This window comes from Salvia splendens, chromosome 13, assembly GCF_004379255.2.
Source record: "Salvia splendens isolate huo1 chromosome 13, SspV2, whole genome shotgun sequence".
NCBI lineage: Eukaryota > Viridiplantae > Streptophyta > Magnoliopsida > Lamiales > Lamiaceae > Salvia > Salvia splendens.
Genome location: NC_056044.1, coordinates 6,164,835 through 6,236,923, shown reverse-complemented (window position 1 = coordinate 6,236,923; position 72,089 = coordinate 6,164,835). Strand labels below are relative to the sequence as shown.

The following is a 72,089-nucleotide window of genomic DNA, read 5'->3' as shown; positions in this document are numbered from 1 at the left end:
GACGGAATTCTGCGTAACGCTGCGGAACTGCGGTGTCCTCAAGGCAATTCCGTATCCGTGCCTACCATGCACAATGGCGGACGTCCGCCGCGGAATTCCCGCACGCCTGTATGAATTCCGCGGTGAAGGGCGCCACTGCTGATGCTCTAAGCATTTATTTATAATTTCAATTCCTTTCAATTCTATATTTGAAATTCTATATTAAAAGTAAATAATTGAAATAGAAATATAATACTTAAAATGATCATAAAACTTTTTTTTTTCCAGTCTGATTGGTTTGAAGGATTAATCTGGCATAAAAAAAATTTAGGATTAAAATTAACAATTTACCAACATGAAAAATTATAACTCAAATAATGACTCTTACGTCTTAACCAAAAGTCTGAAAAATCTAATAGGGTTTGACATAGTACTCCATAATTGAAATGTTAGAGAGTTAAGTGAATTTGATTTATAAGGATTCTGTTGGGGGATCCTGAAACTATCGGTTACATCAATGAGACAATGCCTTTGGATGCATAACCATGCTAAGATAGGATATTAGATGTAAGAAGTAGCGAACCAACATAGCACAAATGTAAATATACAAAGCCATGTCCTGAATAATTAGATCAGGGGAAGTGGACTTCCAAACACCAAGGTTCATTGATACGAGTATATCTACAGAATATCCTCATATCTCTATTATTCCATATATTATTGATTTTCATATCTTTACTATTTCTTGATCACTAAGTTGGGTTATTAGGGAGTATTCTAAATATGAGTCTTTGTTATCTTTTGAAGGAATCATGAAAGAAATATAATTATCTTTATTGTCCCGTCTTTTATTTTTCTGCAATTTACTTTTCCGTCTTTGTTCATCGGTTGCTCGACGGAGACTCCTCCGCGAACGGACCTTCAATATCCTGCGAATTCTCGCCAATTATCATTAATACAAGTTTCTCCGTATCATCTGGTGCTTTCATTGTGATCTCATCCTCCGTATTTCCGTCATCATGTCATACACCTACACTAACTGCCCATCACCAATTCGACAGACAGTTCTCCTTGCCACTATCCATGTCGAGCCCCACATCGTGTTGGTACCCTCAGAGACAAGACGTGCAATTTGGATACCCCTATCCAAATCCGGCGTGCCCGATTCCAGCGCTATCCTTTAGCGCGCCAATGCCCTCTTCGGTGTTCTATCCGTGCCCCGAACCTGACCCTCCTGATGGGAACCCGCTGTACACCCCTGCACAACCGCCTTACCAGCTCTTCCAGCCGCCATCGTCTCCATATCAGCCGCCTTACGACGGTGTAGGCCATATGGAGCCTCTCGGCATGGCACGTGATCCGGTGACGCCGAATTTGGAACCGAACCTACAGTTGGCTGCCTTGGTTTCACAGCTTGAGCACTTAACCGCAACTGTCAAGCAATTGGCATCTCAGATGGATGCAAACAAACGCTGCCTGGGCGATCCACACGCCGCAATGAGGCCGACGAGCCATCTCCGCACAGCCGCCCCACTGGCCGCTACAACTGCTGTCTTGTCCATGAATCTGTCCCCGCCAGCTCCTCCGTGCAGCCCCGATATCAATGGAGATGAGGGCGAATTGTTAGACGATGACCCCACTCCCACTAGCCGTGATCTCCCAGTCGGGCTACTCCAATACCATTCCAACATTGGTCCCTCATTTTGTACTTGTTATTTTCCCAGGTTCTATAAAATTGGGGATTTCAGAGGGTGTGAAACGCGACTGCTTTAGTTCTTCTCTCGGCAAGAGTAGAGTTACAGAGAAATTTCACAATTTGGATGATATAGGTTTTAATGATGACGCGAATCCAATTGATGGTGATGTTGCAAGAATGAATCATCGACCAACATCGCTTGACGGTGATAAACGGTGGATTCCTCCGCGCAAGGACACGTCGTGTTTGAGCATATGGGGAAGCGTGGACAAGCTTCCCATTCTGGGAGGTGATGAAGAGAGATGCTCTACTGTTCGGTGTGCATTTGATCCGGGAGGAGATACCTCGCCAAAGCTTCGACTTTTAACTCTCGTTGTGGCTTCATGGTTTCCACCTTGAGGACAAGGTGAATTTTAACTGTGGGGGAGTTGATACGAGTATATCTACAGAATATCCCCATATCTCTATTATTCCATATATTATTGATTTTCATATATTTCATATTTCTTGATCACTAAGTTAGGTTATTAGGGAGTATTATAAATATGAGTCTTTGTTATCTTTTGAAGGAATCATGAAAGAAATATAATTATCTTTATCGTCCCGTCTTTTATTTTTCTGCAATTTACTTTTCCGTCGTTATTCATCGGTTGCTCGACGGAGACTCCTCCACGAACGGACCTTCAATTTCTGGCGAATTCTCGCCAATTATCATTAATACGGGTTTCTCCGTATCATTCATCATAGCTAACATCTAATGTAAATATACAAAGCCATGTCCTGAATAATTAGATCAGAGGAAGTTGACTTCCAAACACCAAGGTTCATCATAGCTAACATCTATCTACGAAATTCAAATGAGAAGAATATCAACCGCCGATCGTGTTAAGATTCAGAATCTTCTACGAAGCTGTTCGATTTGCAAGATTATATCTCAGGATTGAATATGTATTGTTTTTATTCATAATATTGAATCTCACAACTCAATCTTAGATAAATAATCATATGAAAATTAGTTATAGTCATCCCCTCCCATTAAAATAATTTCACAACTCAATCTTATAGTACTTATCACGTGAAGGAATGAAGTTTGTATATATTTTGATTGAAAAATGTGAAAAAATTAGAAAATGGTGAAAATTTATATATTTAAATGCAAATACTAACATTTTTTAAAAACCATAACTTATAAATGGGAAGAAGAAAAAATCATTGGTGGTGAGTCATTCCCTCACCGCCTCAGTCGTTACAACCTCCACCCCCTTCCCCACCGCTTCCGCCTTCCCTAGCATTTTTACTTGTGCAAAATGTCTGAACTCACCCTGCGTGCACGAGAGTAGACTACATATTTCTTGAAATACTTTGTTTAAATGATAAACCGATCACAATTTACTCTTTGGATCAATATCCTCCCGTCGTCACATACCACTAAAAATGAAATATACTTGGGCATCATTGGTTGCAATGATTCATTATCACGTGATTATTCATTTAGTATTAAGTTTGTGAGATTTAATTTTATGAATGAAACATAATATATATTCCATCATGAGAAATATCTTTCAAATCGAGAGGATCCTTAGAATAAATTTAAGATTCATGAAGTCATCTTTAAAGGCATATATTTACCTTTTTTCATGAAAAATCATCCTCCAATGGAAGAGGTATTTGGGAAGGTATTATACATTTTTCCCATTTTGAAGAGGTATCTTTACCTCCCTATCAATGGAGAGGTAAAATCTTATAACTACCATATTTGTCTTCTTTTCATGAAAAACCATTCTCCAAGGGGAAAAGTATTTGAGAAAGTATTACACTTTATGTTTTTTAATAATTTTTGTACTATTATTTTATTCTTAAAAAACAATTTACCTTTTTATATACCTTTTCCCTTTGAAATATATAATTTTTTAGAATAGTATATTTCATTATTTAAGAATTTAAATACATGATATATATTTTTTATATACCTTCTCTCGCAAGCATTCGATGAAGAAAACTAAGGCAGTGAACAAATCTGAGGCCATTGGATTATGACGTTCCAAAAATTAAGAATTTAATCCTGAAACTGAAATTGAAAATTAAGAATTAATCCAGAAACAGAAATTGAAATCATAAGCGGGCGACAACTAGACAAGTGGCAATGGATGAGTTTAAAATACGAAAAGGTGACCAAAAATTAATAAATAGAGGTGAAAGGGAGTATGATTCTCGTGCCGCAAAAGCAGTTCATTGACCAATTCCAATCCTATCTCCATTTATGTATACTGTGCAAAAATTTATGTATACATAAATCTATACCCCTCTCTCTGCGAATAAGAGTCTCGTCTTTCCATTTTAGTCCGTTTATGAATAAGAGTCTCGGTTTACTTTTATCATAAACAATCTCACATTCCACTAACTCATTTCACTCACATTTCATTTAAAATTAATATATACAAGTGGGTCGGTCCCCTATCCACTAACTTTTTTCCACTCATTTTTCTTACCATTTTTTAAAACCCGTGTCGTTCATAAATGAGACTCCTAATGGCGGACGGACGGAGTAGATCATTACAGTCAAATCAGAGATCAATTGTTGCGCAACAGTTTTTTCCTTCTTTTAATTTTAGATGTATTTTTATTTCAATTTATGTTTGAGCGAATTACAAATATAATTTCTGGACTTAAAGGTAATCATATTTAAGATCATTTTACAGTACTTGTGTTTTGTTGCGTTTATAACTTTTTTTTAAAAAAATTGTCACATAAATTTTTTTTATCTATTGACTATAATAACTAATAAGTATCCATTATGAGGAACCATTCATAGGGACACATAAATTGATATTAAACTAATCTATGGATATCGTTTTTGTGATGTATAAGGTAGGGTTACAATGCATCATAATTTATATTAAAATTAAGGTTAAATATAAACTTTTAAATAAAAAAATTGGATGCTAAAAATTTAGGGTTTTTGCTCGGACTTAGGTACATGTGAATAGGACATTAAGGGGTAAAATGATCTGATTGATAATTATGTTAGATTATATTGTGAGTATATAATTCGGAAACACACACATTTTATTAGCACTAGTTTCACACCCGTGCGATGCACGGTCTATTTTATTTTATTCGCTTTAATTTTAAATTTTTTAATAAACAAAATAAAATAAGTTTTAAAGAAAATTAAATAAGTTTTGAAATAAAGTAATATGAATACGCATGTTAATTAGAACATTGTTAGATCTCAATTATAAATAAAGTTATCATATATAAATAAATATATATTTTATTTTAATAATTATAATTAAATTATGTTAACAAAGTTAACATGCACTCTGAACATATTTAGTTCAATAGTAAAACACAACGCCAAGATATAAAAAATATACTTGTTGAGCTCCTAAATTTTATCGTAGGAGCTCCTAAAAGTTTTATTTTGCACATATTGAAATATTCAATGATATTATTATAATATTCCTGCATTACGAAACAAATTAAATGGGTCATGAGAGTTTCAAACATATCATAAAATATGTAAAAATGATAGTAATAAAACAAATGAACACAATTAAACACTGAATAGGAAAATTGGTTATTTACTTTAAAATTACTTTATTTCGTAAGCTCCTTATTAGTATAAACAAAATAGTTAATTAGTAAAAATTCCAAGCGAACTTCAAGCTAAGAACAGAAAATCAATGAATTTAAAGTTGAAATTAACATGCCAAACTTAAATTAGTGATAAATGTTAAAATTGTCAAAATAAATCACAAATTAATTTTGTAAAATATCATAAGAATATAACAATATTTATATCAAAGCATATTGTTAAAGCTAAAAATATATAACCTTAGCTCACTACACTTAAATAAAGAAATATCAAGGGAGTATACCATTTCTTTAGTATAAAGAAATATAAAGAGAGTAGTAGTATACCATTTCTTAGAGGTGTGATTTTTGCTCCTGAAATAGAAGAGAGTAAAGATTATAGAATAATTCTCCAATCACAAAAAATTGAAAAAATGGGTGAATGGGGTTGCAAAACAAACATATTAATGCACAAATGAAAAAAATCATCATATAGAAAACTGATTTCATGTTAAAGAAATCTTGACGAAGAGTAAGAAAAATACCTAAAATCAATTCAAATTTATGCAAAACGTCAACTGATTTCATGTTAAACAAATGAAAAAAAAATCATTATATAGAAAACTGATACCTAAAATCAATTCAAATTTATCCAAAACGTTCAACTGATTTCATTTTAAACAAATGAAAAAAAAATCATCATATAGAAAACTGATTTCATGTAAAAATAATATTAACGAAGAGTAAGAAAAATACCTAAAATCAATTCAAATTTATGCAAAACGTTGACAAAGAATATTATGATAAAAGATAGGAATATTTGGATTAAAATCTAGCTAACAACATATTTATAGTAAAAAATAGATGCCTCTCCATAACTTTTCACTTCTTCCATTTATAATGAAAAAAACTTTTTACCGTCCAAATTCAAAACTTATAAACGTCCCTTTTAAATGTGATAAATAAGTTAGAAAACTGAAAATTAAATTCAAAAATTGATTAGTGGTCAAAGCTATAATGACACATAATATTAATTGTGGAATTTGAATGTTTTAATCACAAAAACTATTTTTTTTCTTTTTCCTATAATGATACATTTGATTATGCGGGATATACTAATATGCTAACTAATTTTAAAGTGCTAATGTACATCCAATCATGTGCTGCCACATGACATGAAAAATGCAAATTTGTATACAGAAAAATGCAGTATACATTTATAGAAGCTATAGATGAATTTTGGCAGATTGCATTTTTGTTATATGCAGATTGCATTTTTTATTGTTGAGTTTTGCATTTTAGATATATGTTGTTTATTTGCGTTTTATATATAGACGGATTGCATTTATATATAATTTATTTTGCATTGTGGACAATTTATGTTAACATGCAAAACTCAACAATATAAAATGCAAGTTGCCATAACTAAAATGCAATCTACGGAAATACATATACAGCTTGGCAAATGTATATTGCATTTTTCTGTATACAATATTCCATTTTTCGTGCCACGTGGCAGCACGTGATTAGATGTACGTTAGCACTCTAATTAAGAATGCGCCCTAATGCCCCCCTATAAATATTCAAATTGATGCCCACAATTTATAATATTTCAGAAAATGACTCTATGTATAGATTACATACACCTTACTCAGAGCATTACATACACTGTACTTAAAGCATTACATATACTGCATTTAGAGCATTAAATACAACTACTTGTAAATTTGGAAACATATTAAAACAACATTATAATTTTTCTCCGCATTATGTACATGGGTACTTAGGGCATTACATACGACTACTTGCAAATTCGAAAACATACTTAAATAGCACTTCAATTTTTTAGGTAACATGTACATTGACTTAGTGCATCATAGCAATGCAATAAAGAGCACTAGTATAAATTACAATTTCGTGCAATTTTATTCTTCTGAACTTATGCAATTGAGATTATATTAGAATCCTAGTAAAATTACTTTTATTTTGATATATGGTACGTGAAAAATTAATTTAAATCAAGAAAATTATATAAATTCAAGTTTTATAGTTTTTTTAGATTTATAAGGATTGACTTTGATTTTCTAATTTACCTTTACTGTGTAAAATAAATCATATAAATTTGTCGCAGTCTAAGCAGTTGATTATCCTAATCTAATGGTTCTAATTTAATCTTAGTTTTGATGTAAGAATAAGTTTTGATATGCTCCATTCCCTTAATTTTTCGTCAATTTCATCATTTCTTTTTCTTTTTTCTTGTTATTTTTTCAATCTTATTTTCCTTCTTGTCTTAATTAATAACCGATCCTCAAATTTTTTTGGGAGGCCTTCGAAGTTGATTTTAGTGACTCTTTTTGTTGATTTAAGTAGAAACTCTTTTGTGAAAAAAGTGGAAAAAAGCAAAACTGAGTTGTCTCTCAAGTCAAATTTTAAATTCAACATCTACAATGATTTCTTTAATTCCTACTCACGTAGTTACAAATCAGTGGTTTTTTTTCTTTAATAAGTGGAGTATATTCACAATTGGTTTTGCAGCCCAATATTTTTTTTATCATCATCAATTCATCATGGGTTTTGCTACTTTCTTGTGTATACGTGTAACATGGGGTATTTCTATGACCTATTTATGAGATAAAAGAGTCATAATTGAGCCATTTAGCTCCATTTATGAAATGTTGTTGCAAATGTTATTGTTGTGTAATTGTTGTTGGAATAAAATAATTAAACTTGATTTTGTAGTAGAACTATCTAGATATGATAAATATCTAGATATTATCAAGAATTCTCTAGAATAGATATTATATAGAATTCTCTAGAATTAGTAGGCATTTAAAATAATCTAGATATTTTAGGAGAAAATTCTAGATATTTAGAATATAAAAAGAATTAAGTAGAGAATTCTAGAATGAGTTGTGATGCCTATAAATAGGGGTGAGTTGTAACATTTTGTATAAGTTGAAAAAGTTGAGAGGTTGAGAGAATTTGAGAAATAAAGAGTGTTCCCTTGTTTTCCCACATCACCAATTTCTCCTAAAACATCTCCCACATATTCCACCCATTGTCCCCTCAAATATTTCCTCCAAACTAAAATACTTCTCCAATATATTTCCTATATTCCAACAAAGTGGTATCAGAGCCATAAGTTCCTACCTATAGCATGGCTAACTTGCCGTCGTTCCAAGTCCCCATGCTCAATAAGAGCAATTTCGATAATTGGAGTATTAAGATGAAAGCGTTATTGGGAGCCCATGACGTTTGGGAGATCGTGGAGAGTGGCTATGAGGAGCCACAAGATGAGACCGCTCTATCCCAACAACAAAGGGATAGATTGCGAGATGCGAGAAAGAGAGACAAGAAGGCTCTCTATCTCATCTACCAAGCTCTAGGGGACGACGATTTCGAGAAGATCTCGAGTGCAAGCACCGCCAAAGAAGCGTGGAAGAAGCTCCAAATCTCGTGTATTGGAGCGGATCGAGTAAAGAAGGTACGTCTCCAAACTTTAAGAGGAGAATTTGAATCTTTGCATATGAAAGAGTCCGAATCAATATCGGATTACTTCTCAAGAGTCTTGGCGGTGTCAAATCAAATGAAAAGAAATGGTGAAAAATTGGAGGATGTTAGAATTATGGAAAAAATATTGCGTTCTCTAACTCCTAATTTTGAGCATATAGTAGTTACAATTGAAGAAACAAAAGATTTAGAGGAAATGAGTATCGATCACTTATTGGGATCGCTACAAGCATATGAGGAGAAACAAAAGAAGAAACAGGAAATTGTGGAGCAACTTTTAAAGTTGCAAGTGAGCCCAAAGGAGAAAGAAGAAAGTTCGGGCAGTGGTGGTGGTCGACAAGGAAGAGGTCGCGGACAAAGACAAGAGCGAGGTCGTGGCCGAGGATATGCTCGTGGATGTGGACGAGGATATTTTTCGAACAATGAAGAAAGAAAGGAGTTCCCAAATAAGGGACGAGGAAGGAGTTCCCCACAGTCGAGGTACGATAAATCTTCAATAAAGTGTTACAATTGTCACAGATATGGGCACTATGCTTCCGAGTGCAGAGATGCAAAATCAAAAGTTGAAGAGAAGGCTAATTACGTGGAGAATACGAATGAAGAAAATGGTTGTGTCCTTCTAGCTTATAAAGGAGAAGCTGGGAGAAAAGATGATACGTGGTACCTCGACACAGGAGCGAGCAATCATATGTGCGGGAACGGAAGCATGTTCGTGGAGCTTGATGAATCAGTAAGTGGTAACGTCTCCTTTGGTGATGAATCTAAAATTCCAGTTAAAGGGAAAGGCAAGATACTAATTCGTTTGAAGAATGGAGCTCATGATTTTATTTCTAACGTATATTACGTGCCCAATATGAAAAATAATATTTTGAGTCTTGGACAACTCTTAGAGAAAGGTTATAATATTCATATGGAGGATTATAGCCTTTCAATAAGAGATGGCAAAAATAATTTGATCGCCCAAGTGCCAATGTCCAAGAATAGAATGTTTTTATTAAATGTGCAAAATGATGTGGTGAAGTGTCTTCAAGCATGCTACAAAGATAAGTCTTGGTTGTGGCATCTTCGATTTGGGCACCTGAATTTTGGTAGCTTAAAATTGCTATCAAATAAAGAAATGGTACGAGGATTACCGCCCATCAAGCACCCCGATCAACTCTGTGAAGGATGCTTAGCCGGGAAGCACTTCAGAAAGCCATTCCCAAAGGAGTCAAGTTCGAGAGCTCAGAAACCATTGGAGTTAATCCATGCAGACGTGTGTGGACCAATCAAGCCAAGTTCCCTCGGTAAAAATAATTATTTCCTCCTATTTATCGATGATTTTTCAAGAAAGACGTGGGTATATTTCTTGAAGCAGAAATCAGAAGCATTTGATGCTTTCAAGAGGTTCAAGGCTGCCGTCGAAAAGGAAAGCGGTCTAGAGATCAAAGCATTAAGGACCGATCGAGGTGGAGAATTCACATCCGGGGAGTTTCAAGAATTTTGTAAAGAAAGAGGAATTCGGCGGCAATTAACGGTTCCAAGATCCCCCCAGCAGAATGGAGTGGCCGAATGAAAGAATAGGACTATCGTTGAGATGACTCGGAGTATGCTAAAGACGAAGAATTTGCCCAAGGAGCTATGGGCAGAAGCGGTGGCGTGCGCTGTATACCTGTCTAATCGGTCTCCAACTAGAAGTGTGTGGGGAATGACTCCTCAAGAAGCTTGGAACGGAAGAAAACCAGGGATCGCACACTTAAGAGTGTTCGGGAACAAAGCCTATGCACACGTACCGGATCAAACGAGGAGTAAACTCGATGACAAAAGCAAGCCATTCATCTTCATCGGGTACGACTCTAACACTAAAGGCTATAAGCTATATGATCCAACTTCGCAGAAAACAATGATTAGCCGAGACGTGGAGTTCGATGAAGAAGGAGTATGGGATTTCGGCTCGGACAATGACACCACTTCCATACCTCCATTTGGAGATCCAAGAATAGACGAGCAAATAAGAAAGGAGCAACAAGAACAAACAACTCCACCTGCTTCTCCTGCTACATCTGTTGGAGGCTCGCCGCCATCTTTCTTGAACGAAAGAGCCACACAACGCGCACGAAATTTGGCTGAAGTGTATGACGACACTGAAAGGTTAGAAGATCTTACCTTATTCTGCTTATTTGCTAATTGTGAACCAGTCAACTATAAAGAAGCTGCAGAAAGTAAAAATTGGCGAGTCGCAATGGATGAAGAGATTAAGGCTATAGAGAAGAATGATACGTGGGAGTTGGTGACACTACCAAAGGGACACAAGGCCATTGGAGTTAAGTGGGTATATAAAATTAAGAAGAATTCCAATGGTGAAGTTGAAAGATATAAAGCAAGACTCGTCGCAAAAGGATATAGCCAAAGAGCCGGAATCGACTATGATGAGGTATTTGCTCCCGTTGCTCGCCTAGAAACTATTAGACTAATACTCTCTCTTGCAGCTCAAAATAGATGGAAGATCTATCAAATGGATGTAAAGTCGGCTTTCTTGAATGGATTTCTTGATAAAGAAGTCTACATCAAGCAACCTGAAGGTTATGTGGTGAATGGGCAAGAAGACAAAGTTTTGAGGTTGAAGAAAGCTTTGTACGGGCTAAAGCAAGCACCGAGAGCATGGAATACCAGGATCGACAAATATCTTGAAGATAACGGCTTCATCAAATGCCCACATGAGCATGCGCTCTATGTGAAAAGTAAAGGAAATGATATCTTAATAGTGTGCTTGTATGTGGATGATCTCATTTTCACAGGAAACAATCCAAGCATGTTCAAGGAATTCAAGCAGGCCATGACTGAAGAATTCGAGATGACAGACATCGGGCTGATGGCATACTACCTCGGAGTGGAGGTAAAGCAACGCGAAGATGGAATATTCATCACACAAGAACACTATGCAAAGGAGATCCTGAAGAAGTTCAAAATGGAGGATTGCAAACCAATCAATACACCGGTAGAGTGCGGGGTCAAGCTATCTAAGAACGACAAAGGAGAAAAGGTGGATCCGACACTATACAAGAGCTTGATTGGAAGCCTACGGTACTTAACTTGCACAAGGCCGGATATATTGTACGCTACAGGGCTCGTAAGTCGCTACATGGAGAATCCAACCACTACCCACTTCAAGGCAGCGAAGAGAATACTCCGATATATCAAAGGTACGATCGACTATGGCCTATTATATTCAGCTACTAATGATTATAGACTTGTTGGCTACAATGATAGTGATTGGGCTGGAGACACTGATGACCGAAAGAGTACAAGTGGATATGTGTTCTATATGGGAGACACTGCCTTCACTTGGATGTCTAAAAAGCAGCCCATTGTCACATTATCAACCTGCGAAGCCGAATATGTGGCTGCCACCTTCAGTGTTTGTCATGCAATTTGGCTCAGGAGTTTACTATCGGAGCTCGGGTGGCCACAAAAGGAGCCAACAACTATTTGTGTGGATAACAAGTCGGCCATTGCGCTCTCCAAAAATCCAGTATTCCACAACCGAAGCAAGCACATCGACACCCGCTACCACTACATCAGAGAATGCATTGCAAATCAAGAGATTCAAGTCGAGTATGTGAAATCGCAGGATCAAGTTGCCGATATTTTCACAAAGCCACTCAATCATGAAGACTTTATCAAGATCAGGACATTGCTCGGAATGACAAATCAAGTTTAAGGGGGGGTGTTGGAATAAAATAATTAAACTTGATTTTGTAGTAGAACTATCTAGATATGATAAATATCTAGATATTATCAAGAATTCTCTAGAATAGATATTATATAGAATTCTCTAGAATTAGTAGGCATTAAAATAATCTAGATATTTTAGGAGAAAATTCTAGATATTTAGAATATAAAAAGAATTAAGTAGAGAATTCTAGAATGAGTTGTGATGCCTATAAATAGGGGTGAGTTGTAACATTTTGTATAAGTTGAAAAAGTTGAGAGGTTGAGAGAATTTGAGAAATAAAGAGTGTTCCCTTGTTTTCCCACATCACCAATTTCTCCTAAAACATTTCCCACATATTCCACCCATTGTCCCCTCAAATATTTCCTCCAAACTAAAATACTTCTCCAATATATTTCCTATATTCCAACAATTGTAACACGATGTTCGATTTTCTAGATAAAACAATATCAAAATATAATTTAGGATTGAATTGTGAGATTATTTTAGTCATATGAGGTTAGCTATGATTAATTATCCCATGATTATTCATGTAGGATTGAGTCATGAGATTCCATCTTATGATCCAAACACACTACATAATTAATCCTAGGAGATACAATCTTGCAAATTAAACTGTATGTTTTGTTTTTAACATGGACTAATGACTTATATATGTATCGTATGTGTTGTACTAAGGCGCCCGAGTTGCACGTGAAGACCCTCATCATTAATCATCATCATCATCATCTACCAGAAGCAATATATCTCCCACTTCCAACTATCCCGGTCTTAAAAAATTGGCATCCACTTTCAACACAATCAGCACTTGCTCATTTATGATTTGTGTTTTTCTACTGCAAGGTTTTCCCATCCATTCAAGCTTCTGCACCCTGCTGTTTCATCTAATTAGTTGAGTTTACATCTTGGCAGACTTGGGTTGATCTTGTTCTTTCTTGCGTTTTATCATGTTTTCATGCTTTTATTACCACCATTCATTTTTCTTTATAAAGTCAAAAAACTTCTTAAAACTCATGCCGAGTTAAAACATACTAACTACAAAAATTGACCGACGAAGGAAATATATGTCTTAAAAAGCAGATGATGATTTTTTTCAGTAGGCATGAATAATACAGAATTGCCATGGGGAATGAGCTGGAAATTGATGGTATATTGAGACAAACAATCTATACTGCATTGTCATGACAACAAAACATTAGATAACAGTGCAAGTACACCATCATTACCAGAATACTGTTACTTACCGTGTCTCCCTTTCCGTACGATTTTCGTATGCGTTCCAATACAACTTATATTATCGAGCATATATTTTAAAAATTTATTATTTTGGCTTAGAAAGTTTATTGCTAGAATTCATGTGCTGTGCATTGTAGCACTTGCACCTGTCACCAAACCTATACTTTTTGTTGATAATGATTCTTACCTTAAAATATGTTAGTAATTATTAAAAAATATATTGTGAGTGAAAAAAGGAGGAAGAATGAATTTGTCATTAAATCATAGTATTATGGATGAACTTAAGGAGTCGTTTGGTTACTAAGGCGGTAATGTTTATAAACCGGGTATCTTTGGGTGTATAATCTGTGGAAGTCGTGACTACTCACAATGCGGCCGTTTGGTTGAATATAGGTCCAATTACAAACAAGACCAATTCCCTCATTTGGTTGACCGTATTCAAAGAGATTGTATACTTGTGATCCCTTTTTTGCCCCTAGGGTTGCAGAGGAATTTCAGGATTGCAGTCTAATAAAACCGCGAACCCCTTTGTGAATTTTGTCATTCGCGTGGTGTTTCTCGGAGCAGCCTCCCACTGTAAAGCGGCGACTACTGCAAAATTCCTCTTATTTTGACGGGCTAAATCCCACACAAGCTAGATTATTCGACCGTTTGTCGCTCACTCCTTGATTGAAATCTGATTTTATGTTTTGCGAATCGGTTTTCCATTCCGTTATGCACTCTTTGTTCCCTGCTAATTTCATTGACGAGTTAAACCTAGTGGTGGTGATTTGAAATGGGTGTCTATTACTACAATGTCAATGTAAAATATTTGTTTGAATGTTTACATTTTCTGGCTGAATTTCTTGCAATGAATGCTCTTTCTACTTTGTTTAACGAACTTTGCTGCAAATGTGTAGATGTGTGTTATGTGATAAAATAGATTTACTTAATTTTCCTTGAGTCTGACTCTTGCTCGTTCATTCTTCGAAGCTATGTCCGATCCTCAACGATTTGTACCTTCCGGCGATGGTAGCCAGAACACACAAGGTTTGGGTTTTGTATGAACATATTCCTGTCCAAATCCCGGCCGCGTCTGCATTCGTACATTTTTTTACGTTGTTGCCATTTACACTTCATTTTGTCCCAGGGGGTAGCCAATACCGAAGGGGAAATGCTTGCCGACCTATTGTTCCCCGTCGTTCTTGGTCTGACCGTGAGGAGGCCGTCCTCATGGTTGCCATGAAGGATTTGGTCGCCCATGGGTGGAAATCGGATAATGGGTTCCGAGGAGGCTACTTGAACAAGGTGGAGGAATGGATGCAAAAGGAGTTTCCGAGAACCGATTTGAAAGCTAATCCGCATATTCAGTCTAAGTTAACGGCTGTGAAGAAAAGCTACAACTCACTGGCAAAGATCCTTGATCGTAGTGGTGTCGGGTTCAATGTGCATGGAGATTTTAATATTAATTCCTTCTGATAATCTCTTTGGCTTAGTTTTTGATAGTCTCTTTAAGCATAGTTGTTGACCTTGTACACACTTGTATGTTCTCTCGCAGCAAGACAGCAATGCCCGCGGAATGCGCACAAAGTCCTGGCCCTACTGGGAAGACTGAAAGGTTATCTTCGGCAAAGACAGGGCAAATGGTGGCCATGCCGAATGGGTTGCTGATGCGGCTGCGAATAGTTCGCCAGATGCGCCTGTTACGGAGATAGGTGAGAGTAGTGATTATCATCCCAGCTTCGAAGATTTTCTGGGTTATGATGAGCAGATGCAGGCTACGTTTGCGAATCCAAGGGTTGATGACAGTAGCACGCAGAGTGGGGCGAACGCTACTGCGAATGCTCAGGTTCCTACTAAAAACAAGCGCAAACGCAAAGTCCGGGAGGATGATAGCGGCATAGTTGAATTACTGAGAACGTTGCACTCCGAGACCAGCGCTCGTTTGGAGACCTTGGCATTACGCATAGGGTACGAGATGGATTTGGGTAAAGCGAGGGCGGAAATCTTTGGTCATTTGGGAAACATACCAGAGCTGACCGAGAATGAGAGGTACGATCTGTGTGACATTATTGGTAAAGAGAACTCCCGGCTAGAGATCTTCAGAGGACTCCCTGATGCTTCGAAGGCCGGATATGCGAAGCGTGTCTTGGAGAAAGAAGGTCGCACCTAGCTGGCTGTGCACATCGGCTATTTTTTGTCTTATGAAAAATATGCTCGTTTGGACAATTTCATCACTTCTTAGCCGATGGTGTAGTATGGTAATCGTTTTGTAGTTGGGAATGTAATTATGGGCGACGTTAAGACCTCTGAAAACTAATCGTTCGTGATGACTTATGCATATCTAGTTTGATTAACTTGAATTTTCGTATTTGGTCTATATTTAACTGATGTGAACGATATGTTGGACATCTCACTTTCCCCATTAAAGAACTCCAGATTGAAGGTGGGTAATACACTGACTCATGAATTGAAAATAATAAAAGTACACTAACAAAAAGTGGATATACTCGTCGACTTGTATATAAATTCAAAACAATGAATTGTTCTAATATAATAGAATTATATTGTTTAAAAAATGTGTCCAAAATATTTAAAATAACAATTCAAGTGTTCAACTATTTAAAAAAGCCCAAAACAATAAAACTTCATCACAATCAAATCTTGTTCATAGCATTCAAATTAATAAAACTTCAACATTCAAATCTAAAACAATTTATGAAGTCATGATCAACAACATTATCTTCATTTCTTGCAACCTCTCGTTGTCTTCATTTCTCAAAATTCCACAAAATATCGTTGATAAAATGATACTTTTGTCTAATAATGATAGTTTTAGATTTTTTGGATGATAAATGATACTTTTGCATCATAGAATGATAGTTTGAGGGGATAAAATGATCAATTCAAATGATAAAATGATACTTTTGTTTTAAAATGATAGTTTAGATTTTTTTAGATGATAAAATGATACTTTTGCATCATAAAATGATAGTTTGAGGGGATAAAATGATAGTTTCAAATGATAGAATGATACTTTTGTTTTAAAATGATAGTTTAGATTTTTTGGATGATAAAATGATACTTTTGCATCATAAAATGATAGTTTGAGGGGATAAAATGATAGTTTCAAATGATAAAATGATACTTTTGTTTTAAAATGATAGTAGTTTAGATTTATTGGATGATAAAATGATACTTTTGCATTATAAAATGATAGTTTGAGGGGATAAAATGATAGTTTCAAATGGTAAAATGATACTTTTGTTTAATAATGATAGTTTTAGATTTTTTGGATGGGTTGGTTAACGTCTAATCCAACCCCCTCAACCCTCTCCAATGCTAGCTATATAGATTATCAAATAGTAGTAATTATTTTATTGATGAAATTTTGAATAAGTTTACAATATTTGCAAAATTAATTTAACATTCGGCAGTATTATGAAGATCATATATCTAATTCAATTCAAAATTAAGGCCATAAGCTATTTTTCATTAATTAGTTTATGTAGTTGTTGACCTAATAACCACTAATACGGCGTATTTAGACGTTTAACACATCACTATATTACTGTATTCCGTATTAGATTATCATTTTATAAGGTAAAAGTATCATTTTATTGAACAAAAATGTCATTTTATACACCAAAAATACCTATCATTCTACCCGGCAAAAGTATCATTCTATAGACTGAAAGTATCATTCTATCGGGAAAAGGTATCATTTTATCAGTTTTATGTCATTTTGTCACGTTAAAGTATCATTTTATCAGCTTATATGCAATTTCTCCAGCTAAACTATTATTTTTATAAGCTAACTGTCATTTTATCCGTTTAGATTATCATTTTATAAGGTAAAAGTATCATTTTATTAAACAAAAATATCATTGTATACACCAAAAATACCTATCATTCTATCGGCTGAAAGTATCATTCTATCGGCTGAAAGTATCATTCTATAGGCTGAAAGTATCATTCTATCGGGAAAAGGTATCATTTTATCAGTTTTATGCCATTTTGTCACGTTAAAGTATCATTTTATCAGCTTATATGCAATTTCTCCAGCTAAACTATCATTTTTATAAGCTAACTGTCATTTTATCCGCTTAGATTATCATTTTATAAGGTAAAAGTATCATTTTATTAAACAAAAATATCATTTTATACACCAAAAATACCTATCATTCTATCGGCTGAAAGTATCATTCTATAGGCTGAAAGTATCATTCTATCAGTTTTATGTCATTTTATACACCAAAAATACCTATCATTCTTTGGTTAGATAAAATGATACTTTTGCATCATAAAATGATAGTTTGAGTGGACAAAATGATAGTTTCAAATGATAAAATGATATTTTTGTTTCATAATGATAGTTTTAGATTTTTGGATGATAAAATGATACTTTTGCATCATAAAATGATAGTTTGAGGGGACAAAATGATAGTTTCAAATGGTAAAATGATACTTTTGTTTAATAATGATAGTTTTAGATTTTTTGGATGATAAAATTATACTTTTGCATCATAAAATGATAGTTTGAGGGGATAAAATGATAGTTTCAAATGATAGAATGATACTTTTGTTTTAAAATGATAGTTTAGATTTTTTGAATGATAAAATGATACTTTTGCATTATAAAATGATAGTTTGAGAGGATAAAATGATAGTTTCAAATGATAGAATGATACTTTTGTTTTAAAATGATAGTTTAAATTTTTTGGATGGGTTGGTTAACGTCCAATCCAACCCCCTCAACCCTCTCCAATGCTAGCTAAAAGAAATAACCCAGGAGGAGTTCACATTCAATGTTCCAACCACTGCCATTTTATCTATTGTACATCATGTAGGCTGCTAATATTATTTCTTGAATTAAAAAATGTATATATTTTTGCATTCCTAATCTATGTGTCAATGAAGGCTGATCGAATTCATCAAAGAAACTCATCCAAACTTTCTACTAAAATATGCCTATCAACTGTTTGATGAAAGGACTAAAAGAGAAATTATTTATTTAGAAATTGAATTTGATAATTTAAATTTGGTGTTGTATTCAAAATTAAATTTTATCTATTGTAGATCATGTAGGCAGCTAATATATTTGTCTAGATAAATAACAGTAGTTCAACGCAACATTAGCAAAAATAATTAGATATAAACAATCCAAATATGCTTGCTTTGAAACAAAGACTAATCCAAAAATACTAGCTCAAAAAGGCATGAGTTGTTACTAATAAGTTCAGGGAAGTCAGCTACATAAAATACGGCTAATAAGTTCATGGAGTGAAGGTTGATTAAAGTTCAAACTTGAAAATAAGCTCAAATGCAAACTAGAATAGTTTCCCTAACACAATCCCCAACAATAACAACACCAAACCTATGACAACCAACACAAAGTTCATTCTAATTTCAGCTTGGCATTGGCCACAAGCTCCACATACATGACCGCTGCCAGATCTCCTTTTATTCTTATCTTCCTCCTTGTTGCGTACTGTTTTTGCAGGGCGCCAAGTTTGGTTCAAGACATAGGCTGGTAGCTTGCCGTCTCCAATCCTACTATGATAATCGTCACACCACAAGAAAGACCCCGAGTGGTTTGCATTAGTCGGACACTTGTAAAACCATCTACCGCAGTGTTTGGCTTCTTTCCCGGCACACAACAACTTCATCTTCCCAACACCGCAAACACACTCGGGTATCATGTCACTGTCGGTTGTTGTCGTCGACATTAGAAGGCTGTAAAACAAGTACAAATATTATATGATCAGACTGTGTTATATTTATTTCAATTTCCTCAAAACATATCAAACAAGAAAATAAATTATATAACTCAGATTATAAATGAACCACACTGAAATACACACATTGTTCCACATAGAGTTAGCCAAATCTTCTCTCATTTGAGTCCAAGCAGCAGATGTCTCAACTTGATCAACATATTCAATTTCACCATCAGCATCTTCTACAACACCAAATTGTGTGTCACCCGCAATTTGTTCCTCTATTGGGTCGTTGGTCATCTCACCACGAATATAATTGTGCAGTAAAAAGCAAGCCATTATCATCCGTATTTGGATCTTGATCGGATAGAAGCTAGCACTTCGCAAAATTCCCCATCTCATTTTTAGGACAGCAAAAGCTCGCTCGATAATATTACGGGCCTTGCTGTGCCTTAAATTAAACAATTCACGAGCATTTTGGGGTCTTTGGTTACCGACTCCCCATTCCTTCAAATGATAACGAACATTTTTGAACGGCGTCAAGAATCCTTCACAATTGGCGTATCCATTATCGCATAGGTAGTAATTTCCTAAGAATACCACACTGGGCCAGGATATTTATATATTTAAACAGAAAGAATAATGAATTCTGAAAAAATCAATTAGTGTCAAAGACTCTAGTGAATTTAAACCTTTGGGCACCCTCAATCCCCGGTCTCTTGTAATGGCATCCCTTAGCACTCAAGAATCGCAGGCAGATCCCTCCCACCCGGGTAGAAAATACATGAATCTCATGTTGCGGTCGCAGGCAGCAAGAGTGTTAGTTGCGATTTGCCCCTTGCGAGATCGATAGCGTGGCTTATCCGCGTTACTTACAAGGACATTTATGTAGGTCCCATCCAATGCGCCAATACAGCCCTAGGACGAATCACATATAACTATAAAAATTCCACATGAACCTCGTGACTTAAAAATGTTACCTGTATTTGGAGACTTCGTTATTTACCTTAAAATGTTTCCACCGATTATCAACACACTTATTCGTTACTGGATCAGGTTGGGGCAAAAGAATGGTATGAAGTTTGAGAACTGCTTTCAGCACAAGATGAACATAATGCGATATTGTTTCCCCGGACCGCTTAAAATGAAACCCAGCTGGACGAATTTTCTTGTGGTGTGCTAGGATGTTTAGAAAAATAGCTACTTGTTCCTCTAGTAAGACATATCTACCATTTCGCAGCCCACCCACGTCTCTCAACAGGATACATAAACGACCAAATGCATTCCTATCCATACGTAGGTTCACAAAACAGTCTATGTCACTAATTTTAGTGAGTCTATTCATGTGTCTCACCTGTTGGGGCATCCTATCCTTGTGTGAATACCTAATTAGATTATGCCTAGTACGTCGGCCGCATCGTGGGTGTCTTTTCAGATATAAGTGCAACAGGATAAGCGTGTGCATATGTAAGAGATGCGATACACCTTCCACCATGAGGTAAACGACTTTGGAAAAATGAAATTGTCGAGCCATAACCACAGTTGGTAATACTAGCAAACAAATCAGGCTACTGCACCATAAAAGAATCCAAATAGGACATCAGAACAAGCAAAGAAATTATCATCACGGTGGTTACGAACTAGAAATCACCAATTTAATCAACAACTTACTACAACAAACTCTGCAGATAATCACACATAAACAAACGAAAATTCTCATGTACAGAAATCGCAAATAAATGTCGCACTGTAAAAAAGGATCTGCGGTATAAGGAAACACACAAAATCACGCGATAATTTTTAACATCCAGATCCGAACAATTACTCCAAAAAATACATCTGAGACGTCAGCATAAAATCACAATAGGGTTGCAAAAAGATGAAATTACCTTCTACAAGCTAAATCGATTCCACTGTCACCTACAAAATACCGCCGACTACTACTAAGGTTTACCAATTTCGTCTGCTACGAGGCTTTAGCTCTGGGCTGCTTCCCTAAATCCGACATAAAATAACGAGGATGAGCAATTGGGGAAAGATCCAACAAAAACGTCAAAGATTTGTTTGAAGGTAGTCGACGGAGAACGGAATTACCTTGAGTAGACTAAATCAGACCTTTGTGCATTGGCTCCCGTCTCCGGGTGGTGAGGAGTAGCACTTTCTTCCCGTTTTCAAAAAGGGGTTTTTCAATTTGAGCTGCGAAGATTTCAAATTCGATTTGAAATGGGGATGGACAATTGGGGAAAAAGGGTGTTAAACAGGCACGCCGTTCGATGTCAGCTAATAAACTGCCGAAAAAATCCCGATTCCAACCAGTCGAATATTACATGAATAGTGCGGGCCTCAGAAGTTAAAAACGGGCCATGAACAATGTTGCTCAAGTAACCAAACAATGAGTATATTGCAGATAAAGATTATAATCTAGCTGAAACCTTACAACCAAACGACTCCTAAATGATATGAACCGAAGAAATATCTTGTTTGCCAATATAATTCAGCTAAGCCAAAAAACTGCAAACATCATCGAAGCCGTTAATTATTGTTACTGCCCACCACAGCTAGACATGAGAATTACTGTAAATTAAAATCTACAGCAGTGTATTTTTTTGGGGATGAAAATTTCAAATATTTTCAAATGTAGTTAATCATACTAAGCATACATTGATACTCACCCTGTATTAGCACATTTAATTATACAAAAATACTGAATAAAAACATACAATATTTTATACTCCTCTGTCCCCACAATGAGAGTTACATTTTGTCATTTCGTCCGTCCCACAATAAGAGTCATACTCCGTATTTCACTTTTATCATAAATAATAAATAAGTCTCTCATTCCTCTAACTCACTTAACTCCTATTTTATTATAAAACCAATATAAAAAATGATCTATATATTCCATTAACTCTTTAAATCTTTTATTCTTTACATTTCTTAAAATTAGGCCAATAAATGTAAGTTGTGGGACAGAGGGATTAGTCCAACGCCCGGTAGCAAAAGCTTCAGTAATCAATCCCCAATTCCTCGGCTTAACCATAATTAACAGAGTTGTTTATTTTGACCGCCATTAATTCAAAGTTTGGTTGCATTAAATATTTATCAGCACACCAATATTCCACATTTACGGCAATGGCGTCCGCGTCTCTACCCCGCTGGCCTAATAAACCACGTGGGCGGCGCAGTTTAGCATTTTATGCAGCCAACCACCCCCTCCAGCTACTCAAAACGACACCGTTATGGCCATGGCAATCGCTTTCTTCACAATCCCCCCAAATTCCACCCCCAATTTGCGTTGCCCTCTGAAGAAAGACGCCTTCAATTTCATCCACCTGCTCAAGCCGACGCCGCGGAGGAGGATCCGCCGGGAGCTGAAGTCGGTGGCGGCTATGTTTACTGACAACGTCGTTGTCAGCGACCTCATCGCCGGCGGTTTGTCGGGCGGGATTGCGCTGTCGCTGCTTAAGCTTTGGGAACAAACGGCTAAGAGACGCATATTTGACCAGGTTTGTTGTTTCCTTCCATAATTTATGATAGTAAGTAATTTCTGCTATAAATGGTAGGTCAATGTTTCATATTTTTATGTGTATTATGCTTGAATTTGGGGATGCTTGGTGAGAAACTGCTTTCTCAAATCAATTGATGCATGATGATAGATACAAAATTCAGCCAAAACATAGCTCTGTGAATGGTGTTGTGAATAAAATTTAAGGTCAAATGAGATTTACAGTAGAAGACTTATACATAGCTCTGTGATTTGTTTGATTTCTATGTTGTCAAATCTTGAGAATCAGATATTCAAACATTTGTTAGCCTCTTTCTAAGCATATCTTATTTTAATTTTGTTTTGTAGAAACTAAATAGGAAGCTTGTACACATCACTATGGGATTAGCATTCATGCTTTGCTGGCCTATGTTCAGGTAACATTCACTATCTGTCCACTGTTATAGAGGGTTTCAGTTATCTAATTGAGCTAATGATACTATGTTGTAGTCCTGGTCGCCAGGGAGCGATTTTCGCAGCTCTCATTCCTGCTGTTAATATATTAAAAATGCTTCTAATGGGGCTTGGAATATGGAAGGATGATGCAACTGTCAAGTCCATGACCAGAGATGGGGACTATCGGTATGTTTCAAATCAAATGCCATTAAACTTTAAGAAGAAACTATCTAATTTTAGAATAGTGGCATTCCATTTTTCTTGGTACTTGAGTAATTTAGTTCTCCTTTTAGAAAACCATGTTGATTTGGTGCATGCCATTCAGAAATTTGGAAAACATATCCTCCTTTTGAAGCTTAAATGGAAACTTTTTGATGCATAATAGATTCTTTCTTAGTTCAACATCATGATGTGTTGATGCTGCAAGAACTGGTGATTCGAGAAGAAGAGCTTCTAAGACTTCGAATAAGTTGATATATGATCAAATGCATGAGACTATTCACAGCTTTTCCCCCATCCTCTGCAATATGAAGCTTCTTTAATTCTGATGGCCATTCTCTGCTCAGGGAACTCCTTAAGGGGCCGTTGTACTATGCTTCCACGATCACTTTAGCTAGTGCCATTTACTGGAGAACATCACCTATAGCGATTGCAGCAGTTTGTAACATGTGTGCTGGTGATGGTATTATTTTTTGTGATTCTGCACAATTTTTCCAACGTTGTTAGCAGGATTTGCTGGAATTTATATTTCCCAGGATAAATGCTGAAATGTAGATGAGATGACCATATTCTTCCATCTCAGGTATGGCTGATATTGTGGGTCGTCGTTTTGGTGGACAGAAACTTCCCTACAACAAAAATAAATCAATTAACGGCAGTATTGCAATGGCGAGTGCTGGTTTCTTGGCTTCACTCGGGTAACAAACTCTCCCTCGTCCTCCTTAAACTTAGTTAAGATCTATTGGTGAGATTGAGTTATGCTTCAACAGATTCATGCTCTACTATTCATCTTTCGGTTTCATGGAAGAAAGCATGAAAACGGTTCTTGGGTTTCTGATAGTGTCTGCTGCTGCTGCATTAGTTGAATCACACCCTTTAAGCAGTGAGCTCGATGACAACTTGACTGTGCCACTGACGGCTGTTTTGGTTGGCAGTTTAGTTTTCTGAGTTTGAATCCTCATAGCAAGGGCGATGAAACGAATGAAGATTGACCCAGAAATGATGAAAATTGAGCAAATTCTGTTGTAGGAAGCACTAGTGTTTCTTGTTTGAATTTGTTGAGCATGGCAATATGGCATGGTCTCATGTTTGTAAAATTGCAGAGTGAACGTGTCCCTGTTGTAGCAGATTAACAACATAATAAATGAACATCATTTGTGGAATTAAGTTTTAAGTTAGTTACAAAATCAAAATTTAATAATTTTGAAGGTTATTATTATCCTATAAAAATTACTCCACACGTAACAATCCTGATGTTTGATAGACAATACTTAAATTCATATAAAATTAATTAACAATTTGAGTTACAAATTACTACTTTAACAAGATTTTATTAATTTTTAATACAGTGAGATAAATATATTTATAGAAAAAAATAGTTTCATAGCTTAAAAAACAAAATAACCTAGCCTATCAAACCCCTCATTTTTCTTATTTTAATTTTAATTTTAATTTTATCTATCAAATAAAAATATATAAAATCGATTCTAGTTAGTATTCACTTTTATCCATATAATTTATCTGTTAATTTATCTTAATTTTAATTCAATGGCCAACATTATATTAAATGTGACCATATGCAACTGTCCAAACAGATAGTAACATAGAGTATCACAAAATTAAAGTTTTAATTAAACAGTACCAAACTAGCCCTGAAAAATGTAATACCATTACATTAAATGCGACCATCTCCAACATAGAGTATCACGAAATCAAGTAATTAACACGTGCTGGTATGCCAAATTTCTTGAACTCGATATAGGCTGATTATAGGTCTCATACAGTTAAATTCCAATTTTAAATCATGTTTAAAAATCATACAATATATTGTTTTAATAGTGTAAATTAGGTTCGTGATGTTATCGTTTTGTTATCGCGTCGATCCAAAATATATTTTGTTGTCAATGGATTAATATCATGTGCGAATCATATTCGTGTTTGAAGGTAGCATGCCGAATTTGTTTACAAATTGAGGGTTCATTAATAGATTGAGTTTGAATTAGACTTTATAGAGTTGATAATCAGGGACGGATCTAGCTTAATGCTAGAAGTGGGAAATGTCACTGCTCATATTTCAATACATATATAATTTTTGTATTAATCTTTTTTTAATTACCTTTTTTTAAAAGTTATCCTTATGTATATATTTATCCTTCTTACTAAGAATTCCTAGTCTTGATTCATTATCAGGTTGATACGATAATAAACCTATCCACGTGATTTGTTAATCTAGTAATTTTGTCATTTTTACAGCACACGATTTTGATCATGGGCGGACCCAAATATACAAGCCAAGGGCTTTAAGCCCTTACTAAATTAGACATGTAATATTAAATCTATCAAATTTTGCTGATTTTTGCATGCTTAATTGATGAATAAAGTGATTTAAAAAAAAAAAAATGGGACCAGGCTGACACATGACTTATTCAGTCCACACAAACATAAAAGTGAAAAAATTAAGAGGAATTGACCTTATAGTGATAGTTAACGTCTCAAATGTCGCGTCTCCTATAACATTTCACCTGCTTATGTTTAAATATAGAAATTATCTATTACAACCAAAAAATGCACATGAATCATCAATCTCCCATCATAATTATTCATCAGTAGCCGCAAAATATTTATATCTTAGAACTAATTAGAAGCAAACGTATTTATTGTGAAAACCAGTCTTAGACGTAGCTGCAACCCATTTGTTTATTAGCCATAAATACAAATTTAGTTTAAAAAGTTGTACTATGCTCCTACCTCACTCTTTGAAAACGAATTACTACTACTATTTGCGATTTCTTCAGACCCGCCGTCAGCCGCAGCAATGTTTTCCGACAACGTCGTTATCAGTAATATCATAGCCGGCGGCTTGTCGGCTGGGATTACGGGTTCCGTGCTCAAATTATTGGAAATAACTGCTACCAGAGGCGTATTTGATCAGGTTCGTGCTTCTCTCTCGGTTGGAAAACTGAAACAAAAACAGTATATTTAAATGTTCTTTTACGAATATAAATTTCCTACATTAGTATAGACTATAGTCGATGTTAGCTTAAATTTAGCAAATAAGATAATATTGGGAAAAACATGGAAAAATATCTGAAGATTATATTGTAGAGGAGTATTAAATTTAAATTTTTTTTATTATATTCAACTATTTATAGGAGTGATGTCTCTAAGTAATTGTGTTATGTATATTTATATAAATAAATTTATTTAATCCTTGATAGATTTTCTTCTAGATAATCATACTCAGAGAAACATGAAGAAAAACAGAAAGCATGACATAATAAAGCATAAAGAGAAGTAGGATGCTGGGGCCCTATGTAACTTGAGCTTCTATTTTGGTGAATACATTAGAAAATGAATACGTTTATGCTACGGACTCAATTCCCACATCTGTTGTGAGAACAACTGTGAGGTATATAGACTAAATGGACCCTCTCTCCTAACAAACTAGTTTTTTGGCTGAGTTTTGCTGTTTAATTTATAACAGTTTATAAGAATATACAATATACTAGTATCTTGGTCCACAAAACATAGTCTTATATTATTTTTTATAATTTTGGTACGTACACCAAAATTAGTCTGTGTCTATTGTAGCCCCTACGTTAACTTGGGCCTCTGTTGTGGTGGTTGTTTAGAAACTGAATAGGAAGCTGGTGCACATTAGCTTTGGATTAGTCTTCATGCTTTGCTGGCCTCTGTTCAGGTAATAATAATGATATAGTACTATATAAGATCTTTTTTTTGCCTTTTCTCCATTTGTGTAGTATTAGCAATGTTTGATATCTAAAAACATGTTGTAGTTCTGGTTGTGCTGGAGCAGTTGTAGCATCTCTCATTCCCGGTATGAATGTCGTCAACATGCTTCTTTTGGGATCCGGGATACGGAAGGACGACGCAACTGTCAAGTCGATGACAAGGACCAATGACCATAGGTATGCATATCTCATTTTTTGTTGTCTGAACTCCTCTTATGTTTCATGAATCTTTTTGATCTGCAGGGAGCTACTGAAGGGGCCGTTGTGTTATATTTCCGTGTTGACACTTGTCACTGCATTCTACTGGCGAACGTCTCCTATCGCGATTGCAGTATTCTGCAACGTGTGTGCTGGTGATGGTAAAGTAGTTTTTAAGGCAACTGCAAACTCTTACGCTTAGTTAAAAAATTTTAGCCCTTAACATTCAATTTGTAGGCATGGCTGACATTTTTGGGAGGCGGTTCGGGCGCAAAAAACTTCCCTACAACAGAGACAAGTCCGTGGCTGGTACCGTAGCGATGGCATGTGCCGGTTTCTTGGCTTCTGTCGGGTAAGACGGATGCACCCTGAAATGGTACGAGAGTATGGCATCTAACTTCGATTCGTGCAGATACATGCTCTACTTCTCGGGGTTGGGCTACATCGAAGCAAGCTTCAAATTGGTGACTAAGTTTTTGGTAGTGTCCATTGCTTCTGCATTAGTTGAATCTCACCCTAAAAGCACTCAACTTGATGACAATTTCACAGTACCATTGGCTGTCTTCTTGTTTGGCACTTTGCTCTTTTGACCTTGTAACACCACTTCTTTCTCAGTAGTATATGTCTTCTTCTTGTGAGAATAATATTTGCTCTCTATCAGCTTTTAGCAGTATGTATTAGCACTCACGTGCGCTCTTTCACCGAGCATATGAACTATCTACTAAATTTATCGTGATGAATATCATTTTCTACTAACAATTTTTAATTAATTTTTTGTCATTTTTTCTCTTATTTTATTAATTTTATATTAAAATATGCGTTATTTGCGTTTAAAATTATTTTTTCTTGACCCCGATACATATAGTAAAAGAAAAACTCCTATACTGCATTAGGGTTAATCTTGAGTGTGTTATGTGTTTCCCCAATTTTTTTTTATCCGTTGACCAATTTTGGTTGCTACCTATGAGTGAATAATTCATGTAAATTTTTAGGTTGCTACCTATGAGTGAGTAATTCATAAATTTTTTAGGGTTTTTTTTAAAGTTTTGAGTAATGAAAGAATATTGGTGGGCTGAAATCGTCCACGCTTCTACTACAATGTTTGTGATGCCCATTTATTTCTACTACAACAAATATTTTGAATCAAAATCAAAATGTTCATAAAATATCCATACTAAAATAGAAATCGAGCTTTGAAAATGTTCATAAAATGTCATAATTTATTGTTAGATAGATAATTATATAATAATGAATCATAATTACTTTTTTTAATTAAAATAATCTCATAATTTAATAGGATTATATGATAAAGAGTATCGACAACTGCATAACACCATAACAGTACATTGAACTGTAGTACTCCAGCTTCGCGTAGTTGAAATTATCAACTTAACTTAATTAAAAAGAAGTAGTACTATGAAAAAATTAAAAATAATTAAACTGCTTTATTTTGAATTTCTGGATTAAATTTGATAATCGGGTAGAGGCTTTTGTTTAGCGCGAGTGAATATCAGAAACAGAGCTCCAAGATTCAGGAATGCTATCTAACAAACTCATGAAGATCGACTTCATTAATGCAGAGAATATGAAGGAGATAATATTGAGAGAATGATGAGAACTTTATTCAATGATTAACAAAGAGTACACTACACCTTATATATTCGGTGCAAGAAGCAAAATGAAGCTAACAACTAACAATCATAACTAACTAACTGAAAACATCCAGCTGTCAACTAACTAACTAACTTCTCTTCACAATGCATAGCCGAGAGCTTGAGTGTAGATGAGGTGAGGCGCACGGTTGTCTGCATGGAGCTGTGCAGCTGTAGGATGAAGATGCATGGAGCTGTAGCTGTGGATGAAGATGATGTATCATTAATAGGCCCCCTCAAGATGGACTATATAAACTCTTGAAGTCCATCTTGAACAACAAGGTGTTAAAAGGGGTAGTGGCTAGCGGTTTAGTAAAGATATCAGCAAGTTGGAGATTGTTGGGGACATGAACCGTTTTGATCACACCTTCAATAATCTTGTCTCGAACGGTGTGACAATCGATTTCTATGTGTTTTGTCCGTTCATGAAACACGGGATTGGTGCTGATATGCACAGCCGCTTGACTATCACAATAGAGTGGAACCGGCTTCTTTATTTCTAGAGCAAAATCTTTGAGCAATGCGATGATCCACACAACTTCACAGCAAGCAAGGGTCATTGATCTATATTCAGCTTCAACTGAAGATCTAGAAACAGTGTGTTGTTTCTTGGATCTCCATGAAATCAGAGAGGTGCCCAAAAATAGACAGAAACCAGAAATAAATCTTCTATTGTCCGGGCATCCAGCCCAATCAGCATCAGAGAAGATGCTTAATGAAGGATCTGCCAGAGAAGAGTAGAATAAACCATGACCTATTGTGCCCTTAAAATACTTGATAACTCTCTCAGCAGCAAGAAGGTGATCTGAGCATGGATTAGACAAGAACTGACTGAGCTTATTAACAGCAAAGGTGATGTCAGGTCTTGTGATGCAGAGATATACAAGGCGTCCAATAAGTCTTCTATATACTGTGGGATCAGGGAGAGGTCTCCTGCATCCAGCTGCAGCTGTGTGGTGGAATACATGGGTGTAGAAGCTGGTTTACAACCGAGTAAGCCAGCATTAGTAACAAGATCAAGTGCATACTTGTGTTGAGAGATAAAGATTCCAGTTCCATTCCTTGCTATCTCAATACCAAGGAAGTACTTCGGTTTACCAAGATCCTTGAACTTAAAATGATTGGCAAGAAAAGCTTTGAAGTCGGAAATCATGGAGTCTTCACTGCTAGCTACCAGAATATCATCAACATAAATGACAACTCCAAATAATTTCCCATCTGAAGAGTGTTTGAAGAAGAAAGAATGATCCGATGCAGATTGAATTAGACCAAAACCAGCTAAGACTTGAGAGAATTTGAGATACCATTGTCTTGAGGCTTGTTTAAGGCCATATAATGATTTCTTCAGCCTGCAAACAAGCTGACCAGACCCGGGGGGAGGGTCTGAGATAACCAATCCAGGGGGTAGAGTCATGTAGATTTCTTCATCCAACTCCCCATACAAAAAAGCATTATTGATATCAAGATGTGCCAAAGACCAACCTTTTATGGCTGCAAGAGAAATCATCAATTTGACTGTAGTCAATTTAGCAACCGGGGAGAAGGTATCATGATAGTCAATACCAGCTTGTGGAGTGAAGCCTTTGGCAACCAAACGTTCCTTGTATCTCTCAACAGTGACATCAGCTTTAAATTTGATCTTGTACACCCATTTACAAGAAATATGTATCTTGCTTGGAGGGAGGTATGTAATTAACCAAGTATTGGTTCTAATCAAAGCTTGTAGCTCATCTTGCATTGCCATAACCCATTCTGGGCATTGGGAGGCCTTTTTGTATGTAGAGGGTTCAGTAAGGGCAGAGAAGAGGCTAATGAAGTTGAGATATGGTTGGGATAATTTGGATAGAGAAAAGTAATCTGAGATGGGATATTTAGAAGAAGAAGTGACTGAATGACAGAGATAATCTGTGAGATGGGATGGTGTTTTGATTGGTCTGCCAGATTTTGAGTGAGTTGATGTTGAAGAGCTTAGATCATTTGATGTAAGAGTAGGTGGAGAAATATCAAAGAGGGAGATATGTGTTGAGAGTGTGGGATATCAGATGGAAACACTTACTGTGGCTAAGAAGAAAGAGGAAAGTCAGTTTCATGAAATGAAACATTTCTCCTTATGAAGATCTCATGAGTGTCTATGTTCATGACTTTGTAGCCTTTGTAGCCAGATGGGTATCCAACAAAGATGCATTGTATGGCTCTGGGAGAGAATTTATTTTTACTTTTGTTCAAAGTGGATGCAAAACAAAGACATCCAAAGACTTTGAGATGAGTATATGAGGGAGGCTTTGAGAAGAGAGCTTGGAATGGAGTTATTTGATCTGGTAAAACAGATGAGGGGGTTCTGTTGTTAAGAAAAGAGGCAGTGAAGATGCACTCTCCCCAGAAAGAAATGGATAGATGAGAATGGAATAAGAGGCTGCGGGCTACATTGAGGAGATGTTGATGTTTCCTCTCAACTCTAGCATTTTGTTATGGGGTTTCAACACAAGAATGTTGAGCTATGGTTCCATAGGCTGAGAGGAGGGAATGGAGGTTAAATTCAGGTGCATTGTCACTTCTCAAGACCTTAATCTTCTTGGAAAACTGAGTGTGGACAGTAGAGAAAAACTGAGTGAGGACAGGTTGTACTTCAGATTTGTGTATGAGAAGGAATGTCCAAACAAAACGGGAGAAATAAACAACAATGGTCAGGAAATACTTGAAACCATTGTGTGTAGGGGTAGAGAAAGGTCCCCATACATCACAATGAATCATGTCAAAGATGGCAGATGAAGTGTGTGTAGATATGGGAAAAGGAAGCTTCTTTTGTTTTGCAATTGGACATATCTGACAAGTAGTAAGATGTGAGTTGGATGGAGATAAGATGTTGGATAACAATTTCATTTTATTGAATGAAGGATGGCCCAAACGTTTATGCCAAGTATCAAGGCTTAAAATTGAGTTTACAGAAGCAGAAATCAGAGAAGATGGAACACTATCTCTGGAACAAGCTTGAGGTGAATCAGTATTACAACATGGTGATTCTGAAAACTAAAAAAATGTATAGGTTTCCAACTCGGTTACCCTTCCCAATCACTGTCCCCAGTGAAGCTTCCTGAATTTGGAAGTTATTGTGAGTAAAAGTGACAATGCAAGCTGAATTATGAGTGAGAGCACTAACAGAGATAATGTTGAATGAGAAGGAGGGAACATGTAGAACTGGAGATAGAGTGATGAGGGGAGTAAGCTTCACAGTACCTAGATGGGTGACAGGAGCTGTGTTGCCATTAGGGAGGTTGATAGAAGCATTTGCTATGGGTGAGGTGGAGTTGAACAAGGATTGATCGTAGCATACATGATGAGTGGCTCCTGTATCTAGAATCCATGTAGATGAGCTAGAACAAGATGAAGAAATAGAATTAATGGAAGGAGAAAAGAACACTGTACCAGAAAAGTTGGATGAGGCATGAGTAGATGGCTGAGCAGGTAAGTCAGTGGCTGGAGTAGTGGCTGGAGGAGAGAGAGTTTGGAGTTTATGGCTCTGCAAGAGGCTAATGAGCTGTTGATATTGATCCAAACTTGGTAGATCAGCAGTGTCTTCAACAAAATTAATAGACCGTTGATGATGAGTATTTTGATTTTCAGCAAAACCAGAATTCTGTGGAGGTTTTGCAAAGCCAGGTGCTGGTGGATATTTCCCTCTGCCTCTGCCAAATCCAGGTGGAAAACCATGAAGGATGAAGCACTTTTCAACCGGATGATTGGTTCTTCCACAGTGAGAGCATAGAAACTTGTTATAGCCTCTGCCAAAGGATGAAGCTGCATTTGCAAAAGGCAGCTCACTTGTGACTGGAGCTCGAGTAGGAGCAAATGATGATGTGTTATTTCCATCAATTGATCTCTGTCTTTCTTCCTGAATCACCAATGAGAAGACCTTAGATAGAGAAGGTAGAGGAATCATTGATAGAATATGAGATCTAAGTTGAGAAAAAGAGGCATTCAAGCCAATGAGGAATTGCATAGTTCATTCATTCTCTTGATGCTGGTTCCATTTTGATGCACTGTCACAGGTGCATCTAGTACATGTGCACCAAGAAGTAGGCTGAGAATTTCTGTATTCATCCCAAAGTATACGAAGATTGGTGAAGTAAGAAGTAACATCCGAAGATCCTTGAGAAAGAGCCATGAGTTGTTGGCGAAGTTGATAGATCCGAGCAGAATCAGCAATGGAGAAGTGCTCGTTGAAATCGAACCAGATCGCATAAGCATCATCAAGGTACATGATGCTGGAGCATATTTGTGAGGAGACTGAGTTGCGGAGACATGAAATTACCATGCTGTTGCAAAGGATCCATGGCTGATAAAGGAGATCATCACGAGCTCGCCGGAGAATGGATCCATCAACAAAAACAAGTTTATTTTTGGCAAGGAGAGCAGTGCTGAACGCTCTGCTCCAAGCCGCATAGTTAGATCCAGTGAGTTGTTGTTGAATGAGATTAATTCCTGGATTATCGCTCGGATGGAGGAAGTATGGACTGGATGTGTCCTCGGATGGGAGTGGAACAGCTCGGTTTCGATTAGCCATTGGAAATCAGAAGATGAGATCTGGAGATGAAGGAGAGATCTGGAGGTGATGAAGAAATTTGAGTAGATCAGAGAAGGAGATCGAAGGAGCTGAAGATGATCTTGAGAAGATCAAGGAGGCTGAAATTTTGAAGATTTAAAGATTTAAGGAGGCAGAAGCATTTTGTCACTGATACCATATTAGAAATGAGCCACTCACCCCTTAAAAGGCCTCATAAGGGGGAGGGTTATCCACACTTATATATGTGAGCTAGGATCGTTACCAAGTCGATGTGGGACAAGAATTATGAATTTTAACACGCCCCCGCCCCCTCACGTGTGGGCCGGAATGACACATCGGACTTCCATCACGTGGGTAGGCAAGAGAGATAAAGAGATATAATCCATCATCGATTTGGGCCCGCTCTGATACCATAACAAACTCATGAAGATCGACTTCATTAATGCAGAGAATATGAAGGAGATAATATTGAGAGAATGATGAGAACTTTATTTAATGATTAACAAAGAGTACACTACACCTTATATATTCGGTGCAAGAAGCAAAATGAAGCTAACAACTAACAATCATAACTAACTAACTGAAAACATCCAGCTGTGTTAAGAGAGCACCTCTCTTAACGAAGAATTCCAGTCACGAAACGGACAACACACGAATCCGGCGTCCCTAAGCTTGGGATCGGTGGCTGATAAACGGGAAGCTGGCGCGGATGAGATTTCCGTCGGCAGCGAGAAGTTTAGTTTGCGTATTGCACAAGTAATGTGGGCAAAAATATTTCTTCATTAATTGATTACGGAATTAATGAGAAGCCCTATTTATATTATCTAGGACCCTAGGGTTGGTTCGACCTAATCCTATTCATCGGGAAAGAACCAACAAAGAAAACCCGACGGAGCTTATAAACCGCTCGACCCAATAACCGTTCATAATAATTAAATAAACAAAGAAAATAAACTAAAGAAAAATAAAGTCATTTAGATAATTCATCGAACAGCTGGTGTCGGCTATTTGGCGACAAAGTCCTGGTAGCGATTCGGTGGCTTGAGCTGCGTCCTCGGCCTTAGCTTCCTCGCGCTGGTCGCCTCTACATCCTCATGTGATCGATCCACCTGCTCGTCATCGGCCGGCGCCGATTCTTCCTCCGCTCCAGTCGGCGTCGGCATAGGGGTTGCTTCTGCCGTCTCTCCATTTGTTGAGTCTGCCACCAGGGAGTTTGTTGGTGTCGTAACAACTCCCCCTCTCTTAAGCACCTCCTTGTCCTCAAGGGGGAGAGTAGGAAAACGCTTCCTTATTTCAGCCAAAGGCTCCCACGACGGAGAATCAGTTCCGTCCGACCATCTTACCAAGACGTGTTCTACTGCTGCCCCGTTATGCCACATTGTCTGAGAATCCAAAATGGCCACGGGATGAGCTATAGGCCGATCCCCTTTAAATCTATCCGGAAGCGGGATCACCTCATCGCCACTCACAAACGCTCGCAACAGGCTGACATGAAATACATCGTGTCTGCGACTCCCTTCCGGCAACCTCAGCTTGTAGGCGACCGGTCCAATTCGCTGCAATATTTCAAAAGGACCGTAAAAGCGCTTGGCCAGCTTGGCGGAAAGCGGTTTGGCCACTGAGTGTTGCCGATACGGCTGCAACTTCAGCCAGACAAAATCCCCGACCTCAAACTCGATATGCCTCATGTGCCTATTCGCCGCCGCACACATGCGCTACTGTGCCTTAGACAAATTCCTCTGTAATTCCACCAATAATTCCCCACGCTGCCTGATCAGTTCCGCGACATTGGGCGGAGTTTTCGCTGAAGGGGCAGCCGCCACCAACAAGGGGGGATCATGACCGTACAAAGCCCGAAAAGGGGAAGTTCCTAACCCGGCGTGATATAAACAATTAAGGGACAATTCAGCCCTAGGTAGGAAGTTCGACCAAATGGACGGTCGATCAGCCGTAAATGCTCTCAAATATTGCTCTAGGCCTTTGTTTCGAATCTCCGTTTGGCCATCCGACTGTGGGTGGTAGGCAGTAGTAAAATTTAACTTGGTCCCACTAAGATGCAATATCTCCTCCCACACGGCGTTTAAAAAAACCGAATCACGATCCGACACCAAGGTCTTTGGAAATTTGTGGTGGCGGATGACTGTGTTGACGAAGAGATGAGCAACGCGAAGGGCGTCAAAGCGCGCGGGTAACGCAGCAAAATGAGCATATTTTGAAAGTCTATCGACCACGACCATGATGGTCGTATACCCTCTAGATTGTGCTAACCCCGTGATAAAGTCCATCGATACATCTTCTCAAACCTGGGACGGAATAGGAAGCGGTTGAAGTAACCCGGCCGGTTTCTGAGTTGAATATTTTGTTGATTGGCAAACGACACACGCGTCGACGAATTCCTTGACATCGCGCCGCATATTAGGCCAATAAAATCCCGCTGCCAACAGGCGAAATGTTCACTCATGTCTGGGATGACCTGCTATCGGCGTGTTGTGATGTTCCTGAAGTAACAATTTCTTCATAGCCGAGGAGGGACTGACGAGGATCCTGCGGTTAAAATAAATCAGCCCATCGGCAAAAGAGAAATGGCTGGGAACATCGCCTTTTTGGATCTTGGTCGCCAGCTCCTTCAAATCCGAGCGCGTAGCGGTCTCGCTACGCAGAACCTCGAGCAGCTTCGGGACCGGGTGGGCGACCGCAGTCAGCAGCTCGCCATCCATCTCTGGCTCACCCAATTCCGCGGTCTCCAGAGAACCTCGTCTGGACCTGCCCCCGCAGCTACGGGCAGCGGGTCAATCCCATCGAGCCGGGAAAGCGCATCCGCTGCTTTGTTTGTAATGCCCCGCTTGTATTCTATGCGAAATTTATATCCCATTAACTTTCGCACGTATAACTGTTGATCGCGTGTTTGCACAACTTGTTGTAAGAGCTCCTTTAAGCTCTTCTGGTCACCACGGATGATGAATTCCCTTCCTAATAAATATTGTCTCCATTTCTGAACTGCCTCCACAATAGCGAACAATTCTTTATGATACGTGGACGCCACCTTGCGACGAGGGCCCAATTTGCGACTGAAAAACGCAATAGGGTGGCTATCCTGAATAAAAGCTGCCCCAATCCCGACATCAGAGGCATCCGTCTCCACACAGAACGGTTTGTTAAAATTCGGGAGGCTCAACACAGGGGCAGAAGTCATGGCTTCCTTGAGCGCCGCAAACGCTGCATCGGCCGTCGGTGACAACTCAAATGAGTCCTTCTTCAATAAGTCTGTGAGTGGGGCCGCAATGACCGCATAATTCGCCACAAAATGTCGATAATATCCGGTCAAGCCCAAAAATCCCCGTAACTGCTTCACAGTACGAGGCAGTGGCCACGCCGTCATTGCCTCAATCTTAGCTGGGTCTGCCATCAATTGACCATCTCCAATCAAATGCCCCAAGTACTCAACAGTGGTGCTACAAAAAGAGCATTTTGATAGCTTAACAAAAAACTTGTGAGCAGGAGCGATAGTACCTCGGACAAGTGGGCACAGTGTGATTCCATAGTGGGGTTGTATACCAAGATGTCGTCAAAAAAGACTATGACGCATTTTCGGAGAAGGGGCTGGAAAATACTGTTCATCGCAGCCTGAAAGGTGGACGAGGCATTGGTCAACCCGAACGGCATTACTGAAAATTCAAAATTGCCGTCATGAGTTCGAAACGCTGTCTAGAAGATGTCCCCTTCATGCATCCGAATCTGATGATATCCGGAGCGTAAATCCAATTTGGTGAAATATTTCGCCTGCCCAAGTTCATCAAATAACTCGTCTGCCGTCGGAATGGGAAAATGGTCGGCCACCGTCGCCAAGTTCAAGGCCCGATAATCGATACAAAATCGAAATGTGCCGTCCTTCTTTCTGATCAACAACACTGGTGAAGAAAAAGGACTCTGGCTGTGCTGAATAATTCCCTAATCCAACATCTCTTTCACTTGCCGCTCGATCTCATTCTTTTGAAAATACGGGTATCAATAAGGGCGAACATTCACGGGCTTGGTGTGAGGGAGCAAATGAATTTTATGATCGAAAGGCCGGGCACGCAGCATCCCCTATGAAAGGTCAAATACTTGCTTAAACTCCTCCAAAACCAGGCGGATCTCCTCCGAAAGGGTCGCTGGAAATTCCAGTTAACGGATAGCAGCGTACCAGCTTGCTCGTCCGGATCGATGGGCACCAATTCGTAGAATTCAAAGGCCGGCTCATGAGACGCCATCAATGACAAGGAGTGTAGCGAAATCTGGCGTGGGTTGGGAATGGTTCCCTGTAAGAAGAATTTCTTATTATCCTTCTGAAATTCAAGCGTCTTACCCACGAAATCAGCAGAAACTTTTCCCAACGATTCCAACCACGCCATGCCAAGAATAACGTCGGGTCGATGAATGTCCAAAATATGTAGGTCCACCAGAAATTGGGCACCCTTCATTGTGATCTTCGTTCACCGGGACACGTGGAAACAAATCAGGGATCCTCCGTTTCCCACATAGACCCGAAAAGGGCAAATTGGTGTCAGTGACAGCTGAAGACGTTCCGCTATGCGCGGGTGGAGGAAGTCGTGTGTGCTTCCCGTGTCAATTAATATCATGACCTCCGTCGACCCGATATCCCCCATTACTTGGAAAGGCTTAGAATGGCTATTCCCACTCAAAGCATGTAGATGTGATATATCTGCCGTAATCACCTCATCAACTTGCTGGTGTAAGTCGAGGTGGCCTTCCTCGTCGTCCTCTTCGTCGTCCCCCACATAGCAGAGGAGCTTAATTGCACAAACGTGGCCTGGGGCGTATTTTTCAGGACAGTGCCAACACAACCCTTTACGTGAGCGCTCTGATTTTTCCGCATTAGAGACCCGAATCGGAGTAACTTTAGGGCGCTCCAGATCGCGGCCTTGCTGAACTCCCACTGGTTGCTGTGTAACGCCGGTAATTGGGCTAGGAGCGGTCAGCAGCAGTGGTCGAGATTCACGGGCTGACCACTGCTTCTTCGAAAATGATGAGGCTTGCTGATGTCTGTATTCCTGATTAGCCCCCAATCTTAGTGCAAGCGCCATCGCTTCAGCTAAAGATCGAGGCTGTTGCAATTCAACCTTCTCCTGAAGTGGCTGCTTCAGACCCTCAATAAATATCGGAATTAAAGCATAATCTGACAGACCTTCCACCCTATTCAAGTATTTTTTAAAAGTATCATGATAGTCTGCCACGAAACCCGTCTGGACCAGCTTTGCAAGAAGGCCAATGTAGTTTCGAAAACTCTGCGGGTCAAAACGGTGGCGAACATCCTCCAGAAACTCCGGCCATGTAACGAACCTGTTATTATTCTGATAGTCAAAGATCCACTCCGCAGCCGGTGGTTCGAACAACATCACCGCATAATGAAGGCGGTCTTCCTCTGGGATCATGACATGGTCGAAGTAGTATTCCACACGGGAGATCCAATTAGTAGCGTCTGACCCTTCAAAGTGAGGAGCACGCATCTTCACTCCATGACGTCTATCGTCATCCTGTTGATAAGAGAAACGATCACGAGACGGCGGGAGGTCCCAACAGGACGCTCTGCGGCGGTTACGCCCTCCACGTTGGTGGGCCGCTGGTGGGTCCCAACTGGAAACCCTGCGCGATTGACGAAGCGCCAATCTATGATCGAGGGCATCATCTTGGTGCCAGCCCCCATCCCGACGGTAATCACCGCGAGCAATATACGTGCCACCACGCCAGCCTCGCCTCGGTGGCCGGCTATCTCGAAACCCTAATTGGCGTTGTTGAGGGATCGAGGTACCGCAGAGAGGGGCAGAATCACAGTACTCCTCATACGCCGCTTCATCCGAATCATAATCGTCATCTGGTGGATCTGTATCAGGGTTTTCCAACGCCTCCACCCTCCGATCGGAATTATCCATCCGAAACTCCAACTGATCAAATCGGGTCATGATTCGATCAAAACCCCGTGTCAAGGGATCGGTAGATGTACCTTCTAACGACTGGGGATCACCTCTCGGCGGTGGTCGCGGTGGCCCGCTAGGTTCCTGACGATTTCCCCCTGGTTGCGACGGACAGACCCCAACACCAACTCTTGAGCGTTGCCTCCAGTCAACACCACTGGAGGGTTAGTCGATTCAGTCTGAATATCCATGAGTTCAAGGATGAAAAGCACCGGTTGTTAAGAGAGCACCTCTCTTAACGAAGAATTCCTGTCACGAAACGGATAACACACGAATCCGGCGTCCCTAAGCTTGGGATCGGCGGCTGATAAACGGGAAGCTGGCAGGAGAGATTTCCGTCGGCAGCGAGAAGTTTAGTTTGTGTATTGCACAAGTAATGTGGGCAAAAATATTTCTTCATTAATTGATTACGGAATTAATGAGAAGCCCTATTTATATTATCTAGGACCCTAGGGTTGGTTCGACCTAATCCTATTCATCGGGAAAGAACCAACAAAGAAAACCCGACGGAGCTTATAAACCGCTCGACCCAATAACCGTTCATAATAATTAAATAAACAAAGAAAATAAACTAAAGAAAAATAAAGTCATTTAGACAATTCATCGAACAGCTGGCGTCGGCTATTTGGCGACAAAGTCCTGGTAGCGATTCGGTGGCTTGAGCTGCGTCCTCGGCCTTAGCTTCCTCGCGCTGGTCGCCTCTACATCCTCATGTGATCGATCCACCTGCTCGTCATCGGCCGGCGCCGATTCTTCCTCCGCTCCAGTCGGCGTCGGCGTGGGGGTTGCTTCTGCCGTCTCTCCATTTGTTGAGTCTGCCACCAGGGAGTTTGTTGGTGTCGTAACAAGCTGTCAACTAACTAACTAACTTCTCTTCACAATGCATAGCCGAGAGCTTGAGTGTAGATGAGGTGAGGCGCACGGTTGCCTGCATGGAGCTGCAGCTGTAGGATGAAGATGCATGGAGCTGTAGCTGTGGATGAAGATGATGTATCATTAATACTATCTAGAGATCAACTGCTTTATCTCTTTGATCGATTCGACTCCCTCATCTCGCAGCCTGGTATAGTATCAACCTTTTATTTCTCTCTCTGTTTTCACCACATTTTTCAATTGCATCTCTGCTGCTGAGATTCGTTTGCTTGTGTTTGGGAACGGTGAAGAAACGGATTGCTGATGCCGTCAATGACAAGCAGGTTAATTCACAAATTTACTTTATTCGCTTACTCCTTTGATGGGATACGAACTAAACAACTAAACAATAATTGCGAGCCCAATAGCAGTGACGGCCCATCAGCCCAAAACCCAAGAAAGAGTATCAGTTCGGCACAACCAAAGAGTTCGGTCACAGCCTATAGCTCGGTAAAAGCCGACCAATCGAGCTCAACTCTCAGATCGGCAAAAGCTGATCGGCAAAGTTCAGCAGTTCGGTCTCAGTATTCGACCGAACAAGGAGATAGTGGACCCATACAGGATCTCCACGACCTCCATTACACCCACGATCTATTTAGTGGTATTAAGCAGTTATCAACCCCCCTACCAGGGCTGCAAACCACGATCTTAGTTCGAATGTATAAATAGAACTTAGATCAGATAGACCAGGGTTAAGTTCTCTAGATCCTGAATCTCATATAGCAAATCAGTATTGTAATCTGTAAGCTAGATCAAGCAATACAAATTTGCCCTCTATTCTTCCCGTGGACGTAGATTTACCTCAGTAAATCGAACCACGTAATTTTCAGTGTTGTGATCTTCATTTATTACTTGCATTTATTCCCATCAAAAATTCGCTAAATCATCACTGGCGCCGTCTGTGGGAAAACAGAAAACCAAAACTGTGATAAAAGCGAGTTTTTGATCCTCTTCCACCAAAAAATGCGTACCAGATCACATAATACCCATACTTCCGTCCGTGATGAACGTGAGGAAGCTAGTCCAGCCCGTAGGTCTGGAAAACAGCCTCTGGAGAAATCTGCCTCCAGTTCTCACGGTGAAAGAACAAACCACTCAAAAAGTCATCGCACCGAGCCTCCCCAGCAGCTCGATTTGAATGAGGCTGTCAAGTTGTTCTTGGCTGAGAAGCAGGATGAGTTCTTAACATTCCTGCAAAAGAGCCAGAAGCCGGAGAAGAAAACGGCGGATTCTCCCTCCCCCTCCAGACATGAAAGTCACTACCGCAGCAGTGTCGTATCTTCCAGGAGAAAGAATCCTCACCACCGATATGTTCCTTCTCCTCCTTGTTACCGAAATCACAGGAGAACTCCATCTCCACCATACCGTAGAGATGTCGGATTCGCTATGTATGGAGCGCTGAAGACTCCATTTTCGGATGATATCACCAGAACTCCGTTGCCACAGAATTACCGAACTCCGTCAGTGACTTATGACGGGTTAGTGGATCCTCATGATTTCCTGGGACGCTATCAGTATAATATGGCGAACCAAGGTCTCAATGAGGTTCATATGTGTAAGCTGTTTCCCGAGCTGCTCATCGGGAACGCAAGAAGGTGGTTTGATAGCCTCCCTCAAGGCAGCATTAGATCTTACAGAGATCTTCCAGAAAGCTGAAACCCGAATCACTTCGGCTCAGCTGCTTTCTATACGTCAAGGTCGCGATGAAAAGATTAGCGACTTCATGACAAGATTCCACAAGGAATGCCTACAAGTAGATGATCTCAATGATCTACTTGTCATTTCGGCATTCCAAAATGGAATTCTGCCAGGAGCTCTCTACAGAAAGCTCGTTGAATGCAGTCCGCAAACAGCTCAAGAGATGTGGGACATTGCGGACCAGTTTTCTCGTGCTGATGAGGCAGACCGTCGAAAACGGTCTTTAGACAGCTCTTCCAGAGGAGACAAGAGGAAGCCCGATCATAGCGATCAGGGACATCCTCGCCGAACTCCTTTTGATAGAATTCAAAGGGCACCGGTACAAGACAGATTGGGACCACGTCTCAATCCTGAGAAACCACCCGCTCAGTTCGTACCATTGAACAAGTCGAGAGCGGAAATTTTCGAACTGCATTCTGATATGTTCGAAAAACCAAAGCCGATGACGAAATTGGCCACGCGCCTAAGTCAGGATAAATATTGCTCCTTCCATCAAGACCACGGTCACGATACCGAGGAGTGCCGAAATTTGGCAGCAGATATTGATGTTCTTGTGAAAGCAGGGACGTTAAAAAAATACCAAAGCAAGCCGCCGAAAAAGAATAAGAAACAGAGAAGTGCGAACTGCGCTCCTCAGGATCCTAAAAGGCAACAGGATCCCGAAGACGATGACGAGCCGTAATATGATGGAGTAATCCAGACTATTGACGCTCTCCCAGCCGGGAAGACTAAATCGTCTCTAAAATCAGAGCGCAGAGGCTTCAATCGAGAGGAGCCAACACATAAAAGGCTGAAGAAGGAGGAAGTAATTACATTTTCAGATGCAGATCCCACCCCGACCATTTCTCCTCATCAAGACGCTATTGTCATTCAAGCTGGAGTGGCAAACAAACTGACCCACAGAGTGTTTGTGGATACAGGAGCGTCGGTTAGCATTCTTTTTAAAGAATGTTTTGATAAACTGGAAGTGGATCCAGCTCGGCTCAGTCCGACCCCACTTCCTCTGAAAAGTTTCGCCCAGGAGGACACCCGCCCTGAAGGTATTATCAGCCTTCCGATTACGGTAGGAAGAGCGCCTACTAGCTCCAGTACGGTGATCGAGTTTTTTGTGGTAAAAGCTCGATCCCCGTATAACATTATACTGGGAAGAGACTGGCTCAACACAGTTCGGGCCATTTGCTCTACTTATCACCTCACAATCAAGATCCCCACTAAAGGAGGGATAGCAGTCATCCGAGGTGATCAAAAGAGAGCAAAAGAATGTTTGCAGATTGCGCTTAAAAGTGCCGAACAATCAGATCGGCACCATCAAGCATAGCAATCACAGCAGCCGGAGTCAGAGGCAGGCGAAATGAACGAAGTCACACCGGAGCCGAACTCGATGAAAGTTCAGTTATACGAAGATGATCCATCCAGAACGGTCAAGATCGGTTTCGCGGGAACACCTCTACTCCGGGAAAAGACCATCCAGCTCCTCAAAGAGTACAAAGATGTCTTTGCGTGGTCTCCGTTGGACATGACTGGAGTGTCTCTCGAGGTAATTACACATCGGTTAAATATTGATCCTTCAGTCCGGCCTATAAAACAGAAGCAAAGACTCTTTGCGGCAGAAAGAAATCAAGTCATCCATGACGAAGTCCGCCAATTACTGAAAGCGGATGTATTATTTGAAGTAAAATATCCTTCTTGGGTGGCCAATCCTGTGATGATCAAGAAAAAAGAAGGAGGATGGCGGATGTGCATAGATTTTACGGATCTAAATAAGCACTGTCCTAAAGATTGCTACCCCCTTCCCAACATAGATAAAAAAGTAGAAGCTTTGATAGGCTTCGAAATTTTCTGTTTTCTTGATTTGTATAAAGGATACCACCAAGTTTTAATGGATGAGAATGATGCTTCAAAAACGGCTTTCATTACTGACTTCGGTATTTTTGCTTATAAAAAGATGTCATTTGGTTTAAAGAATGCCGGAGCCACATATCAAAGGATGGTAGATAAGCTATTTCGGCACCTGATCGGAAAAGAGGTTGAAGTATATGTTGACGACATAGTTGTTAAAAGCAGAAGCACTTCGGAGTACGAAAACAATCTCAAATCCACTCTCGACGTGCTCAAAAAAGCCAACCTCAAACTCAATCCCCAAAAATGTACCTTTTTGGTAGATTCGGGAAAATTTCTGGGTTGTTGGGTTTCAAAGGAAGGACTCAAGGCAAATCCCCTAAAGGTTCAAGTTGTTCAGAACATGGCAATGCCGAAGTCCATACATGATGTGCAAAGGCTAACTGGATGTCTAGCCGCACTGAATAGATTCCTTTCCCAAGCAGCCGAAAAGCAAATGCCGTTCTTCAATGTTTTGAAGAAGGCACCAAAGTTTGAGTGGGAAGCCGAACAGAAAAAGGCTTTTGACGAACTCAAAAGTTATTTAACCGAACTTCCTACTCTCTCTGCTCCAACAGATGCCGAAGTGATATTCTTATATTTAGCAGCATCAGATCAAACCATTAGCGCGGTGCTTGTACGAGAAGAAGGCCTAAAACAGCGTCCTATCTACTTTACAAGCCGAGCATTAAGAGGTCCCGAAACAAGGTATCAACCTCTGGAAAAAATTGCTCTGGCATTAGTAAATGCAGCAAGGAGACTGCGGCCATATTTCTATGCTCACAAAGTATGCGTCTTAACCGATCTTCCACTTCGGCAAGTTTTGACTAAGCCAGAAGCATCAGGCAGAATTGCCAAGTGGGCCATAGAGTTGGGAGAACATTCAATAGAATATCTACCTCGGAAAGCCATCAAGGGACAAGCCTTGGCAGATTTTCTTGTAGAGGCAAAGTTCGATCAGGCAATCCCTATTATTGCCGAACAGAAAAATCCTACCAATGATGAACTAACACAGCCCCAGAAACCCGAAGTAGAGCCGCCGGACTGTTGGATTGGATTCGTAGATGGAGCTTCGAATAAGACAGGAAGTGGAGCTGGTATTCTACTTATCGCTCCCGACGGACACGAAGTAACTTATTCACTTCGGTTCTTATTCCCAACCACTAATAACGAAGCCGAATACGAAGCCCTTCTTGCCGGACTTCAGTTAGCGCAACGTCTACTTGTCAAATCTCTCAAAATTCATTGTGATTCACAAGTCATAGTGAATCACATGCTGGGTACAAGTGAAGCCCGTGGTGAAAGGATGAAAAAATACTTGGACAAAGCGCAAAGTATTAGCCGAAATTTCTCTTATTTTCGGATAATCCGCATTCCCAGAGCGGGAAATAGCCGAGCAGATACTTTAAGTAAGTTGGCCTCATATCCGAGCTCAAAGGTGGAGGAATTACCGCACAGAAGCATTGATGAAGCTGAAGTACACTCAGTAACCAGTTCACCAAACTGGATGACGCCAATATTAAAGTATCTAGATCAAGGACAACTGCCCGAGGATAAGAGAGAAGCAAGGAAAATCACATGCCGAGCACGTCGGTATGAACTTCATGAAGGAGTCCTATATAGAAAGTCCTACCTTCAACCGTTATTGCGATGTGTAGGACCAGAAGAGACGGATTACATCCTTAGAGAAGTTCATGAAGGATCTTGCGGTAGCCACATCGGAGCTAGAGCATTAGCTAAAAAAGTTCTGAGATGGGGATATTATTGGCCAACTTTGGTACAAGAAGCAGTACAGCTAGTTAAGAAATGTACGAAATGCCAAATCCATGCAAATATCCCAAGGACGCCGCAGACTGATCTATGTGCTATGCAAAGCCCTTGGCCTTTTATGCAATGGGGCATAGACATAGTAGGACCACTACCACAAGCTCCCCGGCAAATGAAATTCTTGATCGTTGCCGTGGATTACTTCACAAAGTGGGTGGAGGCTGAACCATTAGCTACGATAACAAGCTCAAAGGCATTAGATTTTGTCTGGAAGAACATAGTTTGCCGATTTGGCATACCCCATATCCTCATTTCAGATAATGGGACTCAGTTTACTGACAAAACATTCAAGAATTGGTGCCAAGAGTTGAATATTCAACAGCGGTTCACTTCAGTCTCTCACCCACAAGCAAATGGACAAACGGAAGTAACAAACCGTACTTTGGTGAAAGGATTAAAAACTCGGTTAGAACAAGCCAAAGGACAATGGGTAGAAAATCTTCCTCAAGTCCTATGGTCTTACCGAACTACACCAAAAACCTCCAACGGTGAAACTCCGTACAGTCTAGTGTACGGCACTGAAGCCGTAATTCCGGTTGAGATCGGCATACCCAGCCCCCGAACCCTTAATTTCTCAACAGAACTGAATGACGACGGACTGAGAGCCGAACTAGATCTTGCCGAAGAAAGAAGAGAATTGGCCTTCATAAAAGAAGCCAAGTACAAGGAGCAAGTAACCCGGTATTATAACCAAAGGGTGAAAAAGCTGCAGTTTCAAGTGGGAGATCTCGTATTGAGAAACAATGAAGTAAGCCGAGCAGAAAAGCTGGGCAAACTTGAACCCACATGGGAAGGTCCGTATCGGGTGTCAGAAGTCCTGGGAAAAGGGTCTTATAAATTAACTCACATGTCAGGAGAACAAGTACCCCGAACATGGCATATTTCCAACCTCAAGAAGTTCTATTTGTAAGAGACAAGGTCCGGTCAGTCTTGTGTCTAGTTCGGTCCTAGGGTTATGTGCTTTCATATTTTTATTGTTCTTTATACTTGTCGTTTTTTAAAAGATTAAAATCTTTTTCGTCCTTTTTATTTTTGTCTCTCTATGTGCGTTTTGTCTCTTATAAATGTTACTGAGGTATATTGTTCCTTAAAGGCTGATCCCCTTTTTTTAGATCATGTATTAAAGACAATTGTGAGTCCAAGCTTCTAAGGAAGATACAAGATTCCACAATTCAGCTTAAGAAACAAGCAATTCGTCTGAAACGAACTGCAATAAGCCGAAAACCACTCCGGTTAACTAGGGAAAGTCCAATCCAAGCGATAAAACTCGTCAAATAAGGACACTAACTAAGTCCGGTCAAAGAAGAGTTTACTTCATAAGACCGAGGACGAGTACAATAAATGAAATAAAAAATCGCTGAACTGTAAATACGCAGTGATAGAAGCGAAATGAAAAAATTTCATTTACTAAGTCTTGTTGGGCATACAATTCCGCTGCCCTACGAGAATGCGTTACACCATTACAAAGGACTATTCTACTGTCTACGATTGCTAAAGTTGAGCCACCTATCCGAAAAATCCTCATGATGCTGAGTTCGGGCGTTCCGAGCAGTTGAAGAATAAGTAGGTGGACGAGATGCTCTGATCGACCTATCGCCTCTTCCCTGAGTCCGGGAAGTTCTAGCACCTCGGCGGCGAAGAGTCTCTTCACGAAGCATTCGCTGATCTTGCTCACTCATATTCACAACTCCTCTACGAACTTCAGGGCGTTCTTGTCTTGACGTTTCCGGTTGCTCCTGAGTCCGTTGCTGATTTGGAGTAGAATTTTGAGTAAGTGGATTAGAGGTTTGAGTTGGAGTGTGAGCATCTGTTAGCGGGAAACGGCTAAGGAATCTCTCGATTGAGGGACGCCGGGAAAGAATGATGTCGTACAGAGAAGCTAAGCGCCGCAATGATTTCACAACTTGTTGGCAAGCCGAGCTCTCCAGCACATTGTTCTTCCGGAGTACATGAAGCTTCTCCCACAGTTCATCAACTTGATTCTGAACTTCAGATATAGTCATTCCCCCGCGCCCGCAGATGAAATCTTCATATGCAGTCCTCTCAGCGATGACAGTATTCAGCTCGGCCTCCAGATCTTCCTTTATGCACTCTAAGTCCTTATTGTTGGACTCCAGCTCCACTAAACGAGCCAAGAGTTCATCATACTTCATCTGGTCATCTATAGCTTTTTTCTCAGCTTCATTTAAAGCCAAAGAGTATAGCCGCTTCCAGTGAAGTACCTCCAGCTCCTTAGAGTTAAGAATACGAAGCAGCTATGTCAGTTCGGCATTTCAGTTTACCGAGCAGGCAGTAAACCACAATAGGAGTAAAAGAGATTAAGAAAAGCTATAAGGAAGACACGAGTGTAGAAAGAAGAATTTTTTTCATTCACAAGAAAAAATTTACACAAGGAGGGCTTCAAGGCCATTTTACAAATAGAAAGAAAGAAACTAAACTAAGAGAAGGGAGACGAAATCATACTCCGCCAGTTTCGTCTCCGGCTTCCCTGTGGGTTTCAGCTTCTTTCTCCTTGTCGACCTCGGTCTCAGCCTCGGCCTCCCTCCTCCCTCCCTCCTGCTCGGCGCCCCCATCGCCGATCTGCTGCACCTCTTGCTCGGCGTGCCCGTCGCCGGTCTGCTGATCCTTCTGCTCGGTCTCCTTGCCGGCCTCATTTTCCTGCTCACCCTCTTCTTTGAAAATTGAAGCGGGTGAAACAGGCCCCAAGGAGGCAAAGATGGCCTCCATGTTCTCGTCACGGTCAGCACGGCAATTACGGACTCGTTCAGCAGAAAGCAGGACCGATGAAGACGCAAGCTCCTCAAGGAGCGGCAGACTCTGGAGACGCGCTGCAATCTCTCGGCCATACAGCGGCAAGACGACTTCGGGTTCCTGCTCAACATTATCGGTCATCAATTTCAGCAGATCACCGATAAGGGCCGAAAATTGATTGCTCAAAAAGAGTTTCTCCGTGTAAACACGGAGAGCCTCCCCCTGAGCAACCACGGCAGCGGCCTCCCTCTGTTTCGACCGCTCTCTCTGGATGATGAGCTGGTCTTTGGCACGCTGGGCTTCATCCTGAGCCGAGATCATAGCGGCCCTTGCCCTCTCAAAGTCTGCCCGAGCCTGTTCGGCCTGGTGACGAGCAGCATTCAAATTCCTCTGCATCTCATCATAATCGCTGGACGCTTTAGAGAGTTCAACTGTGACGAGTTTGCAGAGCATATTGTTCCTCTGAAAATGGAAAAAGGAAAAAGTCAACAGAGGGGCCACAAAAAAAATATAGGAAAGAAGCAAAGCCAGAAAATCCAGAAGAAAATTCACCTCTACAAAGTCCTTTGGCCATAAAAAGGGCTCAGAGATATGTTCCGAAGTGGCCGTAACCACTCCTGATCCATAACCCCACTGGACAATGTCTCTCTCTGGCACTTTTGGGGGTTTCTGAGTCTTCGCCTTCCCCCTTGCCGAGGTCGATCCCGGCTTTTTTGGATCCGAAGACTGACTCGAAGAGGTCTTCTGCCTCTTCGGATTCTTCTCGGCATCAGACGCCGAGCTGGTGGTTTTCTGTTTCTCCGGCTCCTTTGATTCGGAGGATTTGCGACCAAGCTTGCTTAGCATGTTCACTGCCAAAAAGCAAGAAAACAAAGTTAGTTTTCGCCGCTAAAGCAGTAAAGCATAAAAAAGAAATCCTCACCCTCAGTCTCTTCGTCCGAAGACGAGGAGTCGAACACGAAGTCACCCTTGACGAGCTCAGATTCCAAATACTGTTTCCTAATCATGGGAATCTTATTGAGCCCGCCCTCGAGCTCGTCCAACGGTTCTACCCGAGGATGAGGAATTACGGACTTCGGCCCTCTCCAGGAAAAGTCTGGAGCCGCTGTCCTATTGTAAAAAAAGAAGCGATTTTTCCACATCGGCCATTTGGTTTTACAGAAGGCTCTAAAGGGCTGTAAAGGGATCAAGTAAAACCAGGATCCCTTTCTCTTAAACTGAAAGAAATTAAGGATTGCCCTCAGAGACAGATCCTTTTCTAGTCTACGCAGCTCGGCAGCAAAGGCCGATAAGTGCCTCCAAGAATTTGGAGTCACCTGACCTAAAGGAAGTTGGAAAAAATCAAGAAGCTCTACAAAGGCGGGGGGAAGAGGGAAACGAAGCCCGCATTCTAAGCAGGCTTCGTAAACGGTGGCATAACCCTCCGGCGGCGAGTTAGCCCTATGAGTGTCGTCGGGAATCACCACTAACCCCCCAGGAAGAAAATATTTTCTGTGTAAGGATATCACAGTATCCTTACTCAAAATGCTGTGAAAATATTCTACCGTCTTCTCCCCGGACTTTTTCCGGCCAGAAGATCCCTTACCCCCCTTCCTACCACTACCTGATTCAGAAACAGTTTCAGAAGAAGAAGACATGATTCTTACTCTTTGATGGTCGAAAGTCTCTGAAGAAATTCTTGAAGAAGCGGAAGAAAATTTTACGAAAAAGAGAGAGAATGCAGAAGAAATAATCGCAAAAGTGTTCCAATGATGAAGAAAGGAAATATTTATCAGATTCGCAGAGGCGTTTCAAATTCGTCGCACCGTTTCAAATCCCACTTTTTCTGGATTCTCTGGCCGGATTTGCTGTCACATTTAATGCAGACACGTGCAGAGCACGTCCCCTGACGTCAGCCTCCCCCTTACACTTATCCAAAATGCCGAAGTGATTCACTTCGCTTTTCGGGGGGGGGGGTGGTGATGGGATACGAACTAAACAACTAAACAATAATTGCGAGCCCAATAGCAGTGACGGCCCATCAGCCCAAAACCCAAGAAAGAGTATCAGTTCGGCACAACCAAAGAGTTCGGTCACAGCCTATAGCTCGGTAAAAGCCGACCAATCGAGCTCAACTCTCAGATCGGCAAAAGCTGATCGGCAAAGTTCAGCAGGTCGGTCTCAGTATTCGACCGAACAAGGAGATAGTGGACCCATACAGGATCTCCACGACCTCCATTACACCCACGATCTATTTAGTGGTATTAAGCAGTTATCAACCCCCCTACCAGGGCTGCAAACCACGATCTTAGTTCGAATGTATAAATAGAACTTAGATCAGATAGACCAGGGTTAAGTTCTCTAGATCCTGAATCTCATATAGCAAATCAGTATTGTAATCTGTAAGCTAGATCAAGCAATACAAATTTGCCCTCTATTCTTCCCGTGGACGTAGATTTACCTCAGTAAATCGAACCACGTAATTTTCAGTGTTGTGATCTTCATTTATTACTTGCATTTATTCCCATCAAAAATTCGCTAAATCATCATCCTTCTGCTTTGATTATGCTAAATTTGAATTTGAAATGTTATTGTAAGGCAAAGTATTAGATTAGGTTTCAGCTGAAGGAATATTTTTAGTTTTCTGGTTTTCTACAATCTAGCAATTGGATTTAAATGCGTACAGGAGCCTGTAGCTGTAACCACAACAATTCAAGAGGAGCTTTTCATGGAGATGGGAGTTGGTGAGTGATTTTTTGTTTGACGTTCTTAGATTTCATGGAGCTTGAATGCTTTGTAAAATTAGCATACTGATATGGTGCTCTCTGAGAATAAACTCTTGCTTGAACTGAAAAGCCTTTGGCTAGAGACACCGCTTTCGTATAATGCTTGCTTGTTGTATCCGAAAATCTTGTTCGTGATGAAAACTTTTCAGGATGCATATAATGTGGCTGTAACTGGAAATGTTCAGATATCTGTTTTCTTGTGTTGTTTAGATTTCATTTGTAGATTACTACTCATTGGATATTGACATAGTTGAAGTTAGATGATTGAGAATATTTTACTTCTCTATTCAGACCCACAGTTCAGCTTATCTTGCTTGGGAAAAGTGAGCTTGGAAGTGTTATATCTAAGTGAAGTAATTTAACTAGTTACATTTTATTCCGTGTTATACTTTTTCTTAAACCGCAGCACCTAATTTATTGTCTGGGTCATGAATGTATGTTATCTTTCTAGTTTCTTCTATCATGAATTATGGGTTTATTACTCTGCATCCATTAGACCTAATTTTCAATCATTTGGTGTGGGGAAATGCTCTTTCCATTATGTAAATGCAATTGATATAGAAACAATCATATCCGTTTGAGATCAAGGCTTGGAGCAAACAAGAAAATAGCATTTTTTCTCCATGCCTTTTTATTTCAATTTTCATTGTATTCCGCTTGGGAAATGGTCCTTTTTTGCCATTTTATATTCCATTTGATTTTAAAGGGAAGAGATAGCTTGTGAGCAAGCAGAACTTGGACCAGAAAGATTTGCAGAAAGAACTGAAATGCTGCGGCGTTTAGAAGCGGAGGTTTGTTTAACTTATATTATTTGCAAATCATTAGGCTTATTAAAAGCAATGCTTAGTCTGAATCAGCACATGTACCGCAACTGGAGATGTTGAAGAACATGCGCAACTTCCAGCTGGATGATCAGTCTGCAATCCTTGAAAAGGTATGGTTAAATTCAACTTAGCCTTGAATCTATTTACATCTTGTACCTGTGATCATACTGGTAGGAATCAACTTTCACTTTTTTTATATTTATTAAATTCATTTTACTTATAGCAAATAAATCTGTGTTGACTGATTGGTATTTGTATCAGTCTCAGCCTTATATGTTAAATCTAGATATAGGCCAACATTTATTAATCCAGATGTATTTTAGCACAAGAAAGGAGCTGGAAGCACTAAGAACGGCCGCGACTTGCCGGACCAGAGGCTTGGAGTCAAAATCTTCGGCGATCAAGCTGCCAAGGCTGGCTCCATTATCGTCCGCCAACGAGGCACCAAGGTCTCCCTCTCTCTCCCTAATTCTGTGTGTGTTTTTTTTTTAGGTTTGATTGTTTGAATTCTTTGGAGTTGCTGAGGTATTAATTTAGGGCTCATTTACTTATTGCTGGATGAACTAGCTAGGATGATTGAATGGCCGGTGCTCTTGTTCCATGAATGAATAGAACAATTGATGGATGCGATCTCGAAATTTGTTAGTGCTATATACAGTTGGAAGGTGTATGCTTGAATGTTGGAGTACAGAATCATCGAATCTTGTTGCTGCTATATACGATTGTGAATGTTGAACCTTATTAGGGTTATTTGTGGTTGGAGGGTGAGATGCCAAACTCTAGAGTGCTATATGCAGTTAGAGGGTGAATACTTAAACCATATTAGTGATATGTGCAATTGGAAATGTCGATTTTTCTTAGTACATATGCAGTTGAAGTGTGAGAGACTGAACCTTGTCAGTGCTATTTATATACATTTGGGGTGTTATATGTGATTGGATGATGAAATGTGAAATGTTACATTGTGTTACGCAATGGAGGTTGGAATGTCGAACTTCATTAGTGCTACATATTAGATAGCTTGGTTCAAGTGCAAATAGGTTACTATTTTCTATTTATGTAATGTTACATATTAGATAGCTTGGTTCAAGTGCAAATAGGTTACTATTTTCTATTTATGTAATGTAGTTTCACAAATATTAGAGTGGTTCTTCCTGAAAATAGTACTATTGAGGTTTTGCTTTTTGTGAATGTGATGTGGAATTATCTTTTGTTGGTTTACATTAGGGCTTATCTTTTGTTGGTTTACACAATGTGTATAGGATAACTGACTACATGCCTTTCTTCAGTGTTTGTTAGTCGTTATAAAACTGTGGGCGCCATTAGCTATATTTTGCTCAAGTCCTCCAAAATCCCAACTTGGAAATCGGCAATGGATCCAGTTTCGTTTTTATTTGCATTTTATCCTTTGAATATCGTTTTTATTTGCATTTTATCCTTTGAATATCGAATAAGCTAGAAAAAATGAATCTGTTTTATACTCCAAGTAAGAAAGGATAACACTTTGATTAAATAGATAAACTCCTTCAGAAATGAAGGCCTCGGCTACTGGAGTATTTGCATAAGATACTCCTCTCCTAACTTGCTGGAGTATTTATACAATCAAAAGTAAATGCAATAATTAAGACAATAATTATGATAATAATATCGTACTAAAGGCCACTTCCTCCACCCTTGTAACAGCTGTCATCCACTACTCATCACATTACACAAGCCAAGGTCGATCTCTATGTGTAACAATATCGTATTATAATGTAACTAGTGCAAGCTAAAACTCTCTTTGCATTTTATCGTTTGAATATCGTATTGAGGGATTTCCTGAGACTAGGAATCTCCTCCTCTTCACATAGCTGCAAAGTGTGCAAATTTTGTTTTCATGAGACCTTTTTTGTAGCTTGTTTGATGGATCAAGATCGTCTCAATAATAAAACTCTCTTTGTGCTGATTGCTTGATATTTCAAGAATAACCTATCTTTATTTCTAGTGTTTCAAGGACTTAGGCTTATGCTGACATAAACCTTCGTCGCGGCTACACTTGGAAAACTACAATGTGAATGTGTGCGTTCCATCTTTGTTGAATCACCCTGTTCTTGTTACTCATATTACTATCCCCACATTTTGTGCAGTTTCATCCCGGCAACAACGTTGGGATCACACTATGGACTAGTGAAATTTGACAAGTTTGGACCACACAAGAAAAAGGTAAGCCATTCATCTTCAATTCCATTTATGTGGGGGTAATGCCTAATTTCACTTAAACATACTACAATAAACAGATTAGTGTCTACCCCCGACAAGTGCAACCTGAGAACCTTAACAGTTACAAAGCACGAAAGAGAGAATCGTTCAGATTACAACGTGAGCGAAGAAGAGCTAGAAAAGAAATCAGAGAAGGCATTGTGGCTCAACCTCAACTGGTTCTTGTTAGCCAGCTTAAGGGTTTGTTGCTTGTATTCAACAATCATGAGTTTGCCCTAATTAGATATCCTTTTATACCCTTTGTGCTTATTTCTAGTTAATTTAAATACATTCATTTTTCCTATTAGTCTTTGGTATTTTAACTATAGTAATTAATGCAGAAACTCCTATAAGTCTCACTAGACTCCTCGAACAGCGGTTGAAGTATATACAGATGAAAAATGGACTCTTGAATCCTAGGAAAGTGAGGTAGCTCAAGATAACAGCAACCACACAATAAATATTTAAGAAAATTATATTAAACTACAAATAATATAAAATATAGAGTTTAGTATTTATTTTGGAAAAAAAAAATACTGTATCCATAATTTAGTAACCATTTATGAATTAAATTAACTTATTACAAATGCTTATACATACAAGAGGAATAGAGCATATTATCAATAACCGCGCCTATGGATTGATATTCACAAACCTTATTTTGGAGATTGAGCGTGAATTCCTTATCTTTGTTGAAATGGCTTTGGTTGTCACCATCTTTAACTCCTCCAAACTATATAATGACCGAACCTCTTTGGGGAGGGTGTCCAGACATGGACAATTGCGGATTTCTAATTTCCTAAGATATTTTAGTGCAGCTTCTTCAATTTGTAGATTCCTCAGATTCAATAAATTTTCGATGCACAAGACTTCAAGAGCTTTAAAATCGAATTCATGAATATACATTTGTTGACCTGTATATGCATTCCGCAATATGAGCTTAAGTAGGCGAGTTAGCTTCCCTAGTAGTGGCATGGGATCTTCATTAAGACAGCTATTAGCCAACGTCAAGGAAGTCAGCATGTAAGGGAAACTATTTGGCAACCTATCTAGGCGTCCATCCAGTTTAAGTGTTCTGACACGTTGTAGAGTTCCAAGCCCATCCAAACAAGGCATGCTTCTAAATCTGTGCCCTCTTAAGGTTAGGTGGCGAAAATATTTTAAGTTGGACAATAACCCAAAGAGCTTGCTTACATTTGTGTTTCCATCCAAATCATGTACACTCAATTTCTCCAGCCAAGTCAACCCTAAGAGCTCATCATGATCATCATATATCAGATCATCAAATGAGACCGAGGTTAAGGTCTTCAGCCATGGTTGCACATGTATTTTGTAAGGCTTCTTGGAAATAACATCAGACATGTAGACGTGGTGAAGGCTATCCATTTCCCATACAATATCTGGTACTTGCACCATAAAGTTTTGAGCTATGTCAAGAACCTCAAGCTTTTCCAAGAACCTCACTGATTTTGGGAGCTCTTTTATGTAATTATTTCTCAATCCCATGTATCTTAATTTCGTCAATGTGCCGATCGTTTCAGGTAAAATCTTCAACCCAAAATCTTCCAAGTCAAGTATCTTAAGTTTTTCAAAGCCTTTCCAATAAGATGGACTAGCATTGAAATAACCACCTCCATGGAAGAAGAGAGAAACAAGATATTTATCTTGATTCGTTGAGTAGCTGAAATTGTCTCTGCTACACATGATCACACGATGACGTGGATTTCCATTGAGTCGAGTACTTCCATGGATCTCAAAACCAATTCCCTCCTCTGCTTTTTTAATGGATAGTCTGTGTAGCACTGGATTCATGCGATAGCGTGTGCTCTTGTCGTTAACTTCATCAATAACAGATTCATCAACTAAACCATCAAAATACGAATGACTATCATACAATCCTCCTGCTACTTCCCAAATCTGCGACAACTTATTTTTCCTCAAAGTTGTATTTTCCTTAAACAAGGCCAGATACATGAAAAATGGCAGCAATTCGGGGTCTAATTTTTGATAATACGGTTCCAATAACTCCAATGTTGATCCAAAATCAACAGAGTCAAGAAGATGTTCCCATTCAGTTCCAGTAGAGGCTTTCTTTTGAGCTAGCTGATTTGCCACCTCTTTAATAGCTAAAGGCAGACCACCACATTTTCTCAACATCAGTTTTCCTTGGTACTCCAACTCCTTTGGGAATTTCTGCTCACTCCTCAATTTATTCCCACTGTTTATTGTTTTATAAAACAATTGCCAGCTCATAATAGGATCCAAAGGTTCCATCTTATGAACATCATGCCATCGTGTTTTTATAAATTGATGCGTCATGTGACTTGTGACCACCAATTTACCTCCGCCGTATTCTTACAAGAGAACAAACACAAAAGGAAAAATCAGAAGGGAAATTTTAATTGTTATATATAACTTTTAAAGTAATACTACTAACTAAGTAGTGTTCGTAATTTATTAAAAATCCGAATACTTTTTAAATCTCTTTAGAAACTTTAAAATTTTAATAACAGAATTTCATATTTAAAAAAATATTATCAAATAAATTATGAAGTCAATTTAAATTTTAGTCAATTCCAGCCTTTTTGAAAAAAGTAAATATCAACAAAGTTTAAAAAAAAAGAAAGGGTAAACTGCTTCTAAAATCGTGAACTTTCACAATAGTTTGGTATTTCCCGTAAACTTTAAAAGTTGCATTAAAAATCATGAACTTTGCTTTTGGTTGCCGATTTCCCGAGCCGGGTTTTCCGGCCAGACTTGTGCTGATGTGCCGCGCTGATAATTTTTTTTTTTTAAATCACCTCATTGCTGACGTGGCATGATGACTAAGCATTCTATTAGTATTTTTTTAAATTTTCCTCCCAACTATAATTAAATCATATTTTAAAATAATAATTAATAAAATTAACACAGCTTACTCCATCCTTCGTTTTCGGCAAATTACATTCATATTTCTAACCTCACCTCTTCACTCTATCTCTCTCAAATTCGATTTCTCAGTTCAATCTCCAATCACAAAATCGGAACCGATCGATTCGGCAATGTCGAGAGTCGCGGTGGCGTAATCGGCGAAGAGGTAGCCGCTGCTTACGACGGCGGTGTGTTGCTGTTGCCCATGCGCAATGGTGCATCTCCTGATCTGTCCGTGTTCCGCCTCCCGAGGGGGCTGTGGCGGAAGAAGAAGCTGAAGATGCTGCTGAGGAAGAAGAAGCAGCGGAATTCGCCGGAGAAGGCGGCGGATGATCGGCGGAATTCGGATTTCCTCGGCGGCGACGAGGCGGAGGAAGGGGAGGGGGTGAAAACGGACGTCGTTGAACGGGAGGATCGGCGGAGATCGGACTTCCTACGGCGTGACATTCGTGACCGTCAATCCGCCGGGGCCGCCGTTGTCGGCGGAGACGAAAACGCCGGTGTCCGAAGCGCTGAATGCTTCGATTGAATCGGGGGTCAACGGGATATTGGGGATTTCTCTGTTGGGTATCTCCGTCGGGCGAGGGAGATAGCGGAGAGGGGAGACTGGCCGGCGGTAGATGATGATGGAGGTGGAAGGCGACTGATTTGGGTGAAGTGAAGTGAGGAGAGTGGAGAAGGTCTGAAGGGAGTTGACTGTTGACTGATTTTTTGAAATTTTAATTTTTTTTCAACAACACAAACGACATCGTTTTGTGCTCCGGCTGCCAAGTCACGCTTCCGGATGCCACATAAGATAAGTTTATGCCGGAAAACTACAGGGTCGGGTCGTTTGGGAAATTTGCACAACCCGGCAAAGTTCATGATTTTTAACGCAACTTTTAAAGTTTACGGGAAATACCAAACTATTGTGAAAGTTCACGATTTTAGAAGCAATTTACCCAAAAAGAAATTAATCACTTGCGATGGGACAATCCAAAATACTATAAAATTGATCACTTGCGATGAGACGGGAGAGTACTTATTTATGGGAGAGAAAGCGTGGTGGTCAATGAGGGCAACTCTCAAATCAGCCCTTCTCTGTCTCTCAAACTAGTATAGGCATAGGTGATGGTGGGATTGGGAAGAACTAAAGGGTAGAGAATTGAAACAGTGGAGGGTGGAGCTACATACTGAGGTGGGGGGCAAAACAATTTTTACATTATGTAAAAAGTATTTTAGTAATTTTATGTTAAAATTATAATTTTTAGAATATATTGTTATTTAATTAGTTAAATAACAAGAAACTAAAATAAAAATATGATATTGAGAGATTCACTAATATTATTAATTAAATAAGGGATAACTGCCTTAAAAGTCACCAACTTTGCCCAAATTCCGGTTTTTTCCACAACCTATAAAATTGGCGTATAAAGTCACCAACTTTGCATTTAGTCGCCGATTTCCCATGATGGTTTTTCCGGTGAAAGAGCGACCTGACGTGTCGTTTTTAATTGACGTGGCGTCTCGTGGCGGCTGACATGGTCAACAATTATTGACTGTGCAATAAAAAAAAATTAGTGTCCTCGGCTACAGTGTCAAGCCCTCCGACATGGCTGAAGTCGCGCAAAAGATCGAGCACCTGGAGCAGGTCATGTGCAGCGTTGAAAACGACGGCCTCTCTCAGCTCGCCTCCGACACCACTCCGATCTCTCCCCCTGGCTCGAATCCATGATTTCCGGCCTCAATCCTACTCCGGATTTTGATTCCGCCATTAATAGAATGGTTGTGGACTCTGATTTCGGGCTGGATCTCACGCCATACCGGGAAAATCGGTCTACCCTATCCCTAGGGCAAAACCCCCATCTCCGGCCAAAAAATTGAAGCTTTCGCCGCAAGAGACTGAGTCGAGCGAGTCGATTGTGATGGTTGACTCGCAGGAGAACGGAATCAGGCTTGTTCACTCGCTGATGGCGTGCGCGGAGGCTGTGCAGAAGGAGGATTTCAAATTGGCGGAAGCGCTGATGAAGAACATCGGTTTTCTAGCGGTGTCGCAAGCCGATGCGATACGGAAGGTCGCGACCTATTTCGCTGAAGCTTTGGTGAGGTGAATTTACAGTTTGTATCCCGCGAATCCGGACTCCGCCTTCACCGATCTGCTCCAGATGCATTTCTACGAGATGTGCCCATATCTGAAATTCGCGCATTTCACTGCGAATCAAGCGATTTTTGGAATCCTTCACCGGTAGAGATTTAGTCCACGTTGTTGATTTCAGTATGAAGCAGGGGATGCAGTGGTCGCCGCTGCTCCTGGCGTTGGCGCTGAGGTTGGGGGGACCTCCGAGATTCCGGTTGACGGCGGTGGGGCCGCCGTCAACCGATAACACCGATCAATTGAAGGAAATCGGACGGAAATTGGCTGGTATCTCCCAAATCAGATTAAGTGTTCGAAGCTCGAGTTTTGGAGCAAGTACAGAAAGAAATTCCATGTCAACTTTCAGGCCTACCACATAGGCCACTTACTTACCGGAAAACACTGGGTTAAGTCAATTTGGGAGATACCAGCAACCCGGCAAAGTTGGTGACTTTATACGCCAATTTTATAGGTCGTGGGAAAAACCGGAATTTGGGCAAAGTTGGTGACTTTTAAGGCAGTTATCCCATTAAATAACTGGAAACTAAAATCAAAATATGATATTGAGAGATTCACTAATTTTATTTTGTCTTTATTTTAAAATAAACATTGTAGAGAAAGTCATCAAATATATGCTTAGTCCTTCAACATAAAATGTCTAAATTCCGGCACTAATTAGATGTATAAAGAAGCAATGGAGGATGATGTAATTTAGAAGGAGATGAAGTTAGGTGAGGATGGAGTTGATTATGTTGAAGATGGATTTGAAACTAAGCGAGGATTAGTATTGAGAACTGAATTAGTGGTCATATTTAATTTGGTCCTCTGAAAGGTCGAGGATATTAATGTCGTTTCATGCCTAGTCCAATTTTTTTTTTTATTTATTTTTATTAAAAAAAATAAAAACATCATTTAGTGAAGAGTTAGATTAACTAAAATTTGAGAAAATAAGTATTTGTTTGGCAAATTGCTTCATTTAGAATTAGGACAATATTCATTTATATATGTTGAAACCTAAGTTACCATCATAATAAGATTCTACATACCTTGTTTTTGAAGAGCTTCACAGAGAGGTCGTAAGGGTATTTGTTTGGGCAAGTCGTCGAGAACTATCAAATATGGCAGTCCTTGCAGGTGCTGGTGAAGCATATATAGGAGGGTTTGGTTGTCCATTTCCTCCAATGATGAAGATGTGTGAAGATTTTCACCATCTACTACTACTTGCAGAAGTAGTTTGATAAATATCTCCTTAAGAGTTAAGACATTAGAAACACATACCCAAGCACGATACTTGAATCGATCAATGACATCTGCATGGTTGTATATCGCTCTAGCTAGAGTCGTCTTTCCAATACCAGACATGCCTTTGATAACCACCCATGAAGGATTTTCTAATTTATGAAAAAATATTGTGCGGAGCACCACTTCTATGTGTTTATCCAAGCCTACCACCACATGATCTTCATCGACATTTTCTGAGTTGGACTCTGCCTCAGCCCCATCAACTCCCAGTTTAAGCATCCGCATCCGCATTTTGATCTCTCCAATCCAATTATAGATGCACTCTATCACATGAGTTTGGCGATGTTTGTAGAGGTCGAGGGCATAGTGGGCCATGTGGACCAGATCAGATACCAAATATCTGAGTCTTCTTCCCTCTCCAGATTTCTTATCTCTAACTATATCCACAATCTCTCTCATCTCTTTAATTACCCTTTCCATGTCTCCAATTTCATAATGGCTGGCCTTATCTGTTCTTTCCTCTTGATATTTGTTGAGCTTTTGCATCAATGATAAAATGACTGCTTCTACCATATTTCTGCTTGCTTAATCTGCAAACTGCACTCGTAGCTAAAAATTAAGAATGACCTAGATATAAATTCGATACATTATTATAAAGAAAAACTGATTTTAGATTGAACATCATAATAACATGAATTTTAAAAACTATTCAAATCTACGAAGGAGGAGATGAAATTGTTATGAAATTTTCCTATTGGCATATGTGATTTGATAAGATGACCGTGATATCATTCAAACTCAAAGCAAAGTTGAACAAGACTATAAAACTCGACGTACATAAAGGCTTAATGGCCAAAATTTTTATGACGAAGTTGACGTTTATTTCATGATACCCAATATATAGTTCTGTCATTTTAGACTATAGAGAATATAAATAGGTTTTGCACCTAGTTTTACCATATACTATCAATTTCTATGGTTATAAATTTCCCAAAAAACCATATATCTAGTCACTTTCCGTCTTGCTTTTCATGATTCTTTTATTTAAAACATACGTAGTTATTTAGACAGCAAACCCAATTAAATTGATTAATGATCCCCTTCGAAACAATAGGTCTTCGGATATGCTTTGTGTAAGTTGTAATTCCATAAAAAGTAACACAAGTATTTCTAAGAAAAAAGTTGTTATGATGAAAGACCTCATTAACTCCAATCAAATAAAAAATTAAAGATGATCATAACTAATATTTAAAAAAAATCATGAAGCATAAAAGGTTATATATTTTAAATGATTCGTAATTTATATGTCATTCATGATTATATTACAAAAAAATCACACTAACAAAATCAAAGTTTTATGAGTAGGTTTTAATGCTCCTGCAGAAATAACATATGCACGCTGGATTTAATTTGAACGAAAAATTGATAAGTATTCGACAATACTAGAACAAATCATTCATCTTTATTCCGCCAATGAAATCAAGATAATAAAATAAAAATAAAATTTTATCAGATAATTTGTCATAATTTTAAAATTAGAATAAAGATCTTCAATCGTCCCACTATAATACCATTTTGGGATCTTCCACCATTGTTGAGTCATTTCCATTTCAATATATAGTTGGAGTAACAATGAACACATTTTCTATTAATCCTATTTTATTCTTTCTTGTAGTACTTTACTCTCTCTTACTTTATTACATGTCCGCATAACATGATAAAAAAAATTAATCTCTGTGTAAAAAAGAAATGCGTCAGCTATAAATTTAAGAGAGAGCCATAGGAAAATATATTTATGAAAAATAATCAATCAAAATAAACATTTATAACAAAAATTAACGTTTAAAGAAATTAAATACCATAATCTGTTCACTCAATAATTGATTATTAGATTGAAATCTTAGATGTAGCCATATATTTCGAAAGAAGCACCACACGTATTTATGATTAAAATGTTATGAAGGGGAAAATACCTTTAATTTTGTGAATTTTCTTCTTATCTTTGGATCGTTTTGGTTGACTTTCCGGTCCAATCCTCCTTTATCTTTGAAGCCTACACAAAGCTGGAAGGGATATCAAACTACAAATTCATAAAGCAATATGTACCACACCTAGAGTCAAATTCGAAAACAAGAAAATATGAAAAAATGACAGAAGATTAACTTAGTAAACAGGAAAAATCGCAGTATTGTTGCTCATCTTGGGTGGTCTGATGATTAATTCAATCCTCGGCAGGCTCAAACATATAAGTAGGTGAATGAGAAGTTAGCTTTCATGATACCCAATACATAATTCTGTCATTTTAGACTATAGAGAATATAAATAGGTTTTGCACCTAGTTTTACCATATACTATCAATTTCTATGGTTATAAATTTCCCAAAAAACCATGTATCTAGTCACTTTCCATCTTACTTTTCACGATTCTTTCATTTAAAACATACGCAATTATTTAGACAGCAAACCCAATTAAATTGATTAATGATCCCCTTCGAAACAATAGGTCTTCGGATATGCTTTGTGTAAGTTGTAATTCCATAAAAAGTAACACAAGTATTTCTAAGAAAAAAGTTGTTATAATGAAAGACCTCATTAACTCCAATCAAATAATATATTAAAGATGATCGTAACTTTTATTTTTAAAAAATCATGAAGCATAAAAGGTTATATATTTTAAATGATTCTTAATTTATGTGTCATTCATAATTATACTGCAAAAAAATCACACTAACAAAATCAAAGTTTTACGAGTAGGTTTTAATGCTCCTGTAGAAATAACATATGCACGCTGGATTTAATTTGAAGGAAAAATTGATAAGTATTCAACAATACTAGAACAAATCATTCATCTTTATTCCACCAATGAAATCTTCCACTATTGTTGAGTCATTTCCATTTCAATATATAGTTGGAGTAACAATGAACACATTTTCTATTATTCCTATTTTATTCTTTCTTGTAGTACTTTACTCTCTCTTACTTTATTACACGTCCGCTTAACATGATAAAAAAATTAGCCTCTGTATCAAAAAGAAATGCGTCAGCTATAATGAAAACGAAGGGAATAATTATTTAAACTTCACAAGAGAGAGCCATAAGAAAATATATTTATGAAAAATAATCAATCAAAATAAACATTTATAACAAAAATGAACGTTTAAAGAAACTAAATACCATAATCTGTTCACTCAATAATCGATTATTAGATTGAAATCTTAGATGTAGCCATAGATTTCGAAAGAAGCACCACATGTATTTATCATTATTTAGGGTTTGGGGCTGATTAAAATGTTATGAAAGGAAAAATACCTTTAATTTTGAGAATTTTCTTCTTTATCTTTGGATCATTTTGGTTGACTTTCCAGTCGAATCCTCCTTTATCTTTGAAGCCTACACAAAGTTGGAAGGGATATCAAACTACAAATTCATAAAGCAATATATACCACACTTACATTGAAATTCGAAAACAAGAAAAAATGAAAAAATGACAGAAGATTAACTTAGAAAACAGGAAAAATCGCAGTATTGTTGCTCATCTTGGGTGGTCTGATGATTAATTCAATCCTAGGCAGGTGAATGATGAAGTTAGCTTTGTTGGTCTTTGAGATGTGTGCGATCCTTTCTCAATATTCTAAATCTGTTTGCTTTTCAAGATGGGCAGTATTGATAATAATTTTTTACTATTATATTATGATTTCATTATAAAGTTAAAGTTAAAATATTAATAAGTACTATGCCCTTATCTGCAATCTGTCATTAATGTTAGGTATATTGTATAATTGAGTGCAGAATCGTCGAATATTTTTACTGCTATTTGTGATTGTGAGTGGAGCCTGAAATGTCCAACTTTATTAGAGTGTCATTTGAGGGTGAAGTATTACAAATGTGTTGGGGAAGCAAAAAATACGAAAAATAAACCCAACATTAGTTTTCTTTCCTTTCCTTTTTCATCGACCAATTTTGCACTTTGTGGTGTATTTCCCTCTCTTTTCTCTTGTTGTTGTGTACTTAGTTGGTGTTTTTGGATCCTAAAATTCTAATTTTTTTGCATTTACTGCGTTGGAGCCTACCACTACATGATCTTCATCAACATTTTCTAAGTTGGACTCTGTCTCAGCCTCATCAACTCCCAGTTTAAGCATCCGCATTTTGATCTCTCCAATCCAATTATAATTGTACTCTATCACATGAGTTTGGCGATGTTAATTTCCTCATTTCTAGGAATTTATTTGTAATTTTCTCCTTCATATAGGAGTTATTTTTTTAAAAAAAAATCAAGTTGATATTATTTTATTTATATGAAACCATTTTGATGTTACTCATAACCTACTACGTGAATTAGGTCAAGCTTGTTATTCAGTTTAATTTATCTCAACCAACCCCATAATTATTAATTATAATAGAAGTGTAATTAGACTTCGATATATAAATATAATTAAATCATTATTTTCAATTAAGGAGCTATCAGTTTGTAAGATTGTATCACATGATTAAATATGTAGCTATTTGGTTAATGAGATTCAATCCCACAACTCAATCCTCTATAGATAATAATGAGATAATTAGTCATAGCTAACCCCTTGTGAATAAAATAATCTTACAACCGAATCCTAGATTATATATTAATACTGTTTTATTTAGGAAATCGAAAATCGAACACCATCTGAGAGTCACCAAATAAGTCATTATAAGACTAGTCACTTTTAATTAGTCTATTGATGTATCATATCCAACTGCAATTGGTCAAGTGTCAATATGAATGTGCAAAGTAAGTTAGTCATTCCTATTTTATCAGATTAATATACGTTCATTTTTTCTCCATTTTATGTGTGTGAATGTCAGAGGCAAACTACAAAGACTAATTTTATGGATTCATAATTTATACTTTATCCGTATGATGCTATTCACACTTTTATTTCTAAGCTATTTATTAAAGATTGATTAATTAATATAATTAAATTAGTATTTTAAGTGTAATAGAAAAAAAATGATAAAGAAATACTTAATCAACTATAATATCTTAACTGAATACTTTAATTCTTATATAAACAGAAATAATACAAATAATTTTGGACGTATTGAAACATAAAGGTGCAAAGAACATGGGACTAAGAGATTAATTCTTATATAAACAGAAATAATACAAATAATTTAGGACGTATTGAAACATAAAGGTGCAAAGAACATGGGAGTATGGGACTAAGAGAGTATTAATCTTTATAGAAGTGTCATTATATATCCATAACATAAACTAATTCATTATTTTCAATTGAAAATTAATTTCATAGACTTAATTAATCTGTCGTAAGCATCCATTGACTTAGTAATATTATAGTGGTCTTTTTAAAAACTTTTTATTGGTTTTGAACATCAGAGGCTAGTTGGCATGCTTATCTTTAGGGATCGATCCAATTTGTTTAATAACTAGTGTGATTTTTTTCTATGTTACCAGTCACTCCGATGTAGGAATTAAGAAATGATTAGTTGTACATTTCAAACAAATTATCAGTTTTACCCAACTTCATTAAATTAAAAAAAATTTGTCCGTCTGCTATTAAATGTCTCATTTTTCTTTTTACGTCATGATTAAATATCTCATTTTTCTTTTCACATCTGTAAATCAATAAATATCTAATTTCGCTTTTACTATGTTTGGTAAATAGACTCCCCATTCCACTAAATCATTTCGTTCACATTTTGTTGTCGACTGCAATAGTAGTTTGATATTGTCCGCTTTGGTTCAAGCCCACACGGATATATTTTTGGGTCAATCCCAAAATGCCACTGATTGGGATTGGACAGAAATTATATATACCTTCCAACTTCACTCAGACTCCCGATGTGGAATGGGTTTGTACTCAACAGACCTTCCCCTCAAACCAGATCACATCCACTGCAAAAAAAACATGCAATTTAGTGACAGATATCCGTCACTAATCAGTGAAATTTAGGCACCTCACAGATTTAGTGACAGATTAAGTATTGACAGATTAGTCAATACAAAGCTTGTAGTAAAAAATATTAGTGACGGACATATCCGTCACTAAAGTTACAATGACGGAAATCAAAGGCAGCCGCCATGGTAAATTCGGATCAGTGACGGACTATTCTGTCACAGTTTGTGACTGATACTTTTCAGTCACTTATCCGTCATTAATTCATGAAATTTCTGCTCTTGTCACTAATTCAGTCACTGATAAGGCTCATTTCATGCATCGGTTTAAGGGTAAAATGTATACTACTTGATCGGTTTATCGCGCAAAACAAGTGTTAAAATGTGCAGAAATGCTACTTGACCAAGGCAGCAAGGCCGAACTGATCAAGCAAGTACAAAAGGTGAAAAAGGGCCAAGAATCGGGGGAGTTGATCAAGGGAGAGCGATCAAGCAGTTAGGTGGGGACTGCTGGCTTCTAGAAGAAGAACACGTGAGGAAATGAGCTGGATATGGCGCACCATTCTGTTATCAAGGATGACGTTCTAGAAGGGGACACGTGCCGGAATATGAGAACGCAAGGACGAAGCTGTTATACGAATCTGTTACAAAAAAGCATCGTCATTCTAGAAGAACAGCACGTAGCAATCAATGAGTCTCTCACTCTCAGAATGAGCGAATATTCCCTGTCAAGATCGTTATCCAGCCGGGAGTCGAATCGAGCTTATAAATAGATGATGTGCCACCACAAGAAGGGGGATCCGACACTTTACTTTCCGTCTAGTTTAGCTTAGCTTAGTTATCTAGCGTAGTTCAGCTCTCTAGCTTGGTTTAGTTCAGCTCTCTAGCTTAGTTTAGTTCAGTTCTCTAGCTTAGCTTAGATAGCTTAGTTAAAAGGGCGACCGAAGGGAGTGCTGCAGAATACTCATTTCAGTTAGCGTTATCTTAAGTTTCCCGCTGAGATTCTTCTCAGTTCTTACCGCTTTCTTAGCTTCCGAAGTGTTAGCTTAGTTTAAATTTCACGCTGTACTCAATTTTTAGTTTAATCAAAGTTATTTTCGTTTACATTCTCGCATTTACTTTTCTGCTGTTAACTGCAATTCACTTGACCCAGTAGTTAAAGTTCCATTGATCAAGCTAGCTAGTTAAATTCTGCCTAGAGTAAAGACAATAGTTAAAAACTCCCAAGTTAAAGTGTGGCAGCAGCCAACCCCCCTGTTCACTACTCACACACTCGACACACCAACTTCTCTATGAGATCGACCCCGAACTTGCCGCTTTACTGTTAAAGTTGTGCAAAATTAGGAGTTTATAAATTACTTTAGCAAGGAAGAAAGAGCGAGAGCAAGACTGCAGTGATTAAGTGGCAATGACAATTTGCTAACTGATCCGACCGGTTCGGTTATCATTCCATATAACTTGATCCTCATTCTAATCGCGTTTTTGCCTCTTTCCAAGTTCCGCCAAAATGGCGCCGTTGCCGGAGAAGCATGGTGTTATTTTATGTTTGTGTGTAGTGCGTAGGAGTAAATAGTTTTTATTTCTTTCTTTTCTCATTTGTTTTTCCTGCTGTTGATGAGAAGGTACCACCAAGGCGATTACTGGAATCATCCCTTTATATACAGAAGAACTAACACTCAGTGGAGAATCCAGGAAGCCGGCGTTGTCACCACTCGTTACAGAGCAGCATTAGAAGCCGCAACAGCCGCTAAACAGAACGCACCACCACCACCATCAGAACGAATAGAAGCAGAGATGACACTTGTCGCTGACGACTCCGGTATCGAATCTCTGCACGCTCATGATGAAAAGGAGCCGACACATGCCATTGCCGGTACTCCTGGGATGCGGACCATCATGATTAAATCGGGTGTACTAGCAATTTTGTCCCACTTCTACGGTCTTTCGAAGGAATGTCCGTACGCTTTTCTGGAGGAATTCTGCCGATACTGTGATATTCAGCCCGTGCCGACTGGATCCACATCCGAAGATTATAGGCTCAAGGCTATTCCCTTCGTTTTGAAGGCGATGCGGGTGTCTGGCTGTCAAGGCTGCCAGAAGGATCCATTAGAACCTGGGCTGAATTCCGCATGATATTCCTCGACCGCTTCTTTGCAGCATCAAAGACGAGTGCCCTCAAACGGGAGATTACCGAAGCCAGACAGGAGTACGATGAGCCCCTCGGTCAATACTGGGACAGATTCGAAGGGCTGCTTCAAGCATGCCCCAACCACAAGCTAGGGGAGCGGGAGATCTACTCGATATTCTATAGTGGACTTACGGTGGACAGCAAAAACGACCTTAATCTCGCAGCTCAAGGGGATTTCTCGAGAACCCCATTTAGCCAAGCCAAAAATATACTGGAGAGGCTGATCGAGGCTAAGCGGTCATATGAGACATCTCGAGGCCAGTATAGAAGAGGGGCAGTGCACGTGGCGGAGGCACGTAACGATGAAAAATTGGAGGCTCGATTTAAGCAGATGGAGAAGAAGCTGCTGGAGGCAGTAGAAAAGGCCAGACCACCTCCACCACCTGCACCAAAGGAAACGCAGTATGTGCCGCAACCATCCCTACCAGAAGAGCATCACTACTACTATTGCGAGTTTCCCCCTGAGGTGGAGCAAGTAAATGCCGTGGGCCACTGGAACGCAAATGGCAACTGGATCCAGGGGAAGCAAAGGGATGCTCCATGGAGGGACCACCCCAACTTCAGGTGGACTGATCAGAATCAGAGCCAACCATCGCAACCTTCTGAAGGGCAGCCCAACTGGCCTGCTCGAATCCAGGAAAGACCAAACACTGAAGGGAACAGAGTGCAGGGAGGTCAGGCAGGATGATCAAATGGATCTCAAGGAAACTGGTCAAGTGGAGGACAGCCTAACTGGTCAAACCGACAACAGGAAGGAGACTGGGGGTACCAGCATCAAATCCCTCAGTTTAGCAATCAAGGAAGACAGCCAAACAATCAACTGGTGAATTATGTTCCGCAATACCAAAGAGGGAACTCACAGTATTTCCAAGGGAACCAGCAAAGTCATTTCCAGAACCAGCCAGAGCAGTATGGAACTTCCAGCTACTACCAGCAAGGCCATGGATGAGGCCGATTTAATCAGAGAAATAACAGGCAGCAAAGTGAAGGTCCAGGGAATATGATGATCCCACACCAGCTCCATGATGTTGTGCGAGAAATACAGGAAGCCCAGAGGGAACAGAGAGTTGCATTAGAAATGCTTACGAAGCAGTTATCTCAGTTCGCCATGTCACTGGGCGAGCTGAGAGGTAATGAAGGAAAGATTCCAGCTACAGTGCAACCACCTGCGGGGTGAGAGAATATCAACACAGTCTCTCTGAAATCAGAAGGAGTTTATCAAAGCTCAACTGCAAGTTTTCCAGCACCCAGGACCAGTCATAATAAAAACTTTGAATCCAGCGCCCTTGATCAAGTCACAGCGAAAGAAGAGTCTAACATTTGTGAACAAGGTGCTGAAAAGAGGAGGAGGGTCGAAGTAGAAAAAGTGACCGGTATGATCCAATCTAGTGATCTCCCCCCCAAGAGAACTGACCAGGGATATTTACGCTCCCAATTTCTATCAGAAACGTTCAAATAGAGCACGCAATGTGCGACCCAGGGGCTTCCATCAATATTATGCCATATTCTATATACAAGAAACTGGAGAATGCTATGCTCGTCAAAACCAATATGGAAATACAGCTAGCAGACGGGTCTTGCATTTACCCCGGGGGAGTTCTGGAAGATGAAATCGTCAAGGTGAACAGATTTATGTATCCCGCCGACTTCTTTGTTATAAAAATGACGGAACCATGAGTGGGGGAGTCTATTGGAATCCTTTTGGGGAGACCTTTCCTATCCACCGCCAACACAGTCATTGACGTCCGCCATGGGACAATTAATCTGGAGTGTAAATGAGAGCGACTTACAGTCGGCATTAATGAAGATGCAAGAAGGCCACAGGACAGAGAGAGCATACAAACTGTAGACGCTATCAGCCCTCGGAAACAGAAGTATTCGAAAAAGAAATCCTTCAAAGAGCCACCCTCTAGTTCCGCTGAAGGTGAACACCTCAAGAGAGAGGCAACAGAATGGTTTGACACGGCAATGACTGGAGCAATGAATGATCAAGCCATTAGAAGGGCAATTATAGAATTTTGCCAGCCGTCACAACCAGCCGAGGCAAGATAGATTACTCAACCAAAAAGGGTCGAGAAACCACCTGACCAAGCCGCCCCATTAAGAGGAATGCTGAAGAAGGATCCCTCGCTTACAAGGCAACTACTTTCCGTACCAGCATCGCTGATGGCTTTCAAGAACCTGTCCAGCCAGATAGATCACAAACCAGTCGAACCAAGATTGCAGAGACAGGAAGAACTACTCTTCCAACATCAACCCCAGCTGATGTCCAAGAAGCGAAGTTCAAACTGGTCGGACCCTTGAACAGTCATGGCAAGGCACACACATGTGGCAAAACTTCCGTACCCTATTAACCAGGAAGAGATCAGAGCCTTGTTAAGGCACGCTGAGGCCGATGGAGGACTCATCAAGGATTTCACCGGGAGAGCCCAGATCCTGACGAAGCTTCCCCAGGATGACGTAAAGTTTAAATTTTCTGATGTGTGCAACGCCGCGTTCCCATTTCTGAAAGATCGATTGATGAGTTATTCTATAATACGCGGCCCTGACTGGAATCACTCCTTTGAGGTGATGTGTGAGACTAGTATCTGTGCTGTGAGAGCAATACTAAGTCAGAAAATCCAGGGGAAAAGTTATGTTGTCCTCTACGCATAAAAAACATTGGGTCAGGCGCAAAGGAGCTATGATGTGACCGAAAAGGAAATGCTATCAGTAGTCTTTGCATTTGGGGAGTTCAGACAGCACCTGCTTGGTTCCAAAGTGATGGTGTATACAAACCATGCGGCCATCAAATACCTATCGTCGAAGAGGAGATCAAACCCGCATTTGATCAGATGGTTACTCCTTCTACAGGAGTTTGAGTGGGAAGCAGTTGATAGGAAAAGAAGTGAAAACATAGAGGCGAGTCACGTGCGCCGAATTCTGCAAAAAGAAAATAGGGAAGCCATTCCAGACAAGTTCCCTGAAGGGCACCTGCATCTTATCAAGTCGAAGTCTGAGGGACATCGGATCTGCCAGGAAAGGAGGATTGATCAAAGTAAACAGAGAAGCTGGGAGCAACTTGCACCTAAAAGGGCAAAGTTCGTAGGAAGGACCGACAGTTTGGAGGAAAGCGAGTTACCCGGTAGGAACGGAATGAAGGCGTTTGT

General features: G+C 39.3%; 4 protein-coding genes across 8 annotated transcripts; 2 read left to right on the top strand and 2 right to left on the bottom strand.

Annotated features, from left to right (window-relative positions):
• Positions 1-22,553: 22,553 nt before the first annotated feature.
• LOC121762773 (probable phytol kinase 3, chloroplastic) lies at positions 22,554-24,730 on the top strand. 2 transcript variants are annotated; one of them, XM_042158762.1, is made up of 6 exons: positions 22,554-22,914; positions 23,262-23,329; positions 23,403-23,534; positions 23,915-24,030; positions 24,151-24,265; positions 24,503-24,730. In XM_042158762.1, exons 1-6 carry the CDS (start codon positions 22,648-22,650, stop codon positions 24,513-24,515), a joined length of 711 nt encoding a protein of 236 aa, XP_042014696.1. In that variant the 5' UTR covers positions 22,554-22,647; the 3' UTR covers positions 24,516-24,730. The 2 variants fall into 2 exon arrangements, with proteins under 2 accessions (XP_042014696.1, XP_042014695.1); XM_042158761.1 differs by having other exon boundaries at positions 22,556-22,914; positions 24,338-24,730.
• A 1,524-nt stretch (positions 24,731-26,254) lies between these two features.
• On the top strand, positions 26,255-28,287 carry LOC121760315 (farnesol kinase, chloroplastic-like). The gene is made up of 6 exons (XM_042155990.1): positions 26,255-26,499; positions 27,200-27,267; positions 27,365-27,496; positions 27,563-27,678; positions 27,755-27,869; positions 27,930-28,287. The coding sequence occupies exons 1-6, from the start codon at positions 26,383-26,385 to the stop codon at positions 28,105-28,107; spliced, it is 726 nt and encodes a 241-aa protein (XP_042011924.1). The 5' UTR covers positions 26,255-26,382; the 3' UTR covers positions 28,108-28,287.
• Positions 28,288-33,169: 4,882 nt separating this feature from the next.
• Positions 33,170-33,730, bottom strand: LOC121760392. Its single transcript, XM_042156072.1, has one exon. The coding sequence runs from the start codon at positions 33,728-33,730 to the stop codon at positions 33,170-33,172; it is 561 nt and encodes a 186-aa protein (XP_042012006.1).
• Positions 33,731-55,085: 21,355 nt separating this feature from the next.
• On the bottom strand, positions 55,086-64,504 carry LOC121761991 (probable disease resistance protein At1g59620). 4 transcript variants are annotated; one of them, XM_042157704.1, is made up of 6 exons: positions 64,360-64,504; positions 64,169-64,249; positions 63,024-63,096; positions 62,834-62,923; positions 60,665-61,457; positions 55,086-56,949 (listed from the first exon to the last, which is right to left on the bottom strand). In XM_042157704.1, exons 5-6 carry the CDS (start codon positions 61,431-61,433, stop codon positions 55,229-55,231), a joined length of 2,490 nt encoding a protein of 829 aa, XP_042013638.1. In that variant the 5' UTR covers positions 61,434-61,457; positions 62,834-62,923; positions 63,024-63,096; positions 64,169-64,249; positions 64,360-64,504; the 3' UTR covers positions 55,086-55,228. The 4 variants fall into 4 exon arrangements, with proteins under 4 accessions (XP_042013638.1, XP_042013640.1, XP_042013637.1 ...); XM_042157706.1 differs by lacking the exon at positions 63,024-63,096 and having other exon boundaries at positions 60,665-61,469; XM_042157703.1 differs by lacking the exon at positions 63,024-63,096.
• Between the last annotated feature and the right edge of the window lie 7,585 nt (positions 64,505-72,089).

Bases quoted from the DNA above. Each gene is read 5' to 3' on its own strand.
- LOC121762773 (XM_042158761.1), top strand. From the start codon at position 22,648: ATGGCCATGGCAATCGCTTTCTTCACAATCCCCCCAAATTCCACCCCC. The intron at 23,330-23,402 runs GTAACATTCACT...ACTATGTTGTAG, and splicing joins CTTTGCTGGCCTATGTTCAG to TCCTGGTCGCCAGGGAGCGA. The intron at 23,535-23,914 runs GTATGTTTCAAA...TTCTCTGCTCAG, and splicing joins ACCAGAGATGGGGACTATCG to GGAACTCCTTAAGGGGCCGT.
- LOC121761991 (XM_042157704.1), bottom strand. From the start codon at position 61,433: ATGGTAGAAGCAGTCATTTTATCATTGATGCAAAAGCTCAACAAATAT. The intron at 56,950-60,664 runs GTATGTAGAATC...TTCTCTTGTAAG, and splicing joins TGAAGCTCTTCAAAAACAAG to AATACGGCGGAGGTAAATTG.
- LOC121760392 (XM_042156072.1), bottom strand. From the start codon at position 33,730: ATGGCTAATCGAAACCGAGCTGTTCCACTCCCATCCGAGGACACATCC.
- LOC121760315 (XM_042155990.1), top strand. From the start codon at position 26,383: ATGTTTTCCGACAACGTCGTTATCAGTAATATCATAGCCGGCGGCTTG. The intron at 27,679-27,754 runs GTAAAGTAGTTT...TTCAATTTGTAG, and splicing joins CAACGTGTGTGCTGGTGATG to GCATGGCTGACATTTTTGGG. The intron at 27,870-27,929 runs GTAAGACGGATG...CGATTCGTGCAG, and splicing joins GGTTTCTTGGCTTCTGTCGG to ATACATGCTCTACTTCTCGG.